The following is a 72089-nucleotide window of genomic DNA, read 5'->3' as shown; positions in this document are numbered from 1 at the left end:
CTATACTATATGAGTATTCATTTGATTAACCCATTGACCAGTTGGTGTTCATAGCTCCATTAGAGCTTAAATCAGTGGTGAAATTATCATCCACCCCACTCCTAGTGACTCTTATTTGACAACTGTGAACATTAAATCTCAGTGCAGACAATGTATGTCTGAAAAAACTCAACTTACAAATGAAGATTGTACTGTAAGTGGGAAGTACACACTGGATTTATGAAACTCAGGAAAAAAATGTAAACTCTCATTATTAAGTTTTGTATAGACTGCACCCACATTGATAATATCTTGGTTATAGTGGGTTAAAATATACTATTAAAATTAGTTTCACCTGTTTGTTTTCATGTTTTAAAATGTTACTATTAAAAAATATTTAAATTCCATAATATAGAGTGCTTAATGTTACTATTGGACAGTGCTGGTGAAGCCATCAGTGAAAAGAAAGTCCAGAGAAAGTGATTAGGGAAATTTTTTCCCTAGAAAAGGAGTCTACACTGGCCCACACTGCCAGATGCAGCAAAAAGTCTCATACACACACGCGCACACACACACTGACAGAATGAAACAAACCTTTTCCTAGAGTCCCACCAATTCTCACATGGTATGAGGTTGTACTCTTACTTACTCCTAAGTAGACTAATCTCAAGAAAGAAGGCAGAAGTCTAGGTAAATTACCAGTTAGGAAGATCTAAAACCAGAGACTAAAGCTCAAGATAAGTGGTGAATTTCCTGTCGTGGCTTCTGTTATTAATTCAATATGTTAGGGAGACTTTTCCAGGGAGGGTTGTTTTAAAACTCACTTTTTCTTTACTATGTAAAAATAGACAGGCTATGTAAAGAATAATTACTCTAGCCAATCAATGAAAAAGAGATGATAGATCACGAATACCCTTATTATAATTCACTACTGGATTAGAGAGTCAGGGAACAGCTGACATTGTGTTGATTTGGCCTTAATTATGCTGATTCTGATTTCATGACCGTCATATTGATTGTATTATGCTAGAAGCTATGAAACTTCCCAGCCCCTCTACTATTTAACCACCACGGCCCACCAACCAGACCAGTCCTTGCTGACACATCCCCTGCCTCCATCCCTTCTGACAACACCTGGAGGATTTTCCCCAAATCCCACTCTGTCCCTGAGCTCTTCTACCTGCCCCAGGGCCAAGGAATAATTTTCTCCAAGGATCAGGCTCTTCGTGTGCCCAGATCTGGGGATGGCACTTCTCCCTCTAGTGAAGACAAGGATCAGAGTGCAGACCCTGTGAGCTGCAGCACTTGGACAAAGACTGGGGTTTGCTGACAGAAAATAACCTTTAGTGGGCACGGTTACCAGAGTCCAAGAAACCCCAGTCATTCCTCCAGGGACTGAGATGCAGGAGAGAGCAGGAATGTCTGTGTGTGGTTCGGCTTGGGAATACCTGTAGGGTGACATAGGTGACATTGGTAATGCATTCGCCAATGTTGTTCACTCATTTATTCATCGTATGTCATGGAGTGCTTTCTACATACATCCAGGCAACAGTATCACCCTCTGGGGCTCACAGGCAGTGTCAGAAGAATTTCTAAATTTTATTTCTAATATATAGGTACAGCACTGGTAATACGCTAGGTGTTCCAAGCATTTTTCAAACATTAACTCCTTTAATACTCTCCAGAAACCTAGAAAATAGGTATGCTGATCATTATTGCCAACTGAGAGATGAAGAAACTGAGGCACCAATCAGGTAAATAACTCGGTCAACACTAATATCTAATAAGGGATTGAGCTGGAATTTGGACGTGAGGAGTTAGCTCCATAGTCTGTGCTCTTAACCATGACATTTACTCTCTAAAGACTTCACATCATGAAAAAATTTGATCAGTTATTCATTTTCTTGGTGCACTGAGTAGCCACACTATTTTATCTGTGTCTGAAAAATAGAATACGTGCATAGAAACTACTGCACATACACACTGATATTACATCTACCTATGTCCCCAGTCCCTGAAAATTAATAAAGAGAACATTTCAGAATGTTTCTTTCCCAGGTTGGGAGGACTTTGAGTAAATTTCAGTGTTACTGTAAGAAGCTGACGACAGGCTGGGAGTGGGTCTCAGGGGAAAGGTGTCCTCAGGAGTCCCGATTGAATGACAACATTGATGGGAGGATCTCAGCAGTGACTGAATTCAGGATCTGGTGGTGTTTTAACCTGGTGCTTATCTTCTGTCTCTGGGTTTATGGTGATGCAGCACAGGGAAAGGGGATGGTTCACTGTGTTCTTGGGGAAACCAGACCCATGAAAGAGAGGGAATGATGATTTCCTTAAACAATGGACTCATGGTGAGAAAAATTCGGCCTGGAAGAGACAGTCGTGTGCTTGCTATAACCAGAAGGAGTTGCCTCTGCTTCAGCCAAAACACACAGCCCTTCATCATGCACTCATTTTAACTCAATGGGAGGAAGGAGGAGGAAATCATGTAATGCTCTTCTGGATGTGAGATCTGTGATGGTAGAGACTGTGCTAGGAGGTTCTGAAAGGCCTCTCTGAGGCATTTCAGCCCTTTGCTGTGACCAGAATGACAAGTGTAAGCACCCCTGTGTATGTCTGGGAACAGTTAGTGTGTCAAGGAGAAGGCTCCCTGGTGCAGAGACTCACAGGAAGAAGCGAGTTTGACTAGGGAAGGTCAGAAATGTGGCCAGTGTGGCTGGAGGGAGCCTGAGAAGAGAGAGTGAGGGGAGAGAGGAGGGTGATCAGGCTGGATCCTGGGACACGGTAGACTGTTACTTTCTGTTCCTCTGTGACAACATTAATCCAAAACCTAGCACCTATACAGTACAAATATATACCATCTCATAATTTCTGTGAGCCAAGCATCTGGCATGGCTTAGCTGGGTGCCTCTGCCTCAAAGTCTCTGTGAAGCAGGGTTGTGGTCTCAACAGGGCTCAAATGGGGGAACATTCCCACACAAGATCACGCACATGGGTTTTGCGAGGATCCATTTGGACTGAGAGTCTGAGCTCATGTCTGTCTTTTGGCTGGACACTCCCTCAGTTCTCTCCTATGGAGCCTCTACATAGTGCAACTGAAAACATCAGCACTTGCTCTCTCAATTCTGGTGATTTGATAGAGAGAGAGAGAGAGAGAGAGAAACAGAAGGAGGGAGGTAAGTAGGGAACCCAAGTAAGCCAGTAAGCAGGAAGTGACAGACGTTTTGTAATTAAAACTTGGAAGTGACATCCCGTCACCTTGGCTGTGTTCTGTTGTTCAGAAGCCGGATACCTACCACTTAGTGGTGACACAATGATGTGCACTCTAGGAGGCAGGGAGCATTGGGAACATTGTGGAGGCTCCCATCACATAGGCCAACATGAGCCTCTTGGGACTGATTCTGAGTAAAACAGGGGACCCTGGAAGGGTTAATGCCAGTGGATCACAATGTCTGAATTTCCTCTAATTTCAACCCCTTCAGGATGCAGACCTGAAAATGAGGCTCAGAGTGGCAGTGACTTACCAAATTTCACACATCTGGGACTTAGAGAAGTTCTGACTGGTATTCTATGTGATGTCCTACTCCTTGTACTTCCTCCATCTCTAAGTGTGTGCATTAGACACATGTGACACCAGCCCACAGATGTTGTACGTATTATTACATATACACCTGATGAGGTCCCTAGGAAGCTGTTTTTAGCCCAATCCTCATTGTGCAGCTTGGGAGAGTGGGGAGATCTTGAGAGGCACAGCAGCTTTTCCAGGACACATAACTGGTAGGAAAAAAGAGGTCTGACCTCAGCTCTGTCTCCTCAAAGCTGGGGCCTGGATCCACTCCCAAGGAGCTGTGGGGAGGGTGGTGATGGGCATTTGTGTACAGTGATGGAGATGACATGGGCAAAGAGGGAGAGCAGCCAACAGCCTAGCGGCGGCTTTGAGTGGGTCTGATTGAAGGATGGGGCAAAGTAATAGAACCTTGAAGAAGTGACCTCACTTCCTTGGTGACAGCACCCAACAGAACTTAGAACTCTGGTTACCAGGCACCAACATTGTAAACACAGCCTCCTGTCCAGTTCATTTGAGTGGAGACACTCGACACAGCAGGATGTTCTCGTGTTGTCCCGTGACTTTCCCAGGCTCTGGCCCCCAGAAAGCCAAGGAAGAGAGCGTGTTAAGTCGCTTTAGACATTGGCTCAGCCCTCACTGCAAATGTTTGTGGCCTTCTGGCAGGAGGAACCATGAGGTAACAGTGTAGGCAAGGGCAGACCACTCTAGGTCAGGCCAGAACTGTGATCCCAAAAGGACAGCCCCACACCCCTTAACCCTCATTGTGTGTGTGTGAGGGGGAGGTGGAGTTAGGGAAGCTGGAGATGAGGAGGACCCAGCCTGGGCAGGAGCAGGAAGCTAGATGGTGGGAGTCGGGCAGTGTGTCATGTTCATACTCAAGATCTTGGCTGCAGGAGAGGAAGGTGAGCGCTGGGGACCAAGCTCCTCTATCCACATGTGAATGTTGGGCCCTCAAGGTGTCCTCACATTCCTTCCTTGGTGGAATCTATGCAGATTCTCCTCTGTGCCTGATCTGTGGTGTAGTTTCTCACTGTGGCAAAGTCTAGGCAGGCCCCTGATCCCTCCTGGCCTGACTGCCGGGCACTGTCACTGCAGATCTGCACCCAGGAGATGGTCGAGGAGCTGGTGCATGCTTTCCAGTTTGCCATCTCCCTGGAGTGGACACAGGTGCACCAGTCCATCAATGACCAGGGCTGCTCTGAGGTGAGTGTGGTTGCAGAGGTGTCTTCACACCCAGGACCCTGAGATGATCAAGGCAGTAGTAGAATCCTGACTCAAATATGAGATTCCCCTGGGAACGGCTGCCCCAGAATTTTCTCGCTACAGTGTCCGACAGTCCCTCTCCCAAAGGAATCTGGACCTCCACTCCTCCCCAGAAGCTACACAGGAGGGTAGAGAGACACGTCATTCCTCCTGGTGGTTCACTATGATGTCACTGACTGTATGTTCCTCCTCCTCTCCCCTAGTGTGAGGATGAGTCCACTGTGAATTTAAATGAGGCCTGCAGGATGCGTGGCCTCCAGGTAGGCATGATGGAGAAGCTGACAGTGTCCATTGCACCAGCTTTCCTGATTAAGAACATCTCCAGCTTCACCACCTTCATGGTGAACTACTTGGCCTCAAACTCATGCCACCGGGTCCTGGACCAGCTGTTTACTAGGTGAGTAGCCACTCAGCCCTCAGCACAGTGGTGACTCTGCCCACTGCCAGCTGTGTACCTTGGGCAAATGCCCACATCTCTCTGAGACTCAGTTTGCTCTTCTTAAAAGTTGGTGTGGAGAGGATAAATTTCATGGTGATCTTGTAGGGACTAATGGGATCAGCCATGGCAGGTGCTTGCCTGGTGCTTGGATCTGCAGAGAGGGCTGTGGACATGCTGTGGTTCACCCCCGGCTGCCCCAAGCTGGATCGGTCCCTCAGACCTGGCCAGGGGCAGTCCATCCCTCGATGCCTCTCTCAGAGCATCCAAGGGCTGCCTCAGCTCCCGCCCCAGCGCTCTCGCCACTGCCAAGACCATCATCCTCCCTTGGGATTCCTGGGGAAGACAGGGACCTGGGTGTGGGAGGCTGCCTGATCTCTGGTCTCTCACACCACTTGCCGGACTGCTTCCTCCTCTGACGAGGCCCAGCACACGCCCCAGGAGACTTGGCAGACGTCCCCAGGGCTATGTCCTCTGTAACTTGTCCCCTCAGAAGGGGCCTGGCCCAGGTGCCAGGTTTGGATATTTGTCCAGACTTCTTTTGATAAAGCTGGCAAGCAGAGCCAGGCTTGCAGTTGCCCTGGGCGTGACACCTGCGACCTCAGGCAGAGGGCCTCACGAGTGCCCTCCATCGCGGATTTCTCCCCAGAACCATGGCCTGGGCCCTAGGAAGGCCAAGCTTTCCCGACGCCAGAGAGGAGACTGGGAACTGACCCTGGAAGGGCTTGCCCAGTTTGGCATAGTCTCCCAAATGCCTATGGGCTGCTGGTGCTGCACTTCCTGCTTTGCCATATGCCTGTCTCGGCCCTTTTTCTCCACAGAGCCTTTCCTCCACCTGGCTGCAGTCGCCAAGTCTAGGCATGGGGTGAGGCCATGGCTTTGTCTTTCTGGAAAGAAATGAGCCCCAGGACAAAGCAACTGGCCTAGGAAGAACCTTGAGCTCGAACCCCAGTCTGACTGTGGCCACCCTGGACAGACCCACCCTTCCAAGGAATTGATGAGGCCTGCGATCTGTGAGGTATTGTGGGAGGTGAGGGAGACAGCACCTGAAGCCAAGTCAAGAAGGGTGGGGTTCCTTCACCTGCAGCTGGTAGTCACCGAGGGATGCCCCAGCTGGCCAGATCATGGTGGGAGGATGGGGCCTTCACTGAGGACCCCCGAGGCCAGCCCTAGTCCCGGGTGGCTGAGCATGCACCCTTGGCCTGAGGGGGTTGAACCCAAGCACACATGGTTCCGAGAGCTGCCAGAGAAAGAAGGGACCATGGAATAGGTAGGCGAGGTGGGTAGGGTGCCCCACCTTTCTCTCCTCAGGTCTCAGAGGGAGAGTAGTGAGAGAGAGACACAGAGAGAGTGAGAGAGAGAGAAAGAGAGATCCCTGACCTCTGAATCGCTGCCTCCACCGCTGGTACCAACTCACACGCCATCCCGCTTCCACCTACCACCCCCACGCCCGCCCCGGGGCCAGCGCCACCACAGAGAGGAGGGTTGCTTGTCACCATCGTGCTGTCCCTTCTGGACCTGACCCCGGTGCAGGGGAAATGGTTCCGACAAGACATTACATGTCCCTCTGCATGACAATTGTCTTCTTCCAGTCTTGACTTCCACATGCCCTCCCCCAACATCCTCCTTTCTCATAAGATCAGGAGAGGATGCAAGATGAAAATCTCTGCCTTTGTGTGGAGAGACTCATTTTCCCGGGTTTCTGCCATGTACTCATATTTCTCAGTTGGGTATGATTTTCTCTTGCGAACCTGTCTTGTTAACGATTTGACAAGCCATAAGAGACTTAAGGGAAAGGGCGGAGTGGGATTCTCTCTCTGCCCCCGACTGCCTCGAGCTGGGTCGGTCCCTCAGACCTCTCCAGTGGCAGCCCATCCCCAGGCGCCCTCTCCCAGGACATCCCAGGGCAGGCTAGCCGGCAGCCCCACCCCACTCGCTACTGCCACGACCATCGCCCTCCCTCGTGAGGCCTGGGCAGGACAGGGACCCGGGTGTGGGAGGCCTCCTGATCTCACGTCTGGCACACCCGTTGCCAGGTTGCTTCCTTCTCTGACGGGGCCCAGCACACGCCACAGGAGACTTGGCAGCCATCCGCAGGGCTATGTCCTCTTGACCTTGTCCCCACTGGAAGTGGCCTGGCCCAGGTAGGATGTTTGGCTGGTTGTCCAGCCTCATTTGGAGAAAGCAGGTGAGCCGATCCAGCCATCCTGTCGCCCTCTGCCTGGCACCTCTGCACTCAAACAGAAGGCGTCACACGTGCCCTTCGTCATGCTTTTCTCCCCAGAGCCATTTCCTGGGGTACTCTTAGTGTTACGTTAGTGTTAAGTTTGGTTTCCGGTTACTGTCAGTTTTAGGGTTTGGTTTACTTTTCGGGTTCGTGTTAGGTTTATATTTAGGTATATGTTTCTGGTTAGGGTTAAGTTTATGGTTCTAGTTAGGGATAGGGTTATGATTCGCGTTAATGGTATGTTTGAGTTTAGGTTAGTGTTAGGGTTAGGGTTGACGTTAGTGTTATGGTTGATTGCCAGGTTAGGGTTAGGGTTCAGTTAGCATAGGGTTATCATCTAGTTAGTGTAAGTGTTAGGGTTTCTGTTACTATTGGGGTTAGGGTTATGGTTAACATTAAGGTTATGGTTCTGGTTAGTGTTAGGGTTTGGGTTTGGTACAGATTTGTTTTACGTGTAGGGTTAGTTTTAGAGTTTAGGGTTAGGGTTAGGGTCAGTGGTCAGGTTCAGTTTAGCGTTGGGGTTAGTGTTAGGGTTTGAGTTAGATTTAGGGTTATGGTTAGGTGTAGTGTTAGTGTTAGTATTTGGGTTAATGTCAGGGTCAGGGCTTGGTTTTGATATCAGTTTAGGCTTAGGGTTCTGGTTGGGTTAGGCTTCGGGTTAGTGTTAGGGTTCGGGTTCGGGTTCGGGTTCTTGCTAGGGTTAGGATTCAGGTTAGCATTCGGGTTAGTGTTAGGATTTGGGTTAGGCTGAAGTTAGGGTTAGTATTCGGATTAGGGTTATTATTAGGTTTCGGGTTCGAAAAATGCTCAGCTTTAGCTTTAGGTTTCTTGTTAGGGTTAGGGTTAGGGTTGGGTTTGGTTTATGGTTAGGGTTAGGTTTACGTTTTGGTTTCCGATTAGGGTTAGGGTTCGATTTAGGTCTAGGGTTAGGGTTAGGGTTAGGGTTAGTGTTGGGTTTGGATTAGGGTTAGGGTTAGCATTAGGGTTAGAATTATGTTTAGAGTTCAGATTATGGTTAGGCTTAGCAATAGGGTTCAAGTTAGGGTAATGTTTAGTTTTAGTGTTAGGGCTAGTGTTTGAGTCAGGGTTAGGCTTAGGGTTCAGGTTCGTGTTCTGGTTAGGGTTAGGGTTAGAGTCGGGCTAAGATTAGGTTTAGGGTTAGGGTTACATTTCAGGCTAGGATTACCTATATGGTTACGGTTAATTTTCATGTTAAGTTTAGGGTTATTTTTAAGGTCAGGGTTGTTTTTGGGTTAGGGTATGGTTAGGGTTCGAGTTCATTTTCTGGTTAGAGTTAGGGTTATGTTTTGCTTTGTTGGGACGGTTAGAATTAGGGTTACTGTTAAGGTTATGTTAAGGTTTAGGGTGAGGTTAGTGTTTGGATTAGGATTAGAGTTAAGGTTTGGGTTCTCTATGGTGTTAGTGTTAGAGTCAGATTAGGCTTTGTGTTTGTGATAATTTTAGAGTTAGGGTTAAGGTTCGGGTTAGAGTCTGCGTTAAGTTTGGGGTTCAGGTTATTGTTAGAGTTCTGGTTAGCTTTAGGCTTAGGGTTAGGGCTGGGGTTGGGGTTAGTTTTGGATAAGGGATAGGACTGGGTTCAGGTTGGGTTTGGGTTCGAGTTAGGGTTAGGTTTAGGATTCAGACTTGGGTTATGGTTAGGGTTATTTTTCGTGTTAGACTTAACATTATGGTTAGGGTTAGGATTTCGGTTAGGGTTATTGTTAGGGTTAGGATTAGGTTTTGGCTTAGAGTTCAAGTTAGGGTTATGTTTTGGTTCAGGTTAGGGTTGGGGTTAGCGTTAGTTTTTGTGTTAGGGTTAGTGTTTGGTTTAGGGTTATGGTTGGTGTTTGGTGTCGGTATCAGGTTAGGGTTCGTGTTAGCGTTTGAGTTAGGTTTAGGGTTTGGATTCGGGTTCGGGTTAGGGTTAGTGTTCACCTTAGTGTTAGTTTTAGGGGTAGGGTTGGGTTCTGGTTCTGTTTAGGTCTAGGTTTCTGTTTAGGGTTAGGGTTCCGATTCGTGTTCATGTTAGGATTAGGATTAGGGTTATTGTGAGGTTTAGGCTTAGCTTTATTTTGAGGTTTGCCTTCGGATTAGAGTAAGGTTTAGGTTTCGGGTCAGGATAAGATTAGGTTTATGTTTAGTGTCGGATTAGGTTTCGGGTTAGGGTTAAATTTGGGGCCCGCTTTAGGCTTCTGCTTATGCTTAGGGCTAGCTTTAAGGTTAGGGTTGGGTTGGGTTAGGTTTACTGTTAGTGTTCATGTTAGGGTTAGGTTTACGTTTAGTCTTAGAGTTAGTGTTCATATTAGGGTTAGGGTTAGGGTTAGGGTTGGGGTAGGGTTAGTGTTAGGCTTAGGGCTAGGCCTGGATTATGTTTAGGGCTAGGGCTAGGTGAGGTGGTTTGTGTTTCAGTTAAGGTTAGGTTTAGCAATAGAGATATGATTAGGAATAGGGCTAGTGTTTGTGTTAGGACTGGTTTAAGGCTACAGCAAGGGCTAGGGATAGGGTTAGGGTTGGATTACATGTAGGGTTATGGTGAGAGTTAGGAGTAGGTGTAGTGATAGTGTTAGTGTTATGGCAAGAGTTATCGTTAGGGCTGGGCTTAGGGCTAAGATTAGTTATTACATTTAGGGTTAAGATTCTCTTTAGGTTTATAACTAGATTCATTTTTATGGTTTGGGACGGGGCAGGTTTTGAGGTTATGGTTAGGGGTATGATTAGGGTTAGATCTCACGTTTGTGTCGTGTGTGCCTTAGGGTGGGGACAATGGAAAGTGTTGGAACAGGTGTAGGGTTTGTGTTTGGGTTAAGACTAGGGTTAGAGTTAGGGTTATGCTAGGGTTAGAGTTACTGTTAGGGCTAGGGCTAAGACTAGGTTTTAAGTTATGGTTAGAGTTGGCTTGGGGTTACAGTTACAGTGAGTTTGCATATGATTAGGTTTAAGGCTAGGGAGAGTTTTAGGGCTTGGGGTAGGTTTAGGCTTAGAGCTAAAGTTGGGTTAGGATTCATGATACAAACCCCAACCCTAGCCCTAAAACTAATGTTAACATTAATCCGAACGTGAAGCCTAATTCTCACCATAGCCCTAACCCTAACCCTAACCATAGCCCTAGACATAACCTTATCCTTAATCTTAACCCTAAATCTAAACCTACAATTACATTTACACTAAACCTACAGTTATCACTAACCCTATACCTGACACTTACCGCAACACAACTCCAACCCCAACACTAATATTAACAATAACAATAATTCAAGAATTAGCACTAAGCTTAAGCCTAGCCCTATCCCTAACACTAAGCCTAGTCCTAGACTTAACCCTAACCCTGGCACTAGCCCTAGCCCTAACCCTAACCCTAACTGTAACCCTAACCCTAACACTTGCCCTAGATCTAGCCCTAACACAACCTACAGCTGAAACTAATCCTAACCCTAGCCCTGGCCCTAAGACCCAGACCTTACACTAGCCATAACCCTAACTTTATGTCTAAACCTAGCACTTGCCCAAACCTTAACCATAACCCTAACACTATGGTAACTTTAGTACACTAACTCTAAACTCTAAGGCTAACACTAAACTTAAATTTAATCCTAACAGTAACCCTAACACTAATACAACCCTAGCCCTAACCCTAACCCTAACTCTCACCGTAACTCTAACCCAAACCTTATCCTTATCCCTAATCTTAAATCCAAGCCTAACGCAACCCTAACCCCAACCCTACCCCTCCTTCTCTCTATAAAACTAACTCTAACCGTAACCAAAACCTAACCCTATCCCTATCCTTAAACCTGGGAACAGGTTTGTATAGGACAGGGAATCCAGAGTAGAGCTAAGCCAAATCATGTCTAGCACCCATTCCTGGAAATAAATCCATACCCCATCTCCCTTCCTTCCAGCTAGTAAGGATCACATAATACCTAAAAAACATTTGGCACAGATTGCTGTTTGGAATCCTAAACCAAACCAGTACACAAACTCTAATCCGAACCCTAAGCCTAACCTTAACCATTACCCTAACTGGAACCCGAACCCTAATCCTAACCCTAAACCAAATGCAACCTTAACCCCAACCCTACCCCTCCTTCTCTCCATAAACTAAATGTAACCCTACCCAAACCCTAACCCTAACCCTAATCCAATCTGAAGCCTAAGCCTAACCTTACCCCTAACAGTAATCATATGCAGAACCCTAATGTTAGCACAAACACTAATATTAACCATAACACTAAGACTAGACATCACCCAACCCTAACATTACACCAACTTTAACCCTAAACCTAACCCTAACTGTGACCATATCCTTACCCCTACTCTTAACCCAAACACTTAGCCTACCCCTACCCATAACCCTAATTCTAATCCTACTCTAATGTTACCCATAGCCTTAAAATAACACTTAACCTAGACCTAATGCTAGCCCTAACCCTAAACCTGGCTCTAGCCCAAGCCCTATCCCTAACCTTAACTCTAAACCTAACACAAACCCTAGCCTTACCCTAGCCCAAACCCTAACCCTAGCCCTAAGCCAACACTTACCACTACCCCAGATACTAGTCATAGCCCTAATCCTAATCCTAACACTAACACTTAGTCTAACCCAACCATAACTCTAACCCTAATCCTGTACAGACTCCTAACACAAACACTTGCTCTAACCCTAAGCCTATTCCTAACTCTAAGCCAAACCTAAACACTAAACATAATGGTAACCTGAACACTAAACCTACTCTTAAACCTAACCCTAACCCTAATATCAGCCCTAAGCCTAACCCAATTGCTAAGTCTAACACTAGGCTTAAACAAAACGCTAGCACTACACATGACACTAACCCTAAAGCTAGGACTAACCATAACCCTAACCCTAGCACTAGACTTAACCCTACACCTAACCATAGCACTGCACACAAGCCCTAACCCTAACACAAATCCAAGCCCCAGACCTGACCCTAAACTTAGCCCCAGAAATGACCATATCCCTAACCCTAACCCTAGCTCTAGGCCAAATTCTAAACCTAACCATAACTATAGACCTAGGTTTAGCCCTAATGATAACCCTAGCCCTTTCCATATCCCTGGCCCTAACGCTAACTCTAACATTAGCACTATCCCTAAACTTAGTACTAACATTAAGGCTAACCTTAACCATAGCCCTAAACCCAACACTAGCCCTAGTCCTAACCATAACACTAAGCCTAGACATAAGACTAGCCTTAACCCTAACCCTAACCCTAAACCAAACACTAAGCTTAACTATAACTCTAACGCAGCACTAACCTTAACCGTAGATCTAAAACTACCTTAACACAAACCCTTATACTAACCCACCCTAACCCTAGTCCTAAACCTATCCATAAATCTAGGCCTATTATCAGCCCTAACCCTAACCTGAACTCTAACCCTAACCTGAACTCTAGCCCTAATGCTAACTCTAACACTAAACCTAGCCCTAACTCTCACCATAACCCTAACCATAACCCTGACCCTAACACTAACCCAACACCTACCCCTACTACTACCCCACCCCAAAACTTAACCCAATACTAACCATAACCCTACCCCTAACCTTAACCAAACCTAACTCTAACTTTAACCCTAACCCTAACCTGAACCGTAATTCTCACACTAACTCTAGGCTTAACTTTATCTTTAACCTTAACCCTAATGCAACACTAACCCTAACACTACCCCTACACCAACCCCTCCCCTAAACTTAAACCTAACCAAACACCTACCCCTACCCCTAACAATATCCGTAACACCAAGCATAACCCAACCCTAATGCTAACTCTAACACTAATCTTAGCCCAAGTTCTAATCCTAACCCTAGCTTTAGTTCTAACACTAACCATAACACTAGTCATAACTCTAAATCTAGCCCTGTCCCTAGCCCTAACCTTAACCATTACACGAACAATAACCTTAACAAAAACCAAACCATAACCATAACCCTAATCCAACCCCACCCCTATCCTTACGCCTACCTCTAATCTTAAAACTTATGCTAACTGTAACTGTAACTTTTACGTAACACTAAACCTAACGGTACCGCTGTGACTAACCCTAAAGAAATGCCTAGCTCTAAACCTAACCATAGCCATAAACCTAAAACTAACACTAAACCTAGCCCTAACCCTCGCCATAGCCGTAAAACTAACCCTAACCCTAACCATAACCCTTACCCTAAACCTAAATCTACTTCTAACCATAACGCTAACTCTAACATTGACCCAAGTCTTGAACTAACCCTAGCCCTAAAACCAGCCCCAACCCTAATACTAATCCTTGTCCTCACCTGACCCCTGACACTATCCCTTGCCTTAACACTAACCCTAATGTTATCCATAATCCTAAAACGAGCCCCAGCCCTAGACCTAACATTAACTGTAACCCTAACCCTAAGACTGCGCCTAAAACTTAGCCCAACCCCGATCACTAACACTAATGCAGCCCTATGACTAGTCCTAAATCTGACACTAAACCTAACAGTAAAACTGAACCTAACCCTAGTCTAAGCCCTAGACCAAGCCCTAGCCATAAACTTAAACCTAGACTTAGCTCTAGCCCTGGCCCTAATGTTAATCTTAATGCAATTCCCACAGCTAACCGTATCACTACCCCTAACCTTAACTGTAACCCTACCCCTATCCCTAAAACACTCTTTACCCAGACCCTAAGACTTAAGGTAACACGAACCCTAACACTAACCCAACCCTAAACCCAAACCTAACCATAACCCTAACCCTAACATTAAGCTTAACAATAACCCAATCCCTAGTGATAACACTAACACTAATCTTAAGCATAATCATAACCCTAAACTTAGCCCTACACCTAACCCTAACCCTATGCCTAACTGTAACCATAACCCTAAATCTTAGATAACTCCTACCCCTAAGTCTAACCCTAACCCTAACTCTAACACTAACCCTAACACTAACCCTACGCCTACCCCTAATACTATCCTGAAGTTTAACATTAACTCTTTAACCCAACCACAAAAGTAACCCCAACACTAATCCTAGCATTAACCCTAACCCAAACCCTTGCCCTAAACCTAGCACTAACCCTAACCCTAACCCTAGCCCTAACTCTAAAACCAGCCCTAGACCCAGCCTTAACCCTAACCCTAAACCTAAGACAAAACCAAACCCTAACCCTAATTGTATCCCAGACCTACCCCTAACCATAAACCTACCCTTAACCCTAACCATGGCTCTAGACCCTAATGCCAACTTTAACACTAGCCATAAACCTAAATCTAACCCTAACCTTATAACTAACCCTAACCCAATCCCTACAACTACCACTGACCTTAACCCGAACACTAACCCTAAACCTATGCCTACACCTACTCCTCCCCTCACCAATAACCCTAATCGAAACCCTAGCCCCTCCACAACCATAGGCCAAACTCGAATGCAACCCTAACCACAACCCTACCAATAACCATAAAACTAACCCTAGCCCTAACCCAAACTTAACCCCAACTCCATCCCTAATAATAACAGTATTCCTAACAATAGCCATAATCCTAACCTTCGCCCCAGCCCTAAGCCTAAACCTAGCCCTAGCCCTAAACTTACCCCTAACCCTAACGCTAACATTAACCCTAACACTATCCCTACACGTACTGCTCTGCTAAACCTAACCTTAAGCCAAGCCTAACACTAACCTTAACCCCAGTCCTAGCACTAACACAAACCCTAACCCTAAGCCTAACTCTATCCCTACACCTACACCTCCCCAAATCCTAATCCAAACCCTACCCCAACCCTAAGCTTAAACCTAACCCTAACGCAAGCTTAACCCCAAACATAACCCTAACGTTAACCATAAAACTAATATTAACTCTGTACCAAACCTAACCTTAACCATAAACCTTACCCTAACACTAATCCAAGTCCTGCACATACACCTACTGTTAACTCTAAAGCTAACCATAACACAAACCGACCCCTAACTCCACCCCTACCCCTACCCCTACCCCTAAAGCTAACGTGAACTCTAACCAAGCTCTACCCCTAACGCTACCCCTAACGTTAACCCTAACCCATTCATACCCCAACCTTAATCCTAGCCATAGCCCTAAACATAAAAACAACAACAGCCCTAGCCCTAAACCTGACCTAGCACTAACCCTAGCCCTAAACCTAACACTAAAACTAGCACTAACCATAGTCCTACCCTAACCATTGCACTAACACTCCATCGCCACCCTGACTCCTAACTCTCACCCTAACCCAACCCCAATCCAACCTCTACCCTAAACCTAACACTAACCCTAGCACTATCGCTCACAGTAACCCTAATCCTAGCCGTAACCCTAAACCTAGCATTAACCCCATCTGTAAGGTTAATGTTAACCATTGACCTAGACCTAACACTAACCCAGCCCTACACAGGAAATTAACCATAGTCCTAGTCCTAACCATAAACCCAGGTCTAGCCCTAGCCCTAAATCTAGACCTGTCCTTAACACTAGCCATGGCCCTGACCTTAACCCTAACATTAACACTATCCATAACCCTAGCACAAACACTAATACTAACCCTGAACCTAAACAAACAGTAAAAAGCCATCCCCATTCCCCACTATAAACACATCCCCATACCCCTAACACTAACCCTACCCTTAACCCTAAACCTAGCCCTAACCGTGACCCTGCATTACACCTAACCCTAAACCAAATCCTTAGCCTACTATAACTCCTAATCTTACCTTAATTCTAGCCCTAGCCCTATCCTCACGCTAGCGCTAGACCTAACCCTAACCCTAACATTAACCCTAACTCTAGCCCTAGCCCTAGACCTACCTTTAAGCCTAACACTAGTCCTAACCCTAACACAAACCCTGATACTACCTTATGCCAAACTCTACCCTTACACCTGACTCTAACCCTAACCATATCCCTAACCCTAACCCTCGATGCTAGCCTTAACCCAACACAAATCCTAGCCCTAGATGTGACCTTAAACTTAGCCCTAGCCCTAGCCATAACTCGAACCCTAACACTAACCCTTCCTCTAACCCTAACCCTAATCAGAAATCTAGACCTAGTCCTAGCACTAACGCTAACCCTAACCCTGTCCATAGCCCTGACTCTAACTGTAACCCTAACACTAGCCCTATCACTAACCCTAACCCTAAAACTACCCCTAAACCTAATCCTAAACCATCTCTAACCCCAACCTTATCCATTCCCGTAAACCTAATATTAACCTTAACTCTAACTCAGCCCTAGGCTAACCTTGACCCTAACACTTACTCTAGTCTAAGCGACAGCCCTAACCTTAGTTTGATCGCTAACACTACCCGTAACTCTGTCCCTAACAAAAACCGAGCCGCAGCAATTGCCCTAGCCCTGCCCCTAAACTAAACTTACCTCTAACAATAACTCTACCACTGAAAGTAAACCTAACCCTAGCTCTAGGACTAACCCTAAACATAAACTTATCCTATTCTAAATCTAACTCTAGGCTTAACACCAACATTAGCCTAGTGGTGACCCTAATGCTAACACTAACCATCACTCAACACTAATCATAACCCAACACTAACCCTAACCCTAATGTTAACTCTGTCCTAATCCTAGCCCTAACCCTAATGCCAACACTAGCCCAAGTCCAAACCCTAACCCTAACTCTAATCCTGATCCTACTCCTAAAGATGATACTAGCCCTAAACCTGACACTAACCCTAAGTCTATACATAACCCAAACCCTAAGTCTAAATATAACCCTAACCTACCACTAACCCTAGCTGTAGCCCTAAAATTTCCCCTACCCATAATGCTAACCATAACCCTAATCCTAGCCCTACTCTTAACCCTACTCCTAATGCTAGGCCCAACCCTAGCCCTCACCATAATTCTAGCCCTAACCCTAACTCTAGCCCTAGCGCTAACTCTCATGCTACCACCAGCCCTAACACTCATCGTAACGTTAACCCGAACCTAACCCTCACCCTACCCCTAAACCTATCACTCCTCTAACTCTAACCCTAACCCAACTCCTACCAGTAGACTATCCCTAATCCTAATCTAACCCTTACGCTACACCTACCCCTACCTCTACCCTTAACTGAAAACCGAAACAATCCCTAACCATAACCATAACATTAATCCTAACCCTAGCCTTTATCCTAAGCATAACCCTAGCCCTAACACTATCCCTAACTTAGTCGTAACCCCAATTACAGCCCTAGCTCTAGCTCTAGTCCTAACCTTAACCCAAAACTAATCCTAACCCTAAACCGAAGACCAGCCCTAGCCCTAATCCTAACTGTAGCACTAAATCTAGACCTAACACTAACTGTAGCTATAAACTTAACCATATGATAGTAACTCCTTACTTGAACAAGTCTTCTATGTTTAATTGTTTAAGGAGTTTGGGGGAGGTCAAATGTCCTGTAAGCAAAAATAATCAAGGTAAAGAGATATATTTCATGGTGGCCAATTTTGGTCTCCCACGCCAGATATGAAGGTGTTCAGATATTGAGGTCAATCAGATACAAAGGTGATCAGATATGAGGGTTAGCACATATGAGGGTGAAAAGATATGAGAGTGATCAGATATGAGGGTGAACAGAATGACTGTGATAACCTACGAGGATGATCAGATATGAGTATTGTCAGCAAGACATAAGTGTGATGAGATATTGTTGTCAGATAACAGGGTGATCAGATTTGAGCATGGCCAGATATGAGGGTACTCAGATATGATATTGTTCAGATATGAGTGCGATCATATATGAGGGTGTTCAGATTTGAGGGCGGTCAGATATGAGGGTGATCCAATATGTGGGTGAGCAAATATAAAGGTGACTATATATGATGGTGGTGTGGTATGAGGGAGATCAGATTTGAGTTTGATCAGATATCAAGGAGGGATCAGATATGAGGGTGTTCTGACTTGAGGGTGGTCAGATATGAGAGTTGTCACATATGAGGTTGATCAGACACTGACGGCAATCAGATTGAGTGTGATCAGATAGGAGTGTGGTCATTTATGAAGCACGATCAATTATGAGTGTGATGTATATGAGGGTGGCCAGATCTGAGGTTTTTCAGTTATGAGGTTGATCATATATTGATGGCGATCAGATATGTGGGTGATCAGATATGTGTGTGGCCAGATAAGAGGGTGATCAGATAAAGGTTGCCTAGATATGAGGGTGGAGAAGTATTATAGTAATGAGACATGAGGATGATCAGATATGAGGGATGTCAGTTATAAGGGTGACAGATATGATTGTGGCCCGATATAAAGGTGATAGGATATGATGATGTGCAGATAGAAGGGTCATCAGCTATGGGGGTGATCATATAAGAGTGTAGTTCATGAAAGAGTCATTCAGAAATGAGGAATGTCAGACATAATGGTGATCAGATATGAGGCTGGTATTATACGTATGGTAGATATGATGGTAGTCAGATATGAGGCTGATCATATATGAGGGTAATCAGTTATAAGGGTGGTCAGATATGAGCATGATCAGACATTAGGGTGATCAGATATGAAGCTGATCAATATGAGGGTGATGAGATATGAGATTGATCAGATAAAGGTGATCACATTGGAGAGATATGAGGGCAGTCAGATATGAGGGCAGCCAGATATTTGGGTGATCATATGTGAGGGTGATCAGATGTGAGTGTGAAGTGATATTAGGGTGTTTGGGTATGAGGGTGGTCTGATATGAGGGTGTTCACATATGAGGGTGACCATATATGAGGTTTGTCAAATAAAAGTGTGGTCAGATATGAGGGTCATCTGATATGAATGAGGCCAGATTTGAACGTGATCAGATATAGAGGGTGAGTTGATATTATGGTGAACAGATATGATGGTGTTCAGATATGAGGGTGGTCAGATATGAGTGTGGTAAGATACAATGGTGATCATATAAAATGGTGTTCAGTTATGAAGGTTGCCTGATAAGAGTGTAGTCATATATGACAGTGATCAGATATGATTGTTTCAGATATCAGAATGATCAGATATCTGGTCGGCCAGATATGAGGGGGGTCAAATATTGGTCTGGCCAGATATGAGGATGATCAGATATGAGGGTGATTACATATAAGCGATGTCAGATATCAGGGTAACCAGATATGAGTGTTGCCAGATATGAGGCTGGTGGGTTATGAGTCTGATCAGATATGAGGCTGACCAGATAGGAGTGTGATCACATATGAATGTGATCAGATATGAAAGTTGTCAGATATCAGGGTGATCATATCAGAGCATGGCCAGATTTGAGGGTCGTCAGATAAAAGGTTGATCAGATATGTGTGTTATCTGATTTGAGGTTGGTCAGATATGAGGATTGTAAGATATCAGAGTGATCAGATCTGAGGGTGGCCAGATATGAGGGTTGTCAGAAATGAGGGTGATCAGATATTGAGGGTATTCAGATACGATGGTGATCAGATATGGGTGTGGTCATAAATAATGTTGACAAGATACGAGAGTGGCAAAATTTAATTTTGCTCATATATGAGTATGTTCACATATGAGGGTAGTTGGATAGGAAGGTGATCAGCTATGAGGTTGGCCAGATATGAGGGTAGTCAGATTTGATGGCTGTCAAATAGGAATGGGGAGCATTACGATGGTGATCAGATATGATTGTGATCAGATCTGGATGGTGATCAGATAGACTGATCAGATAGGAATGTGGTCAGTTATAATGGTGATAAGTTATGAGGGTGGTCAGATAAGAAGGTGGTCAGATATGAGGGTGATCTGATATCAGAGTGATCAGATATTGAGTACAATCATATATTAGGCTGGTAGGAATTGAGAGTGATTATATACAAGGGTGATCAGATAGGACAGTTGCGAGGTATAATGGTAATCATGTATGTGAGTGGACAGATATGAGGGGCATCTGGTATGAGGGTGATCAGTTATAAGCTGATCATTTATGAAGGTGGGCAGGCACAAGGGTGGCCTGATATGAAAGTGGTCAGCTTTGAAGGTGGTCAGATATAAGGGTGATGACATATGAGGATGGTCAGATATAAAGGTGATGACATATGAACTTGACAATATAGATGGAGGTCACATATGAGAGTGGTCATATATGAGAGAGGTTAGATATGAGGATAGAAATGTGGGTTATCAGATATGAGGGTCGTCAGCTATGAGGGTGATCAGATATGAGGGTGTTCAGATACAATGGAGGTAACTTATGAGGGTGATCGGATATGAGGGTGATCATATAATCATGATTAGATATTAGGGTTGCCATATATGAGAGTGGTCAGGTGTGAGGGTGAATAGATATTGAGGGTGAACATATATGAGGGTGGTCAGACATGAGGGTGACCACATATGGAGGATGATCACATAAGAGGCTGAACAGATATGTGGGTTGTCAGATATGAGGGTCCTCGGATAGGATTGTTGTAGCAAAAGTGGGTGAGTAGATATGAGTGTGGTCAGAAATGAGGGTGATCAGATTGGAGATTCATCACATACTGAGGGCTATCTGATATGATAGGGATCAGATATGATGGTGGTCAAATATGAGGGTGATCAGAAATGAGGATGACCACATATTGAGGGCTATTTGATATTGAAGGTGATCTTAACCGGGGGTGATCGGGTATGAGGGTGGTAAGATATGACGCTGATCAGATATGAGAGTGGCCAGATACGATGGTGTCCAGATATGAGGTTGACCGCCTATGAGTGTCGTCAGATATGAGGGTGATTAGAAATGAGTGTTGTTCAGATAGAAGGGTAATCAGATATGAAGGTGGCCAGATATGAGGATGATCATATGAAGGTGATCAGTTATGAATGTGTGAAGATATAAGGCTGGGCAAATATGAGGGTGATCACATATGGAGAGCAATAAGATCTAAGGGTGATCAGATATGAGAGTGGTCATATAAGATGGTGATCAGTTATGAGGGTGGTCAAATATGAGGAGAATCTGATATGAGGGTCATCTCATACTAATGGCGATCAGACATGAGAGTGATCACATATGAGGGTGGACAGATATGAGAGTGGCAAGAATTTATGTTCATCATATATGAGTGTGATCATAAATGAGGGTTATCAGATATGACTAAGGTCATATATGATTGATGATTTATGATGGCTATCCGTTATAGGGGTCATGAGATATGAGGGTGGTCAGAAATGAGGGTGATCACTTACAATGATGACCAGATACGACTGTGGCCTGATATGATGTTGATCATGTATGAGGATGGTCTGATATAAGGGTGATCAGCTATGAGGGTGGTTAGATTCGAGATTTATCAGATATCAGGGCGATCAGGTATGAGGGGGGACAGGTATGGGACTGATATTATTTTAGAGTGATCATATAAGACGAGGATGAGATATGAGTGTTATCAGATATGATGTGGTCATATATTAGGGTGATGAGATATGAGGGTTGTCAGTTATAGGTTGTCAGCCTCAGAAATAAGGCTGATCACTTAAAAGGGTGATAAGATATGAGTTTGGTCTGATATGATGTTAGACACATATGAGGACGGTCTAATATAATGGTGATCAGATATGAGGTGGTCCAACATGTGAGTAATCAGATATGAGGGCGATCAGACATGAGGATAGTCAGATATAAGGATCATCAGACAGGAGGGTGGTTAGACCTGATGCTGGTAATATATGAGGGTGGTCTGGTATTTTGGTGATCAGATATCAGGGTGTTATTTATGAAAGGGGGCCAGATATGAGGGCTGGGCAGATATGAGTGTGATCAGAAATGTGGGTGGTCAGAAAGGACGATGATCAGATATGATGGTTGTCAGATATAAGGGTGATCAGATATGAATGGGGCAAGATATGTGGGTGATCATACATGAGGGTGATGAGTTGTGAAGGTTGTCGGTTATAAGGGTCATAAGATGTGTGGGTGGCCAGATATGAGGATGGTCGGATATTAGGGTGATGAAATAATTGTGATACAGCTAAGAGAGCAGACAGACATGAGGGTGGTCGGATATGAGGTTGGCCAGATATAAGAATGGCCAGATATGAGGGTGGTCAGCTATTAAGGTGAACATAAATGAGTGTGATAAAATATTAGGGTGATCAGATTGAAGTCAATCAGATGAAGGTTGATCAGATATGGGGGAGACAAAATATGAGGGTGTTCATATATGTGGATGATCAGATAAGGGTGATCAGATATTAGGGTAGCCAGATATGAGTGTGGTCAGATATGAGGGTCATCACATAAAATGGTGATCAGATATGTGGGTGATCAGATATTTATTGATAACTTATATGTGGGTGATTAGAAATGAGAGTGGTCAGATATAACACTAATCAGGATGGTGATCAGATATGACTGTGGTCAGATATGAGGGTGATCAGATATAAGGGATGCCAGATAAAATTGTGATCAGATATGAAGTTGGAAAAATATGAGGGTGGACAGACAAGTGTGAGTTCAGATAGGAGGGTTTTCCAATAAGAGTTTGAGACTATATGAGGGTGGTCATATATGACGGTGGTCTGATATGTGGGTGATCAGTCATTGAGGGAGAACAGATATGTGGATGATCAGATATGAGGAGGTCAGATAAAGTCGTGATCAGATATGAGAGTGGTCAGATATGAGGGATTTCACATATGAGGGTGATCTTATATGAGGGTGGTGATATATGAATGTGATCAGATATGAGGATGATCAAATATGAGGGTGGTCAGTCATGAAGGTGGTCCGATATGAGGTGGTCAATTCAGATGGCGATTAGATATTAGGGAGGTCAGACAGGAGGGAGATCAGCTATGACAGTCGTCTGATATTCAGGATGATAGGATATGAGCCTGATCACCTATACGGGTGATCAAACATGAGGCTGGCCAGACATGAGGTTGTCAGATACGAAGGTTGTCAGATATGAGGGGGGTGGTCAGATATATGGGTGGTCAGATATGAAGGTGGTAAGAAATGAGAGTGGCCATATATGAAGTGGTCATTTATGAGGGTGGTCATATATGAAGGTGATTCAGATATGAGGAAGATCCAATATGAGGGTCCTCAGATATTAGGGTGATGAGATATGAAGTTGATAGCAAATTGAGGGTGGACATATATGACAGTGACCAGATATGAGTGTGGTCAGATAAGAGTGTTGTCAGATATTGAGAGCAAACAGATATGAAGGAGATCAGATATGAGTGTGGTTAGATAAGATGGTGAACAGATATGAGGGTGGTCACATAAGAGAGTTATCAGATATTGGGGTGGTGAGATATGAGTGTGATTAGACATGAGGGTGATCACATATCGAATAGTATCAGATATGTTGGTGACCAGATATGAGTGTGGAGAGACATGAGAGTGATCAAATAGGAGGGTGATCACATATGAGTGTGATCAAATATGAGGGTTAACAGATAGGAGAGTGGTCAGATATGAGTGTGAGGAGATATGAGGTTTCTCAGTGACAAGGGTGACCAGATATGAGGGTAATCAGATTATACGGAGATCAGATATGATGTTGGTCAGATATGAGGATGGTCAGACATGAGGATGATCTGATATCATGGTTGTCAAAAATAATCGTGATTAGATATAAAAGTGGCGAGGTATGAGAGTGGTCAGAGAAGAATGTTATCAGGTGTGAAGTTGATCAGATATGAGTCTGATAGGACAAGAGAGAGGTTAGATATGAGGGATGTCTGAAAGGACTGTGATCAGACATGAGGTTGGTCAGATATGAGGCTAGTCACATGTGAGGGAGATCAGAAAAGATGGTGATCAGATATGAATGTGGTAAAATATAAGGCTGGTCAGATTGGAGGGTGGTCAGAACTGATGGTGGTCAAATATGAGCAGGCTCACATATGTGGGTGGTCAGATATGAGTGTGATCAGATATGAGGTTGGTCAGACATGAGGGTAATCAGATATGAAGGTTGTCAGATATGAGGGGGGCCACATATAAGGTTGGCCATATCAGAGGTAGGGCAAATATGAGGATGATCAGATATGAGGGTGTCCAAACATGAAGGGGGTCAGATGTGAGGATGATCAGATATTGGGCGATCAGATATGAGAGCAAAGAGATTTGAGGATGGTCAGATATCAGGGTTTTCAGATATGAGGGTGATCACATTTGAGGGTGGTCAGATATGAGGGGGATCAGATGTGAGGTATATCAGATATCTTACTGTCCAGATATGAGGACGGCCAGATATGAGGGTGAACAGATATGAGGGCGACCAGACAAGATGTTGATCATATATGAATTTAATCAGATAAGAGGGTGATCAGATGGGTGTAATCAGATATCAGGGTGATAAGATATGAGTGTTGTCAGAAAAGGGGTCATCAGCAATGAGGGTGGCCAGATATGAGGGTGGTGAGGTAAGATGATCACATAAAGGCGATCAGATATGATGGTGGCCATATACGAGGATAGTCAGATATCAGGGCGGCCAGATATGAGTGTGGGCAGATATGAGAGTGGTCCCACACAAGGGTGGTCACATGTGAGCATGATCAGATATGAGGGTGATTAAATATGATTGTGATCTGATTTGAGGGTTGTCAGATAAGAGTGTTGACTCATATGAGGGTGGTCAGATATGAGGGTGATCAGATATGAGAGGGATTGTATATTAGGGTGGTCAGGTATGAGGGTGGCCAGATATGAGTGTGATCATATATGTGGGTGGTCATATATGAGGGTGGTCCTATAGGAAGGTGCTCAAATATGATGGTCATCAGATAAGATGGTGGTCAGAAGTGATGTTGGTCTGATACGATGGTGACCCGATAACTGGGTAGTCAGATATGAGGGCTGTCAGATATAATGGTGATCAGAGACAAAGGTGGCCAGATATGACGGTTGCCAGATATGAGGGTGATCAGATATACGAGTGATCTGATATGATTGTGAGAAGATATGAGGTTGGTCAGATAGGAGGTTGGTCATATGTATGTGTGAACAGATATTAGTGTTTCCACATATGAGGGAGATTACATATAAGGGTGCATAAATATTGATGTTTAGCTATGAGGGCAATCAGATAAGACGGTATTCAGGAATCAGTGTTTCCTGATATGAGGTTAGAAGGATATCAGAGTGGACAGATATGAGTGTGATGAGATATGACTGTAATAAGATATGACCTATCAGAAATCAGGGTGATCAGGTAAGTGAGTTGCCAGATATAAGTGTGGTCATATATGAGGGTGATCAGAAGTGATTGTGTTCTGATTTGAAGGTGATCATATGTGAGGGTGATCAGTTATGATGGTGGTCAGATGTGAATGTGGTCAGATATAAATTTGTTCAGAGAAAAGCGTTATGAAATATGAGGTTGGCAAAGTATGTGGGTGGTTTGATAGGAGAGTGGTCAGTAATAGTGATCAGATAGGAGGGTGGCCATATCTGACTGGGATTAGACATGAGGGTGATCAGATATTCAGGACAATTGTATACGATGTGATCTGCTTTGATGGAGGACTGATATGGGTGTGGTCAGATATGAGGGTTTTCAGATATATAGGTGATCAGATCTGAAGATGGCCAGATATGAGCATCATGAGATATTAGTGAGAACAGATATGAGGGTGGTCAGATATTACCATGGGAAGATATGAGGGTGGTCTGATATGAGTAGGGTCAGATATAAGAGTGAACAGATATGAGAGTGGTCCAAGAGGAGTGTGATCAGATATTGAGGGACATCATATATGAGAGTGATCTTATATGAGGGTGGTCATCTACAAGAGTGATCAGATAAGAGGGTGGTCAGAGAAGAGGGTGATCAGATATGAGGGTGGTCAGATATGTTGGAGAGGATGTAGAGAGAAGGGAACTCTCATACATTGCTGGTGGGAGTGAAAACTGATGCAGCCACTATGGAAAACAGTATGGAGAGTCCTCAAAAAATTAAGGATAGAACTACCATATGATCCAGCTATTCCACCGCTGGGTATTTATCCAAAGAACTTGAAAACAACAACGTGTAAAGATACATGCAACCCTGTGTTCATTGCAGCTTTATTCGCAATAACCAAGACTTGAAAGCAACCTAAGTGCCCATCAAGAGACGAATGGATAAAGAAGATGTGGTATATACACACGACGGACTACTACTCAGCCATAACAAACGATGAAATCCAGCATTTGTGACAACATGGATGGACATTGAGGGTATTAAGCAAAGTGAAATAAGTCAGAGGGAGAAGGTCAAATATCATATGATCTCACTCATGAAGTAGTAGATAATAACAGCAACAAACACATAGTGATAGAGATTGGATTGTTGTTTAACAGAGGTTAACGGGGGAGCGAGGAGGGCGAAAGGGATAATTAGACACATGTGTGTGGTGATGGGTTGTAATTAGTACTTGGGTGGTGAACATTATGTAATCTACTCAGAAATAGAAGTATAATGATGCACACATGAAATTTATACAATGTTATAAACCAATGCTGCTACAATAAACCAAAAATTAAAAAAAAAAAAAGAAAAGAATTGAGGGTGATGAGATATGAGGGTTGTCAAATGTGAGGTTGGTCAGATATAAGGGTGATAAGATATGAAGTTTGTCACATATGAATGGGACCAGATATGAGGGTTGTCCAATATTGAGGACGATCTTATATGAGAGCAAACAGATATGCAGGTGTTCATATATCAGCGTTTTCAGATATGAGGGTGATCACATTTAAGAGTGGTCAGATATCAGGTTGATCAGATGCGAGGCTTGTCAGATATCTGACTTTCCAAATATGAGGTTGGCCAGACATGAGGGTGGACAGATACGAGGTTGATCAGAAATGAGGATGATATGATATGAGTGTAGTCAGATAAGAGGGTGATCAGATGAGTGTGATCAGACATGAGAGTGGTAAAATATGAGGGTTGGCAGATAAAGGGATTGTCAGAATTGAGAGTGGCCAGATCCGAGGATGGTCAGATATGTTGTTGGTCAGATAAAGGTGATCAGATATGATGATGGCCATATATGAGGATGGTCAGATATCAGGGTGGCCAGATATGTGGGTGGGCAGATATGAAGGTGGTCAGATACGAGAGTCGTTGTATATTAAGGATGCCAGGTATGAGGGTGGTTATATATGAGAGTAGTCATATATGTGGGTGGTCATATGTGAGAGTGATAATTTAGGAGTGTGGTCGAATAGGAGGATGATCAGTTTTGACAGTAGACAGACATGATGGCGGACAGATATGAGGGTGATCTAATATCTGGGTGGTCAGATGTGAGGTTTGTCACAAATATTGTTGGTCAGCAATCGAGGTGGCCAGATATGAGGTAATCAGATATGATGGTAATCAGATACAAGGCTGATCAGATATTAAGGACTATCGTATATGAGGGTGATCTGATAGGATGTTGGGTACATATGGGGGTGATGAAATATGAGGGGATTCAGATATATGGGTGATCAGGTCTGAAGATGGTCAGATATTAGCATCGTCATGTGTTAGAAGGAACAGTTATGAGGGCAATCAGATATTAATGTGAGAAGATATGAGGGTAGTCTGATACAAGAGTTGTCAGATATAAGGGTGAACATATATGAGGGGGTCCACTTATGAGGTTGGTCTTATATAAGGGGGATCATATACTGAGGGTGATCAGATATGAGGGTGACCTGATGTGATAGTGGCCAGATATAATGGAGACCAGATATGAGGGTGGTAAGACATGAGGGTGCTCTGATATGAGTGTGAACAGATATGAAGTTGGTGAGATATGAGGGTGATCAGTTACGAGGGTTGTCAGACATGAGGCTGGTCTGATAAAGGGGTGATCAGTTATGAAGGTGTTCAGAAATAATGGTGGTCAAGTATGAGGGTTGCCATATAATATTCTCAAAGAATGATATGACAAAAAAGCTAACAGCCCAATTAAAAAATGGACAAAAGATCTGTACAGACATTTATCCAAAGAAGAGATACACATGGCTAACAGGCACATGAAAAGATGTTTAACATTATTACCTATCAGGGAAATGCAAATCAACACTACAATGAGCTATCACCTTACTCCCACCAGAATGGCTGTAATTAACAAAAGAGGAAACACCAAGCGTCAGACAGGATGTGGAGAGAAGGAAAGTGTCAAACACTCTGGTGGGAATGCAAACCGACGTAGCCACTACGGAAAACAGTATAGAGATTCCTCAAAAAACTGAGAATAGAACAACAATATCATCCAGCTATCCCACTGTTGGGTATTTATCCAAGGATCATGAAAACACGAATAGGTACAGATATATACACACCTATGTTCATTGTGGTATTATTCACAATAGCCAAGACCTGGAAATAACCCTAGTGCCCATCAAGGGACAAATGGATAAAGAGGATGTGGTATATGTACACAATGGAATACTACTCAGCCATAAAAAAGATGAAATCTTGCCCTTTGCAACATGGATAAAGCTTGAGGGTATTGTGCTAATGGAGTTGGATATTTCTCACAGAATTTGTTAATTTTTCATTTTTATTTAAATCTTATTTCTCTCTTGTCTTCTACCTCTATCATTTCTAAGTTTCTATCTTTGAGTTCGCTAATTTTCACTTCCATATGGTGTGCTTTATTTCCAATGTTTTCTACTGTCTTGTTCATCTCATTTTTTGAGTTCTGCTACAGAATTTCTGTTTGGTTCTTTTTTTGGAATTTCAATCTCTTTGATAAAGTACTCCTTCTGTTTATTGATTTTATTCGTGAGCTCAAGGAGCTGTCTTGCTGAGTTTTCTTGTAGCTCATTGAGTTTCTTGATGACAGCTATTTAGAATTCTGTATTGGCTAGACTGCAATCTTCCATAACTTCAAGTTTGGTTTCTGGAGAATTGTTGTTTTCTTTTTGTGATAACGTGTTACCATATTTTTCCATGGTGCTTGATGAGTTGTTCTTCTGCTGGTGCATTTCTAGTAGTGAGTACCGTTCTTATTTAGGTAGGGCTTTGTGTACTTTGATTCTGAGATGCTTCTGGTTGTATTTGAATGGCTGTGCTTTCCACCCTCCACTGCCTCTTTCAGTGGTGTTCCTGGTGCCCTTGTTGTGCCGCTTGTGCCTCCAAGGTTGCTGGTGCTTTGCTGCTGCTGGTGTCACTGCAATCTCAGGCATCACCACTGAGCTCCCCAGGCTGTCTAGTCCCTCCGCTGATTCCAGGGTCACCTGGGTCATGGGTTCCCCCACTACAGTGGGAGGAGGGAGAGGGTGGGGCAGGATCCAAGGACATGGGCACCCTGCCACATGCGAGGATGTTTGGTCCAGAGGTGCTACTGCCACAGGTGGTGGGCCAGGGTTGCAGGCACTGTTCTAGCTGGGGGGACTGGGGTCACAGGCTCTACTGCCCTTGCTAACTCGCTCTTTGCAGCCTCAGGTGCTGCTGTGACTAGGGGGACTGGAGTCGCTCATACTGCCTCTGCTGCTGTTCCTGGCTTTTCTGGGGTTGCTGTCACCAACACTGCTGGTGGTACCATGTTTGTGGGCATCATCACCACTTCTGAGTGGGCTGGGGTCACAGGTGCCACCACCATGGTTAGGTCTATCTTGTAGCTTAGTCCTCCCCTCCAAAGGAGACTAAGGATATTCCATGTATCTTTCCAGATATTACACCAATATGTATATATTGAGTGATTGAATAAGAAATTTTTTTAACTGAATGTTTACCATACTCCAAGAATCTTTCTAGGTGCAAGGAATAATGAGTAAATAAAAACTAGGCCTCTAGCCTCATAGAGATGACACTTTAGTGAGAGAAGACAAATAATATATACACAAATTAACACACAGATATTATATCTGAAATTTATAATATTTTAAAAGAAGAAGAGGAGTAAAGAAACAGAGGGAGCAGACAAGAAAGTTGCTGTTTTATACAGACAGAGTTCTGAGAAGGTGACATCTGAGTAGATCGCAGAATTAAATGGAAGAAGAAAAACTTAGATAGCTTGGGTAAGGGCCTAACAGGCAAAGAACAGCCAGTGCAAAGGCTTTAATCAAGAGGGAGCCTGTCGAGCCAGCCCCGATGGCCTAGTGGTTAAAGCTCAGCGTGCTCCACTTCAGCAGTCTGGGTTCAGTTCCCAGGCATGGAACCACACCACTCATCTGTCAGTGGCCATGCTGCGGTGGCAGCTCACATAAAAAAAAGAGGAAGATTAACAACAGATTTTAGTTCATGGTGAGTCTTCCTTAGCAAAAAAATAGAAAAGAGAGAGAGAGAGAGACAGAGCCTGTCTAGTATTCAAGAAACTGTGAAGAGACCAGTGTGGCTTGAATGGAGAGGGAAAAAGGGAGTGCAGGGGGTAAGGCCAGAGGGTAAGAAGGGGCAGAGTCGTGTACGGCTCGGGAGACAGTTAGACTGTAGGTTTATCCTGAGAAAAATCAGGATCAGTGGCCCTGGGGGTCTTCAGAAAGGATTAACATGACCTGACTTACATTGTAAAAGGATCACTGAAATTGCTGTGTTGAGAATAGACTGGCAGTGGGGGTGGGCAAAGGTAGAAACATGGAGATGAGTTCCGTGAGAGATGATGCTGTTTTGGATCTGATGGATAGCAGAAGTTGTGATAACTGATCATATTCTGGAATATTCTCAAGGTAGCCCCAACATAGTTCTCAGGCACATTGAATGTCAACTTTGGGAGAAAGAAGTCAAGCATCAGGACTCCACCGTTTGTGGCCTGGGTAACTGGAAGGGTGGATTTGCCATCAACTGAGATGTGGAAAACTGGTTTGAGCAGATTTTGAGGGAAGATCATGAATTTGGTATCAGTATTTTAAGTTTGCAGTATCTATCAGATGTCCAAGATGGGAGAAACTAAGGCATGTGTTTGCTGAGGAGATTGGTTTAAATGAGCAGGGGAAATGACGATGCAAGAGAGAGAAGAGTAGGCAGGAAGGGGTAGGATCCAGTGCACAGGTGGGGAGATTGTCAGAGTGGAAGACAGTTGTTCATCTTATTACAATCTGGAAGACTGTGGAAATGGGCACAGACAAGTGGGTGGGTAGACAGGCTGACAGGAGTCATTGCAAAGTTTATTCTGCCTGCTCCTACTTTCATAGTGAAATAGAAACGAAAATCTTCTTTGGAGGAATTAGTGAATCCCCTTTCACTCTCTTGCTTAAAGTCTCCCATAGGCTTCTCCTCACTATTAAATAACATCCAAACTTTTCATGATGGTCCACAAAGCCCCACAGGACCTGGCCCCACCTACCTCTCTCCATTGCCCCAAATGCTCTAACTACAGTGGCCTTCCTTCTGTGCCTCAGACACGTGGCTAACATACGAGCCTTTGATTCTTTGACTTACTTGTCCCTCTGTCTGGTAAGCCCTCTCTCCTACCTCCCAAGTCTGGCTAATTATTATCATGTAGGTCTCACCTCAAAGGTCCCCTCCTTTGGCCTTCATTGAACACCCCATCTAAAGTGGCCCCTCCTCTCATCATCTTATTTTACTTACATGTTTATTCTGTATTTTCTGCTTCTACCCACAAGAATGTGTTTCATAAGAAACTAGCACCCCCACCCCCCACCTTATCAATCTCTCCCTTGATCTGGCTGTACTCCTCTTCTCACAACCACCCAATAGCAGTAGAGAGAGAGACAGAGATAGGAATAGAGAGGGAAGTTTGTGCACTATCCATCAGCCCTCAGAGAATCGTAGCTCTATGAGAGCAGCTGCTCTGTGGCTTCTCTTTGGCATATCCAAATGGCCAGCATCACTCCTCCTGTGCTTTTCTGCTAGTATTAAGTAAAATAAGGGTGACTTGAGCACGAGCACTGCAATACCGATGGTCGATCTGATAACCAATATTGCTACTGTGACTGATGGGTGGGTAGTGGACACAAGGTGGATCTCCTGCACAAAGGAATGAGTCACGTCCAGGGCAGGACAGAGTAGAATGGCTCGAGATTTCAACATGACACTCAGAGTGGCATACAATTTAAAACTCAGGAACTATTTATTTCTGGAATTTTCCATTTAATATTTTCAGTTTGCAGGTGACTTCAGGTAACTGAAATCACAGAAAGCAAAACCACAGATAAGGGGGAACTACTGGACAATGAAAGGCTGATCCATTATCTAACTGAGTCCTCCCTCTCCAAAGAAACTAGGCATATTCTGTGTACCATTCTAGAAATCATGTATGCATATCGAGACATACAAATATCCTTTGAAAATATCAAATAGGACCACACTGTGCATACAGTCCTTCACTTTAGATTTCTTTCAGCTAATGAAACATCTGGGATGGCTTTCTAAAGTACACATAAAGAGCAATATCATTCTTTTTACTGGCTACATAGTGTTTCATTGTATTGATAAAATGCCATCCACTTAATTAGTGCCATGTTTATTGGAATTTAATGTGTTTTCGGCCATTTGCTACTGTAAACAACGCTGCAAGTAATAGCCTCATATATATGTCCTTGCACAGTCATTCAAATATATCTATCTATCTATATATTTATTTATTTGCTTTTCATTTTTTTTTAATTTTTTGTTTATTGCAGTAACATTCGTTTATAACATTGTATAAATTTCAGGTATACATCATTATACTTCTATTTCTGCATAGATTACATCATGTTCACCACCCAAATACTAATTACAACCCATCACCACACACATGTGCCAAATTATCCATTTCCCCCTCCTCCCTCCCCCCTTCCCCTCTGGCAACCCCCAATCCAAACTCTGTCACTATGTGTTTGTTTGTTGTTGTTATTATCTACTACTTAATGAGTGAGATCATATGGTATTTGACTTTTTCCCTCGGACTTATTTCACTTTGCATAATACCCTCAATGCCCATCCATGTTGTCACAAATGGCGGGATTTCATCACTTCAAATAGATCTATAAATAAAGTCTTAGAATTGCTGGCATACACGTGCCTTTCATATTTTATTGATATTGCAAAATTACCCTCCAAAATAGTTTTATTGAATCAATAGACTTTTCTACTCCTCTAAATAATGAACCGTTATTAGTAACTGCAGGTCATGTTTTTGGTGAGGGAAAGGAGAGAATTCTTTTTTAAAACGTTTGTCTGTGAGGAAGACTGGCCCTGAGCAAACATCCGATGCCAGTCTACCTCTTTCTGCTGAGGAATACTGGCCCCGAGCTAACATCTGTGCCCATCTTCTCTACTTTATAAGGGACACTGACACAGCATGGCTTGACAAGCGGTGCATTGGTGCCTGCCCGGGGTTCCAAGCATGCGAACGCTGGGCCACCGAAGTGAAGCACGCACACTTAACTGCTGCACCACCGGGCGGACCCTGAAAGGAGTTAATTCTTGATGCATCTTAAATCAACTAAGAAAAGGACTGAAAGAAAATGAAATCTCCTACAGAATATGTAATACTTTACTGTGATGCATATTTAAAGCAAAGGAAGGGCCAGCCCCGTGGCTTAGCCGTTAAGTGCACGCGCTCCGATGTTGGCGGCCCAGGTTCGGATCCCGGGCGTGCACCGAGGCACCACTTCTCCGTCCATCCTGAGGCCGAGTCCCACATAAAGCAACTAGAAGGATGTGTAACTATGACATACAACTATCTACTGGGGCTTTGGGGGACAAAATAAATAAATAAATAAATCTTTAAAACAAAGGAGAATCAAGCACTGTTTCTGGGAAAGAATTTAGAATCACTTTCCCACTTCCGCTAATAAAAGTTTCAGCTCATTACTAAGTGAGTTTTTCCACTCTTCGGTAATTCTTTTCCTAAGTCAACCTTTCAGGAACTGACAGCCAATGGAAACAGGAGTTTCAAGAAAAAGAAAGCAAGAGGAGAAACCTAAATCTCAGAGTTTCTAAACAGCACAAGTTTCTTATGTTTCTGGGCTGGGTAGTGACTTGCAACTCGTCGTTTGACTCATTTTAATTAGAAAATAAAGTGTGATTGTTTAAATGTCATAATTCTCTTTTGTTAGTGAAAAAGTTTTTCTGCGTTGTTTTTTCTACAGATTGCAAACTCTTGAAGGGTGCGGTGGAGGATGTGTTTGTAAATGGCTGCCTGCCCCTCAGTGGCTTTCAGCAGGTGACAGCAATTTCTGCTATTACTGGGATAGCGGCTCTCTGCATTCCCCTAGAGCGCTATCTCCAGACCCTTTAACCCCCCTGCCCCCTTTAGCTGAGCATGCGCTGCAGGTGAGAAGCATCAGGAGGCGGCAGCCCATTCAAACGCGGCATTGGGGAAATTGAAAGCTTTAAGCGGGGAGGCCTGGCGCTCCGCAGCTGCAGCGCGGCATCTGGACCAGTTCCCGTTCAAGGCAGGATGGCCAGCAGGATGGCCAGCAGGATGGCGGAGGAGAAGGCCATCACCGTCTGCGTGCGCCTGCGGCCCCTCAGCAGGTAGGCGGCACGACCCGGCCAGGTCCCCGAGGCAGCCCGGAGCTGAGGAGTTGCTCCTCGCCACCCGTTCCCGCACAGCCTTGCACGGTTTCCTTCTTGGTACAGTGACAAGGAGGGGTTGGAGGGTCCCGCTGTGGGATTCGCTTGACTCCGCTGTAACTCAGGCCCCCACCCCCTTGACCCTGCCCCCGCTTGCCCACCCCCCCCAGTCAGGGACGCCTGTGGGAAAGAGCTTCTGCCGCTCCTCACAGGTGGTCCTGGTGCACTAGGCTGTCTCCCCCTCTACTGTGTCCTTGACAGCAAGGCCGAGTCTCTCTTGTTGCACTGGGTTCAGACGGCGCTCAAGACTTCACAGTCAATGGCTGAATTCAGCAAGCAGAATGTTGAATGACTGAGATTTATCAGTATTGAAGTCCATTTTTTTTTTTTGGGGGTACAGTGTAGGTACTACCGTTGTTGCCCTGGGGAACGGGAAGAAATGAAGGCTTTTTGCTTCTCTAATCTCTGCCCCTCCCCAAGAATACAAACACATTTTTCTGTTTGAGAATTATGTGGTAAATATTAGAGTGTTTAATAAATGAGCATATCCAGATGAGGAATTTCCTATTTTTTAGGAGCTCATTATCTAATGCATTAGAAGACAGCTACATAAAGAAACCATTACAATACATTGTGACAAGTGCTATGACAGGCAGGTGGAGAGTGTTTGCTGAGGGCTCATTAGTGCTTCCCTTAGATAACAATGTGGGGAAAGGGGCAGGGCTGGTGTCAGGAAACTCCTGAAAGAATAGTTAAGTTATTTGTTGGAAAGGTAAGCCAGGGTATTCCAGGCACAGAGGGATTGAATCTGTTATCTTGGGGGAACCTTCAGATAGTTGATTTGTATGGAGTTAGGGGGTATATAGGAAGTTAGAGGAAGATAAGGTTGAAGAGAGAAATAAACATGATCCCAGTCTCATGTGCCATATTAAGGATTTCAGATGGTTTTCAAAGATGTTAAGCAGGAAGGACATAATTGGAGTTGGATTTGAATGTCTCTCTTCAGTGGCCAGTACTGGGTAGGGGGAGGGGAGTGGAGAGCTTCCCAAGGAAAGGCCCATGACAGGGCAGGAGGTCGCTGAAACCCCACTTAAAAGTGCTGACCCCTCAACGGGGGACTTTCCACATGGCTCTTGTATATAGTATAGGTCATTAAGATCTTTTGAAATATTCTTCAGAATATGAAATCTTTTAAATTCTCTTTCATGTAACATGACTTCAAAACCAGTTGTATTAAAATGCACTGTTTTTATTCTTTTAGGAAAGAAGCTCTTGGAGGGGCTATGCAAGATCACTGGAAAACTGACAATAATACTATTTATCAAGTTGATGGAAGTATATCCTTCAATTTTGGTAAGCTTATAATAGCATCAAACGGTAACGTATTATTCTTTTCTATTGAGTACAAAAGGCTTTTCAATAATACTGCATTTGTCATTAAAGATCAGACTAAGCCTTCCGTAAACTCCTTCAGTGGAAATTTTAAAAAATTGTTTATCACATATGATAAGTAAGGTAATAAATTGATATTTAAAACACGATTATAGTCATAGTGCCTTATGACTGAAACTAACACTGTTCCTCTTATTTGTTAGTGTATTTGTGGCCTAAGACTCTGTAAGCCCAAAATTTGTTGCTTAATGTCGAGTCATCTTTAAGATGTTTCAGTTTAGTATATTCTTTCCACAATTATTTTCAGGAAAACTCTTGACAGAATAAATAGTGAAGATATTCCTTCTTTGCTAGAATACAGCAGGGACCTACCACCACTTTTGTGGAGCTTATCATATGGTGGGAAGAAAGGCTTTCAACAACTAATTACACTCGTGATGACATAGCTTTGTGGGAGTTTGTAGCAGGGGGTCTAACTAGTCTAGGTGTCTGAAATGGTACCACTTACCCTGGAGCCTGCAGGATGAGTGAGAACCAGCTGGGAGAAAGGGACTTGGAGGCCCTCAACATTGGCTAGGCTGATTTGTGTATTGATTTCCCACACATATATGTGCTGACAATGTGCCAGACACCATTCTAAGCACTTCATGTATATTAACTCATTTATTTCTCCTAACCAGCCTGTGCAGTATGTACCTTCCCATTTTAATGAGGAACTGATACGCAAGTCACACAGCCAGCAGATGGGGGAGTCAGATCTATGTTCCAGCCACACTACCATGTTTCCACTTAGGCACCGTAGAGGACAGTGAGGTCCTCTCAACAACCTTAGGAGTACGAGTGCTTAGGTTGTCGAGTTAGTGTTACACTAGAAACCCAGCATATAAGGCTTTGGAGCAAAGATGTATAGGTTAAAAAATGATTCCTGCTAAAAGACTATTTGATAGTATCAACATAATTTTTAAAAAGGTAAAACAGTGTGTGCTAGAGATTAGAAAAACAAGAACAAGGGATACACAGGCATTCAGACTCAAGTACTATAGGTTGTCAGTGGCCGTGCATGCTCACAAAGGATTTGGACTCACCCACCTGTCTGAAGCTGTTGGCGTTGAGATCTGAATAATCCTGCCATCTGTCCTTGCTCTGAAATCAGGACCCCAACAGCTTTCCAATGGCACTTTGGCTCTCCATATGGTTCCACCTACAAGGGCAGATATGTGGTCATGGTGCGAGCAGTGTCATCACTGAGTTTCTCAAGATGGTCTGTACATTTCCCTCCTGATTTACAAATCCATTCTTGTAAGCTTTCTAATGTGAGGCCACCACTGAAAGAGTGGTCCATTCCTGATGCACTTACAAAAACAGAAACTGCATCCTGGACTAGTGGATTCATCAGTGCAAATGCTGCCCTAAACCCAGCCTTCAGCAGCCAGCCAACCGGCCATTCTCTGTAACCCCTCAGCTTCGTTCAGTACTTTTCTTCCAAATGTCTGCATTTCCTGGTTTAGTTTGAGCCAGGCCTTCTTGCTAGACATGGTATAAACACTAAAATTTCTCAAAGACTAGTAATAGTTCACATTTCCCGAGTATTAACCCTAGGCTCACAGTAATTCTATAAGGAAGATAATATGTATTCATTTTACAGGTTAGGGAATTTAGGCACTAAGACATCAACCACCTTGCCCAAATTCACACAGCTTGTACTTACTTGCAGAACCAAGATTCGCAGACAGTCAGATTCCAGACCCCCACATTCAGCCACTGTGCCTTACTCCCTCTTGAAAGCACATAGGATAACTGACTTGTGTTTTTTTGTGTGTGAGAACCAACACATTTTACCTTATAGAGAAGTGTCTTTTCAGAGGACTACTAAGTTGAAGAAAATATTGCGACAAATATTTTATCATACCATATTCTGACAATTTTATTTCTTTGGGCAACTACTAATTCAGAATGAATGCATAGTTGATTTGTTTGCTTTAACTTCTGTGTTTTTGTTTTTTTTAGATCGTGTCTTTCTCAATAATGAATCGACTGAAAATGTGTATGAAGAAATAGCAGTACCAATCATAGACTCTGCCATGCAAGGCTACAATGGTTTGTATTCACTGCAGAAATGCTTTATTTAGTCTTCGGTGTCTGTTCAACAGTATTGATAGTTTTACACACTCTAGATTCATTTTTATTCTTGCGTGTGTCTGTTTTGTTTCTGCAGGTACTATATTTGCCTATGGGCAGACTGCTTCAGGCAAAACATATACCATGATCGGTTCCAAAGATGATTTAGGAATAATCCCCAGGGCAATTCATGACATTTTCAACAAAGTTAAGAAGGTAAGTAGCTAAATTTCTAGTACATACAGGTAAAAGTAGTAATGTCTTCTCATGGTGAAAGGAAGTATGCTTACAGTTCTCTCTTGGTTATCCACAGGGAAAGAAGAAAGGCAGAGCATAGATTCACTTTTCCCCACAAACTGACTTTATAGAGCTTAAACTTCTTTCATTCTTTCCCTTGCATCCTGAAGCAGTAATACGCCTGCTAAAAAGTGGGCATTGAGAAACAAGAAGTCTTATCACTGCCTTTGAATAGCTGCCAGTGATCATTAAGGAGCAGGAGAGGGTCGATATGGTTAGGAGACCAGGATAGGCAACCTGATGATTTTTAAGGTTCTTATTTGAACATCTATTGGTAGGGTTTTATTTTAAGCTTAAAGAGTTGGGCTAGGCACTCTCCTCTTCTAATGCTATAATACTATATTTTCATTATTTCCAAAACAATGCATTTATATTTGTGTTTATTTTTCTCGATGTAGAACCATAGGGGCTTTTTTTGTTTTGTTTTTTGTTTATTTTACAAAGATAACTTCTCAAAGAATATTTTAATGTTTAATAAGAGCACATAAGCATTCAGTAATAGGTTTTCGTAATTGGATGATCTCTGACGTTTTTACATATTTTTTATTCTAGTTTCCTGATAGGGAATTTCTCTTACGTGTGTCTTACATGGAGATATACAATGAAACCATTACAGACTTACTCTGTGACACTCAAAAAATGAAACCTTTAATAATTCGAGAAGACTTCAGTGTGAGTAACAGAGTTAAGAGAGTGGCTCAACAAATAGACTGACTTAATGAGATTATTGTTCATGAACGTTTACCTTTAATTTCCATATTTTTTAAAGTGTCTCCTGTTTCTGTGATTTGTTTTTTGTCTTCTTACTTGTGTTCATAGAGCTCATCTTTTAAGGGATATGTATCGTTTTTAAATATTGACAGCTGTAATACCTTTGTGTAAGTGTCTAAAAAGAATAAGATGAAGTTAGAATTTGGTGTGCTTTGGTATAGGAAATAAATTGTAAATATCATAGGCTTACTTGTTATTTTTTTTACAGAGTAATGGTCCCCATTGCCCACTTTTACCTTCCACAAATGAATGCTGTAATAGTTTGCACCTTCTTTTTGAGATGCAAACTTTTAAGTGACTTCTATTTCTCTACTCTTCCAATCATTAACCTTGTTTCAGAGGAATCCGTATGTGGGTGATCTCACAGAGGAAGTTGTTTATACACCAGAAATGGCTTTGAAGTGGATCACAAAGGGAGAAAGTAAGACTTTATGCTGTGTTTCTTCAAAACATTTGTAAAAACTATTCAGTTGAATGTATTTAGGCTTCAAACCACACTTTTCTTTCTTAAGTTAAAATAAAAGTTAATGTTTTTCTTTGCATTTTAATGTATGCAGCTGAAATGTGACTCATTTTTACAGAGAACAGACATTATAGAGTTACGAAAACGAATCAGAGAAGCAGTCGTTCTCATGCTATTTTTAGGATGGTAGGTAATTTTCTCTCTACTTGGTCTTTCCAATTAAGAATACACTAATTTTTCTACAAGTTGCCATTTCTGTCTAGATTTTGGAAAGTAGAGAGAAAGATGAACCCTCTAATTGTGAAGGATCTGTCAAGGTGTCCCATTTGGTGAGTGTTGATGAACCATGATGATGTACTCTACAGACCAAAGCAAAGTTTAATTCAGCTGCTGGATCTTTGGTTTCATAAGAACTGTTAACTGAACTAAATAGGCAAAAACATCTATGAATTGGTAGTTTATTCTCATCTGTAGCACGAGATGACTAGTTAACATGTAGGAAGAATTCAAGAGATCTTTCTTCCTGTTCTTTTATGGCTGCCTTCTCCTACAATTTAGATGTAAGGACTGTAGGAGTTGAGGCCTTTCCTAACCAGTAAGCAAATGGGTTTGGGTTTTTTTTTTTTTTTATTCACATTTGAAAGTTAAAGTGGTGATGGAATATGGGGGTACTTTTGTTTATTTCAGTAACACTGGTTTATAACATTGTGTAAATTTCAGGTGTACATCATTATACTTCTATTTCTGCATAGATTACATCACATTCACCACCCAAATACTAATTACAACCCATCACCTCGCACATGTGCCTAATTATCCCTTTTGCCCTCCTCCCTCCCCCCTTCCCCTAGGGTAACCACCAATCCAATCTCTGTCTCTGTGTGTTTGTTTGTCGTCGTTATTATCTACTACATAATGAGTGAGATCATATGCTATTTGACCTTCTGCCTCTGACTTATTTCACTTTGCATAGTACCCTCCATGCCAATCCATGTTGTCACACATGGCTGGATTTCATCGTTTCTTATGGCTGAGTAGTATTCCATTGTGTATTTATACCACATCTTCCTATCCATTCGTCCCTTGATGGGCACTTAGGTTGCTTCCAGGTCTTTCCTATTGTGAATAACGTTGCAATGAACACAGGGGTGCATGTATCTTTATGCATTGGAGTTTCCAAGTCCTTTGGATAAATACCCAGCAGTGGAATAGCTGGATCGTATGGTAGTTCTAGCCTTAATTTTTTGAGGACTCTCCATACTGTTTTCCATAGTGGCTGCACCAGTTTTCACTCCCACCAGCAGTGTATGAGAGTTCCCTTCTCTCCACATCCTCTCCAACACTTGTTGTTTCCTGTCTTGTTAATTATAGCCATTCTGACGGGCATGAGGTGAAATCTCATTGTTGTTTTGATTTGCATTTCCCTGATAGTTAATGATGGTGAACATCTTTTCATGTGCCTGTTGGCCATCTGTATATCTTCTTTGGAGAGATGTCTGTTCAGGTCTTTTGCCCATTTTTTTAAATTTATTTTTATGTTTTTAAATTTTTTGTTTATTGCAGTTACATGGGTTTATAACATTGTATAAATTTGAGGTGTACATCATTCTACTTTTATTTCTGCATAGATTACATCATGTTCACCACCCAAATACCAACTGCCACCCATCACCACACACTTGTGCCGAATTATCCATTTCACCCTCTTCCCTCCCCCCTTCCCCTCTGGTAACCACCAATCCAAACTCTGTTTCTATGTGTTTGTTTGTTGTTGTTATTATCTACTACTTAATGAGGGAAATCATACGGTATTTGACCTTCTCCCTCTGACTTATTTCACTTTCCATAATACCCGCAATGTCCAATAAGTCAGAGGGAGAAGGTCAAATATCATATGAGTGCCCATTTTTTAAATAGGTTGTTCATTTTTTTTTGTTGTTGAGATGCATGAGTTCTTTATATATTTTGGAGATTAACCCCTTATCAGATGTATAGTTTGCAAATATTTTCTCCCAATTTTTAGGGTGTCTTTTCGTTTTGCTGATGGTTTCCTTTGCTGTGCAGAAGCTTTTTAGTCTGATGTAGTCCCATTTGTTTATTTTTTCTATTTTTTCTCTTGCCCGGTTAGACATGGTGCTTGACAATATGTTGCAAAGACTGATATTGAAGAGCGTACTGCCTATGTTTTCTTCTAGAAGTTTCACAGTTTCAGGTCTTACATTCAAGTCTTTAATCCATTTTGAGTTAATTTTTGTGTATGGTGTAGGGTAAGGGTCTACTTTCATTTTGTTGCATGTGGCTGTCCAGTTTTCTCAACACCATTTGTTGAAGAAGCTTTCTTTTCTCCATTGTATGTTCTTGGCTCCTTTGTTGAAGTTTAGCTATCCATAGATGTGTGGTTTTATTTCTGGGCTTTTGAGTCTATTCTGTTTATCTGTGTGTCTGTTTTTGTGCCAGTACCATGCTCTTTTGGTTACTATAGCTTTGTAGTATATTTTGAAATCAGGGAGTGTGATACCTCCAGCTTTGTTCTTTTCTTTCAGGATTCCTTTGGCTATTCAGGGTCTCTTGTCGTTCCGTATAAATTTTAGGATTCTTTGTTCTATTTCTGTGAAAAATGTTGTCCCTGTCTTTGACAGGGATTGCATTGAATCTATAGATTGCTTTAGGAAGTATGGACATCTTAACTATGTTAATTCTTCCAATCCAAGAGCAGGGAATATCTTTCCCTTTTTTTGTGTCTTCTTCAACTTCTTTCAGCAATGTTTTATAGTTTTCGGTGTACTAGATCTTTCACCTCTTTGATTAAGTTTATTCCTAGGTATTTTATTCTTTTTGCTGCAAATGGGATTGACTTCTTCATTTCTCTTTCTGCTACTTTGTTGTCGGTGTATAGAAATGCAACTGATTTTTTATGATGATTTTGTATCTTGCAAGTTTACCATATTCGTTTATTACTTCTAAAAGTTTTTTGGTGGATTATTTAGTGTTTTCTATATATAAAATCATGTCATCTGCAAATAGTGAGAGTGTCACTTCTTCCTTTCAGTTTGGATCCCTGTTATTTCTTTATATTGCCTGATTGCTCTGGCTAGGACTTCCAGTACTATGTTAAATTGGAGTGGTGAGAGTGGGCATCCTTGTCTGGTTCCTGTTCTTAGAGGGATAGCTTTCAGTTTTTCACCATTCAGGATGATATTAGCTATGGGTTTGTCGTGTATGGCCTTTATTATGTTGAGGTACTTTCCTTCTGTACCCATGTTATTCAGAGATTTTATCATATGTGGGTGCTGTATCTTGTCAAATGCTTTTTCCGCATCTATTGAGATGATCATGTGATTTTTATTCTTCATTTTATTAATGTGGTATATTACATAGATTGATTTGGAAATGTTGAACCATCCCTGCATCCCTGGAATATATCCAACTTGATCATGGTGTATAATCTTTTTAAAGTATTGTTGTATGCGATTTGCTCCTTTGTTGAGGATTTTTGTGTCGATGTTCCTCACTGATATTGGCCTGTAATTTTCATTTTTTGTGTTTTCCTTGTCTCGTTTTGGTATCAGGGTAATGTCAACTTCGTAGAAGGAGTTAGGGAGCTTCCCCCTCTCCTCAAATTTTTGGAAGAGTTTGAGAAGGATAGGTATTAAGTCTTCTTTGAATGTTTGGTAGAATTCACCACGGAAGCCGTCTGGTCCTGGACTTTTATTTTGGGGGAGATTTTTTGATTACTGTTTCGATCTCTTTACTGGTGATTGATCTATTCAAATTCTCTATTTCTTCTTGATCCAGTTTTGGAAGGTTGTATGATTGTAAGAATTTATCCATTTCTTCCAGATTGTTGAATCTGTTGGCATATAGCTTTGCATATTGTCCTCTTATTCTTTTGTATTTCTGAGGTGTCTGTTGTAATTTCTCCTCTTTCATTTCTGATTTTACTTATTTGAACCTTCTCTCTTTTTTCTTGGTGAGTCTAGCTAAAGTTTTGTCAATTTTGTTTATCTTTTCAAAGAACCAGCTCTCGGTTTTATTATTTTTTTCTACTGTTTTAGTAGTTACTATTTCATTTATTTCTGCAATGATTATTATTTTTTCCCTTCTTCTACTGATTTGGGGCTTTGTTTGTTCTTCTTTTTCCAGTTCCTTTAGGTGCATTTTTAGATTGTTTATTTGAGATTTTCCTTGCTTGTTGAGCTAGGCCTGTATTGCTATAAACTTCCCTCTTAGTACTGCTTTTGCTGTATCCCATAAATTCTGGCATGTCTTATTTTCATTTTCATTCGTCCCCAGGTATTTTTTGATTTCTTCTTTGATTTCTTCGTTGACCCAATCGTTGTTCAGTAGCATTTTGTTTCATCTTCACCTATTTGTGGCTTTTCTGATTTTCTTCCTATAGTTGATTTCTAGTTTCATACCATTGTGGTCGGAAAAGATGCTTGGTATTATTTCAATCTTCTTAAATTTATGTAGACTTGTATTGTGACATAATATGTGATCAACCCTGGAGGATGTTCCATGTGCATTTCAAAAGAACGTGTATTCTTCGGTTTTTGGATGGAATGCTCTGTGTATATCTACTAGGTCCATCTGTTCTAGTGTGTCATTAAAGGCCAGTGTGTCCTTATTGGTCTTCTGTTTGGATGATCTATCCGTTTGTGTAAGTGGAGTGGTAAAGTCCCCTACTATTATTGTGTTACTGTCTATTTTTCCTCTTATGTCTGTTAATAATTGCTTTATATATTTAGCTTTTCCTATGTTGTGTGCGTCAATATTTACAAGTGTTATATCCTCTTGTTGGATCATTCCCTTGATCATTATGTATTGACCGTCTTTGTCTCTTTTTACAGTTTTTGTTTTCAAGTCTATTTTGTCTGATATGAGTATTGCAACCCCAGCGCTCTTTTCATTGCCATTTGCGTGGAGTATCATTTTCCATCCTTTCACTTTCAGTTTGTGAGTGTCTTTAAGTCTGAAGTGTGTCTCTTGTATGCAGCATGTATATGGGTCTTGTTTTATTATCCAAACAGCCACCCTACGCCTTTTAATTGGAGTATTTAGTCCATTGACGTTTAAAGTAGCTATTGATAAGTATGTACTTACTGCCATTTTTTAACTTTTTTTCTCAGTGTTTTAGTAGACCTCTATACAGAATTGATGGTCTCTTTAGTTTGACCTCTGTCTGAAAGCTCTACTCTTTAACACCGTTCCTCCCTCATTTTATGTTTTTGGTATCATATCTAACCTCTTTTTTGTGCATTTGTATCCATTACTCTCTTATCATGGAAATAGATAATTTTTCCTATTTGTGGTCTTCTCTTTTCCCCTCAAATCAGCCCCTTTAACATTTCTTCTAGCACTGGCTTTTAGGTGACAAACTCCTTTAATTTTTTTGTCTGGAAACTTTTTATCTCTCCTTCCATTTTGAATGATAACCTTGCTGGCTAGAGTATTCTTGGCTGTAAGTTTTTCCCTTTTAGCACTTTAAATATGTGGTGCCACTCTCTTCTAGCCTGTAAGGTTTCTGCTGAGAAGTCAGCTGATAGACTTATGGGGTTGCCTTTGTACGTAACTTGTCTTTCTCTTGGGGCTTTTAGGATTCTCTCTCTATCTTTAATTCTGGACATTTTAATTATGACGTGTCTTTGTGTGGACCTCTTTGGATTTATTTTCTTTGGTGCTCTCTGTGCTTCCTGTACCTGGATGTCTGTTTCCTTCCTTAGGTTAGGGAAGTTTTCATCTATTATTTCATCAAATAGATCCTCTGCCACTTTGTCTCGCTCTTCTCCTTCTGGGACACCTATAACTCGGATGCTAGTGCACTTGACGTTGTCCTAGAGGTCCCTTAGACTGTCCTCACTCTTGTTAATTCTGTTTTTTTTTTTTTAACTGTTCAGCTTGGGTAATTTCTTCTAGCCTTTCGTCCAGCTCGCAGATCCGTTCATCTGTTTCCTCAACTCTGCTTTTGAGTCCCTCTAGTGAATTTTTCATTTCTAGTATTGTATTTTTCATTTCTGATTGGTTCATTTTTATATCTTCCATTTCTTTCTTGACATTCTCACTGAGTTCATCCATTCTTCTCCCCAGATCAGTGAGCATCCTTAACACTCTTTGTTTGAACTCTCTGTCGTGTAGCTTGCTCATTTCTGTTTCACTTAGTTCCTTTTCTGCGGTTTTGTCCTGTTCCCTTACTTGGAAGGTATTCCTTTGCCTTCTCATTTTTCCACTTTTCCTGTGCTCGTGTCTGTGTATTAGCTAGGTCAGCTACATGCCCTGCACTTGGATAGGTGACCTTATATAAGTGATGCCTTAGCAGGCCTGCAGTGTGCTTCCCTCAGTTCTCAATGTTCCAGGAGTGACCGCTATGTGGGCTACGTGTGTCCTTCTGTTGTGGTATGTTTGTTCTCCCTGTAGGCGCCCAGAGAGGCTGAGTTATGTAGTTGTTGTGGGCACTTCAGTCTCTTTATCAGGTGTGGGAAGCCCCAGCACAGTTGGCTGCAAGTTCTAACACCACATTTAGTTTGCAGTATTTCTTTTAAGTGAGTAGGCCCCCAGCATGGCAGTTTGTTAGGCTCAGGGGCTCACAATTGCTACAAGCCTCCAGCTTTTAAGTCTCTTGTCAGCTCTCTGAGGATTGCAGCTGGGTGGGGTTGGCCTCAGGCATGGGAGCACCCAATTGTTTCAGGCTTCGGAAAGTGGGGCAAAACCCCTATATGGGTCTTTGGGAAGCACAAGTCTTCTGCAGCTGACAAGCCCCACCGCCCACAGGTCCACACACACAGTCAACACAGTCCTGGCCCATGTGCGCAACCTCCTGAAGTGGACCCAGTCTCTCCATGGTGGGCGCACCACACACTCCACCACTGCCCCACACTCTCCACCTACTCCTTGTGAACGCCCTGCCCCATAGAAGTGGGCTCGGTCACCAGGCTGCAGAGAATCCAGTCACCAATGTATGCAGGCCCACAAGTTGCCTGAGGGCTTGTTGCTGGGTGGGGCCAACAACAGGGTGGGCTGCCTGCCCTGGCTGAGCTGGATTAAACTGGTGCTCTAGTAGGGGGACAGACCCTGGGCTAGCAGGCCCCAGGGAGAACTCCAATGGTGTCTGTGTCAGCACGCCCACACCAGGCCACAACAATGGCCGCCGGCAATGTCCCAGTTCCTGGAGAGGTCTCACCTCTCACTAAGATGCACTCAGAGCCTATCAGGTGAGTCTGTTTTCACCAAAGCACTGTGCACCTTTCTTTCTGGTGATTTTATGTTGATTTCTGAAACGGGTGTGTTTGCACGTGGGCCCTCTAAACGTCGGTTTTAATTTCTTCGTGAACCAGCTTTTATGGGGGTACTCCCCAATGTTTTAGTAGGAGGCAAAGTCAGATATTATGCCACTCACCTCGATTGTGCTGGGTCCACGAAGTGCCTAGAGCAGGGGCGCTCCCCGGCTCAGGGCCACGCTCCTCCAGGGAGAGCTGTGTACCTTTGGGCTGCTCCCGGGTGGCTGTGAAGCATTGCAGCTCGTGAAGGTGGCATTTTTTTCTCTCCAGAAGGGAGTTTCTGCCTCTTCCACCTCAATTACGATTGTCCTTTGTTGCAGGAGTTCCTCTTATCTAGTTTTCAGTTCTCTCTCAGGGGTAATTTTTCCATGAGTAGTTGTAAATTGTCTGTGTCCCCAGGAGGAGTTGAGTTCAGAGTCTGCTTATGCCACCATCTTGACTTCTCTCCGGATATTTTTTATTATTTATTTAGTTTCAGCCAATAGAATTGAGACTTGGGAAATCAACAAATACCTACGTGGATGGTTATAAATAAATCACATGTTCAAGTTCATTTTTAGGTACAATAAGAAAATAAATTTTAGATTATAAACACAATGTTTATGCTGTAAATCCGTCAGAGAAGGGTGATATCTCATTCATCTTTGTAGCCTCAGCACATTGTACCTAGTTTATCTTCAATACTTGTTTGTTGAATAAGTGAATATAAGCATTATACAAATATTCCTTCTTTCCATATAAGTAAACCCCCATTTCCTTTTTGCTGCACTGTATAAATTATCTCTCATTTTTGTGTTTCCTTCCTATTCCTTACCATTATTGCTTTATTCTCTGTCTTCAGGGACTAAATTCTTTAGCTTGATGTGGGATATGATTTAAGATTATTCTGTTTGATTTGAAAACTTCAGGGAAAAAAGTAATAAATCTATAATATGTTTATTCACTTTTAGATTTTGAAAAGTCAGAGTCTTAATTAAATATCTAATTCTAGTTCACCTCAGTTATTTTATTACGCAGTATAATATTTATTTCAATAGTCTAGTCCTGCTTTAATTTAACAACAAAAAATGCTACAAAACCTAACTTCTGTTTTGTTTCCCAAACCTGGCCTGTGATATTTCAGTGAAATTTTAACTTTTAATAATTTAGCTTTAATACTCTTGACCTATTCAGTGATCCATTTTTGGACTTTTCTCATGTTCTTTGATGCTCTATTATCTAGGGACTTTAGATACCATCAAGTCCAACCCTCCAGACTCCCATTCACTCTAGGTATCTTCTTGGAATGCAGTCTTCCCAGAGAGTCGTTTTCTGGCTCTTTGGAGGGGGCCTTGGTTTGAATGTCTCCTGGCCTTTCTGGGAGAATAATATCCAGGTTCTCTTAGCTCTGATCCTTCCCTGTTCGCTTCTGTGGCTTCTTTTTCCTACCCTCCTAACAACAACACAGGAGTGTTCTGTGGCCTTTCTTACTTCCCATGCTTGCCCTCTGACTTTATGTTAGCATTTCTCTTTTGATGACAGCCGAGTTTTTATTGTATCTAGATCTCTGAGTTCTCATTCACATCTTCCTAAAGATTATAACTGTGTCCCACTGTTAGCTCAAACTTTAGTGTTACTAAAACCAAGTTATTTTTTGTTACCATGGTGAATATTCCTTTTTTCCAGTAGTTTCAGCATTATCCTGGTCATCTAGGCTGGAAACCCAAGTCAGCTTTGCCTCATCTTTTTCTGCCTTCCCTTTTTTCCCATCATCGCCATTTCTTATTGATTCCACCCTTTAGCTTTCCATGGGTGTCATACCCAAGTCCTCATCTCACTTGAATTACTGTATCATTCCACTGGACCTGGCCTCCACGACCTGGTTTTCCTTTTTCAGTCCAATATACAGAATTCTAATGTGGCTAAACTTCTGTTGCATCACTTCCTTAACAAGATCTGTCCAGTCTTAACCAGTCTAAGTTGACATCCTTCTGCTCCACCTGAGCTCCTCCCTTAAAGGTAGATTGGACCTCTTGGTATCTTTGAACACTAATGATTGTTCCCATCTTTATACCTTAGTTCATGCTGCCTTCACCACCACTTCACCCCTTTATTATGTATCTAGGTCATCTGTGGTAGATACTGTACAAGAAACATCAAATTTCTTTGAATATTTTGAGGAAAGAAGTATCTGAGATAGGACTATAAAGCAGAAGTGTATAATGACCTGCTTATCCCTGGAAGTCTCCACAGAGAGAAGTAATTTAAATCTCTGACTTCCTTTTAATGCAGTAAGAATATTTACTGAGCCTTTGCCCTGTTCTGAGCACAGTGCTGAGCTCTGAGATGAAAAGAATAGAGAAGATATCCCTCCATACTTACCGTCTCCACTGCACACTCCCCAGCACAAGCCACGGTCATCTCCACTCAGATTTCTGCACAAGCCGCCTGACTGGGCTCCTGCTGCCACTCTTGCCCCTCTGCAATCTGTTCTCCACCCAGGGCCCACAGGTGACCCTTCAGAAAGTTAAATCAAGATATGTCACTCTCTTGTTCAATCCCTCTAATGGCTTCCCATTGCATTTAGAAAATCCAGTTCTTACTCTTGCCTACAAAGCCCTACATAATCTGAGCCCTTCCTACTTCTCTTACCCTGTCTTGTCCCATCTCTGCTTCACCAACGCTGCCATGCTGCCCTTTCTCTTTCTTGAACACACAAAGCTCATTTCTGCTTTGTGACTGGGTGTGCTGGCTGTTCTTTATTTGGGAGTCTGGGTCCCTTGGTCTTTGCTTGGCTGGCTTCCTCTTCTCTGTCACTGCAGATTTTAGCTAAATAGGAAGCCTTCTCCTGCCACTCAATCCTAAGAACATACTCTGACCTCTCCTCTTCCCTCCTCTGGCACTCTGTTTAAATTGTCTGTATTACCCTCATGGTGATATGTTGCTTATTTGTCTTTTTCTCTCCTCTCACTGACTTTCTCCCCCATCCCACCCCATGCAGAATGTGAGCTCTCTGAGCGCAGGGTCCTTCTTTGTCTGGCTCACTGCCATGTCCCAGCACCTGACATGCTGCCTGGAACAGGACAGGAGGTCACTTGTTTCGGCAAAATTTGTGAAATTAAAGAGAGGCCCATGCTTTTAAAGATGCTACAGTGTAGTCAGAGACATAAATGACTAGCACAACACAGTAAGGGCTATAATAATAAGTCATATCTGTAAAGATCTCTGGGTACACAGTTGAAAGAGCAGTTCATTCAAGGTGTGGGGGAAAAAAGATAAAGTTGGCAAAGCTACACTGAGAAGGTAACATGTGCCTTTGGTGCTGAATAGAGAGTAGGGGTGGACTAGAAGGTCAGAACTAGCTAAACAAACGGAATGGCAAAGTGTAACAGTACATGAGTTGTGGAGCGCATAGTCAGGAGCTCATCCAGAGTTAAGAGTAAGAGATGGCCAGGAATAAGGCTAGAGCAACACAAGTACCAGATTGTGGAGAACTGTGTTCACCATGGTAAGATTTTGAACTTGGTGCAAGAAAGTGAAACTATTCTGGCAACATTATAGAGGATGCGTTATAAAGAAGGAACAAGGTGTAGAGGTCAGTTAGACTCAGACAAGGGAGGCCTAAAGAGTGGGGTGAGAGACTAGGAAACACGGGGTATTCAGATAAGCCATGGATTAAAAACGTTCTTTCGGTAGTTTGGATTTTATTATTTTCAAGTTACCCTTCCTAATGTTTTATTTTCCTCTCTTACAGAATTTGGTTGATCTTGCAGGCTGGGAAAGAGCTGAAAAAACAGGTGCTGAAGGTAATGAAAACTCATGAAATATGTTGGTCTGAATGTCCTGCTGTTCTTTTACAGAATACAAATGGCAGCAGGCATTTTAGAAACTAATAAGGTAATGGTGATAATTTTGTGATAAAAAGTCTTTAACATAAAGAGCAGCTTCCTTATCTGGTTAATTATATTCTTTGGGCTGCTATAGCATCAGTTAAAATGCTAAAACTCTGTATGAGATTTATAGCTGGAAAGCTCCTGAGAGTACCATGGACACCATTATCAGTAAGGAAATTCAGAAAGGTGACAGGGTACAAAATTAATGTACAGACATGAATAACTCATAATAGAACAACCTGTTGGAATATTTAATGTACAAAAAGATCCCATTTACAATAATGACTTAGAAGATGTAATACCTGAGAAGAAACTCAGCAAAAATTGCACAAGATCAAAATAAAGAAAACTTTAAACAGACCTGAAGGACATAACCGAACACTTAAACAAATGGAAAAGTATACTTGGATAGGAAGCTTCAGAACCGTAAAGGTGTCAAGCCTCTCTCTGTGTTAATTTTCTGCAGCCTGACATAGAGACACTCAGCTGAGCATGGCCTGTACTCACCAAAGCAGTGGCTCCTCAGACCTGTGAATGGGAAATGAATGCCTGTTGTTTTAAGCTGGCTTGGTAACAGCAATATTACAGCAATAGCTGACTAAGGCACCTGTGAGATAATCGCTATTCGGAATGATCTTGCAGTATTTTTTGTGTACAGGGTAGACTGAACACCTGCGTGTCCCTCAGCAGGCTGCTGGGTGAATACATTCTGGTAGACCCATACAATGATATTCCATTCTATAAAAAAGAATGAGAAAGACCAGTGTTTACCAATAAGATATATGGTATGTTGCCAAGTGAAAAAAGCAAAGTGCAAAGTAGTGTGTATGGTATGCTACTATTTGTTTAAAAAAGAAAGGGGAAAACTTAATATATATGAACTTGTATTTCTAAAAATCTCCAGAAGAATAAGCTAATAACAGTGGTTTCCCGGTAGAGGGACAGGAACTGAATGAAAGGAGCATAAAAGTGAGAGAGGGCTTTTTCCGTGTGTTTTTGTTTGAGCCATGTGGGCATATTAATAGTTTAAAAATAAGAATGTGTTTGGTTGTGAGCTGCTATGAACTAATTTGGTTGTAAGTCATTAGTTGCGTATATTTGGGGGTTTGGAAAAATAGATTTGAATTGAGGAGTTCGCAGGCCTCTTTTACGACATGGCTTTCTCTCCTTAATCTTTTCTTAGTCATCTTTTTCTTCTTGCTGTTTCTCTGGTGAGAGCCTTTCTGATTCACGTAACAGGTGGGAGAGAGAGAGAGAGAGCGCCTGCTACCTGTGGTAATAAAGGTGGACGCAGATCTAATCTGAAGCCCAGACTGTAGCATCTGACCCTGCAGTTTCTAATTTCTCTCATAACCTACTGATAAGTAAGTTCATAATCTAGTACAGGGGAAAATTTTAGTTTCATTTATTTATTTAATAAATGCAGGTGTGAAACTCAAGGAAGGCTGTAATATAAATCGTAGCTTATTTGTTTTGCGACAAGTGATCAAGAAACTTAGTGATGGACAAGATGGGTAAGTTTATCCCATTGTACATTTACCTATTAATATTAACGTTTTTCATTAGGTGGAAAATTATGATATTTCAGTGACACTCAAACAAATGTACTGATTTCTCCCATATATTCAAAAGCTGCTGTGATTCCATGAGCATGAATTGCTTCTTGTATGTATGACTGTGACCTACTAAGTTTACTTTCTAAATTAAATGGAATATTTTTAGTTAGTAGTTTTGCTTGGCCTCGTGTAACCTGTAAAGAATCAATTTTTTAACTGTAGTTAATTGAAGGTTCTGCATTAAAAACCAACCACGTTTGTTATATAAAAAGTTTTACTCTTTTTTCTTCCCAAACTCGTTCCTCACTCAGTGCTTTCATAAATTATCGAGACAGCAAATTAACACGAATTCTCCAGAATTCCTTGGGAGGAAATGCAAAAACGTGTATTATCTGCACAATTATTCCAGTGTCTTTGAATGAAACCCTGACTACTCTTCAAGTGAGTTTGATTTTTATCTCAACTTACTATGGGGGGAAATTATCTTTCAGAAGAAAAAATTACCTACTAAAATTAGGTACAGTTTTTTTAATTGATATAATATACCTGTTAAAATAAAGTTGATGTGTTGTCTACTAAAGAACATTCCTTAATTTTCCCAAACTTCAGTCATTCATATGCCACCTACACAATTTTGTTCTTCAGTATTTTACTGAAATTGACTTGATTTTTTCTTTAAATAACTCACTTTTTAAATTTAACTTATTATAAAAGGAAACTATATATCAATCCCATAAATGAAAAACTGGTTATCACTTGCAACAAACAGAAGGTGACCCAAAAAACTGGTGGGTGTGTATTTATAACAAAATAATTCTTAAATTCCTGTTAGTGAATTATTGTCTGAAATTTCTCTGAGCCTAAGGCCTGCATTTTCTGTTTTTTTAAAACAGGAAAAGTGAGGAATGTCAGTAGACTATCTATCTCAATGAAGGATTCAGTGTCATTTAATGGTCCCCCACACATATCCTCTTAAAGTTACTTCTGGGGACCAGCCCGGTGGCATAGTGGTTAAGTTTGCGTGATCCACTTCAGTGGCCCGGGGTTCACAGGTTCTAATCCTGGGCACAGATTGACATACCGCTCATCAAGACATGCTGTGGTGGAATCCAACATACAAAATAATAGAGGAAGATGGACACAGGTGTTAGCCCAGGGCCAATCTTCTTCAGCAAAACAAGGGTAGGATCGGTAATAAATGTTAGCTCAGGGCCAAGCTTCCTAACCAAAATAAAAGTTCCTTCTGACACTCATATGTGAAGAAACATTGCTTGAAATAGCTATTGAGCACTGGATCAAAATCCTGCCAGAGAAGCAGATAGAAGATAGAGTCCCTGGCTTCATAGAATTTATAGTCTTATAGGGAAGAAAAGACCTGTCTTCCAACATGCTTGCCATGGATTAAGAGTAAAGTGGCTAATAAGTAGGACAGAGATCAAAGGAAGGAGAGAGTCTTTTGACTGGAGGCAAATCTTTAGAGTAGAAGGAACCTTTGCACAGGATTTTGAGGTGTAGATGGGATTCCAGTGAGCCAGTGTTTGTAGTTTCTTTGTCAGCACCTGTCATCAAGATATTTCTTTGACTCTCCTGAAGACTAGCAGCTAGGATAAATTACGAGCATTGTCACAGGGACATAGAATGCTCTGTGTTCACAAGCATTAAGATACCTGGGAAGAGTATTGATTTTTCTTTACAAAACTTAGTTACGAGGAATCTAAATATTAAGTAAATTAACTTTTCAGTGTCAAACACTTAACTCTCTTGTATTTTTTCCCAGTTTGCCGGAACTGCTCAGTCTATGAAGAATATCCCTTAAGTTAATGAGGTATCAAGTGATGAAGCTCTCCTGGAAAGATATAGAAAAGAAATAATTGATCTTAAAAAACAGTTAGAGGAGGTATGTATGAGCCATGTATTTCAGTAAAGAATATAGAGAGATTTAGAATTGAGAACTGCCTAAATGCCCAGAGCCTCTTAAATCATCTATCTGAGTTCTACAACCTAAATTTAAAACAAATAGTTTTTAATAAGGAGAAATCAACTCATAAAAATTTTAGTTTACTATAAACTGAAAGGTATGGTCTCTTGAAATTATTTTAGATATTGTTTTTCATTTCCAAAGGGCAAAATTTGAGATTTTTCAAATGGGCCAAGTAGAGATGCTTTTTTTTTAGAGATAATTTTTAAAAATTGTCACAAATACATAGAGAGTTAGGTTAAAAAGAGTCTCTATCAATAGTTTTTAAAACTACTTTGTTTCATTTTAATTATCTTGAATTCCTCTTCTAGTCCTAAGATAGCAAGCTAATAAGATAGTGTAATTGCTTGTCATTGTTTGTTTTAACCGTCACGGTCCCCTATTCTGTAAAAATCTTACATTTTAGTCATCTTTTTAAAAATGAGCTAAAATATCAAATGGCGGTCTTATGATAGCACTTCTTTTGCTATAGTTATTCAAGTCTCTGCTTTAAGAATTCTCTGCCTATTATTTATATATTTTCAGTCAATTAATAAATTTGCTGTAACAGCATTGATATCTTATAGATGACATATAGAATAGTGATATGAGAAGAAATGTATATTTTACTTCAAGTTTGAGAAATTATTGATTATGGTAACTGCATGTAGGTGTTCTGTAGGTAGGGCATATTTTACCTCAATAAAATTAAACTTCTCATAGCTCACAAACAAATTTATATATATATATATATTTTTTAATTTTTTGTTTATTGCAGTAACATTGGTTTATAACATTGTATAAATTTCAGGTGTACATCATTATACTTCTATTTCTGCATAGATTACATCATGTTCACCACCCAAATACTAATTACAACCCATCACCACACACATGTGCCGAATTATCCCTTTCGCCCTCCTCCCTCCCCCTTTCCCCTCTGGTAACCACCAATCCAGTCTCTGTCTCTATGTGTTTGTTTGTTGTTGTTATTATCTACTACTTAATGAAGGAAATCATATGGTATTTGACCTTCTCCCTCTGACTTATTTCACTTTGCGTAATACCCTCAATGTCCATCCATGCTTTCACAATGGCTGGATTTCATCATTTCTTATGGCTGAGTAGTATTCCATTGTGTATATACCACATCCTCTTTATCCATTAATCCCTTTATGGGCACTTAGGTTGCTTGCAAGTCTTGGCTATTGTGAATATCGCTGCAATGATCACAGGGGTGCATGTATCTTTACGCATAAGTTTGTAGCAATACAGGCCTATTTCATCAAACAAGAAAAATCTCAAATAAACAATCTAACAATGCACCTAAAAGAACTGGAAAAAGAAGAACAAACAAAGCCAAAATTCAGTAGAAGAAGGGAAATAATAAAAATCAGAGCAGAAATAAATGAAATAGAGACTAAAAACCAATGGAAAAATTAATAAAACCAAGAGCTGGTTCTTTGAAAAAATAAACAAAATTGACAAACCTTTAGCTAGACTCGCCACGAAAAAAGGAGAGAAGGCACAAATAAGTAAAATCAGAAATGAAAGTGGAGAAATTACAACACATGTCTCAGAAATACAAAAGATTATCAAAGAATGTCTTTTACGAGTTTACCACTTCATTTCCTCCTAGTAGTGCATACTAACTTACTCTGTTTTTTGATGTCTTAATAGTTTATAGCATCGTGAAATTTCGGTTGTACATTATTGTTTGTCAATCACTATATACATGTCTCCCTTCACCCCTTGTGCCCACTCCCCCACCCCCCTGCCCCTGCTAACCACTATACAGTTTTCTCTGTTTGTGTGTTGGTTTATATTCCACATATGAGTGAGAGCATGTGGCATTTGTCTTTCTCTCTCTGGCTTATTTCACTTAACATAATACCCTCTAGGTCCAACCATGTTGTTTCAAATGGGACTATTTTGTCCTTTTTAGGGCTTACTAGTATTCTGTTGTGTATATATATATATATATACATCCTCTTGATCCAATCATCAGTCGATGGACAGTTGGGTTGCTTCCATGTCTTGGCTGTAGTGAATAATGCTGTGATGAACACAAAGGTGCATAAGCCTCTTTGGATAGTTGATTTCTGGTTCGTTGGATCGATTCTCAGTAGTGGGGTGGCTGGATCATAGGGTATTTCTATTTTTAATTTTTTGAGGAATCTCCATACTGTTTTTCATAGAGGCTGCACCAGTTTGCGTTCCCACCAGCTGTGTATAAGTGTTCCTGTTTCTCCACTACCTCTCCAACATTTGTTGTTTTCTTGTCTTGGTGATTATAGCCATTCTAATGGGTGTAAAGTGATATCTTAGTGTAGTTTTGATTTACATTTCCCTGATGATTAGTGATGTTGAACATTTTTTCATTTGCCTATTTGCCATCTGTATATCTTCTTTGGAGAAGTGTCTGTTCATTTCCTCTGCCCATTTTCTGATCGGGTTGTTTGTTTTTTGTTGTTCAATGGTGTGAGTTCCCCATATATTACGAAGATTAACCACTTGTCAGATATATGTTTTGCAAATATTTTCTCCCAGCTGGTGGGTTGTCTAATCATTTTGATCCTGGTTTCATTTGTCTTGTAGAAGCTTTTTAATCTGATGAAGTCTTCCTTGCCTAATTTTTCTTTAGTTTCCCTAGTCCGATTAGACATGGCATTCAAAATGATTCCTTTCTGACCAATGTCAAATAGTTTATTGCCTATATTTTCTTCTATGAGTTTTATAGTTTCAGGTCTCACCTTCAGGTCTTTGATCCATTTTGAGTTAATTTTTGTGAATGGTGATAGCAGATGGTCCACTTTCATTCTTTTCACGTGGCTGTCCACTTTTCCCAGCACCATTTATTGAAGAAATTTTCCTTTCTCTATTATATGTTCTTTGCTCCTTTGTTGAAGATTAGCTGTCCGTATATGTGTGGCTTTATTTCTGGGCTTTCAATTGTGTTCCATTGATCTATGTGTCTGTTTTTGCACCAGTACCATGCTGTTTTGATTACTATGGCTTTGTTGTATGTTTTGAAGTCAGAGATTGTGATGCCTCCAGCTTTGTTCTTTTTTCTTAGGATTGCTTTAGCTATTGGGGGTCTTTTGTTGCCTCATATGAATTTTAGTATTCTTTGTACTATTTCCGTGAAGAATGTCATTGGGATTCTGATTGGGATTCTGATGAATTTGTAGATTGCATTAGGTTATATAGACTTTTTAACCATGTTTATTCTTCGAATCCATGTGCATAGGGTCTCTTTCCATTTCCTTATGTCGTTATCGATTTCTTTCAGTAATGTCTTGTGGTTTTCATTGTATAGGTCTTTCACCGCATAGTAAGATTTATTCCTGGATATTTTATTCTTTTTGAATCAATTGTAAAATTGTATTATCTTTTTGAGCACTCTTTCTGTTAGTTTGTTATTAGCATACAGAACTGTAACTGATTTTTGCAGGTTGATTTTGTACCCTGCGACTTTGCTGTAGTTGATTATTTGTAATAGTTTTCCAATGGATTCTTCAGGGTTTTCTGTATATAAGATCATGTCATCTGCAAATAGTGAGAGTTTCACTTCTTCGTTGCTTATTTGGATTCCTTTTATCCCTTTGTCTTGTCTAATTGCTCTCGCCAAAACCTCCAGTACTATGTTGAATAAGAGTGGTGAGAGTGGGCAGCCTTGTCTTGTTTCTGTTCTCAGAGGAATGGCTTTCAGACATTCCCCATTGAGTATGATGCTGGCTGTGTGTTTGTCACAAATCGCCTTTATTATGTTGAGGCACTTTCCTTCTATACACATTTTGTGGAGAGTTTTTAGCATAAATGGATGTGGGATCTTGTCAAATGCCTTATCTGGGTCTATTGAGATGACCATGTGGTTTTTGTTCTTTGTTTCGTTGATGTGGTGTATTAAGTTGGTACCAACCCTGCATTCCTGGTATGAATCCCACTTGATCATGGTGTATAATCTTTTTAATGTATTGCTGTATTCAGTTTGCTGATATTTTATTGATGATTTTTGTACCTATGTTCATCAGTGATATTGGCCTATAATTTTCCTTCTTTGTATTGTCTTTGCCTCGCTTTGGTGTCAGGGTGATGGCTTCACAGAATGTGTTAAGAAGTGTTCCATCTTCCTCTATCTTTTGGAATAGTTTGAGAAAGATGGGTATTAAATCTTCTTTGAATGTTTGGAAAAATTCACTGGAGAAGCTATCTGGTCCTGGACTTTTATTTTTTGGGAGGTTTTCGATTACTATTTCAATCTCTTTACTTGCGATGCATCTATTCAGATTGTCTATTTCCTCATGGTTCAGTTGTGGGATGTTGTGTGAGTCTAAGAATTTATCCATTTCTTCTCAATTGTCCAATTTGTTGGCATATAGTTTTTCATAGTATTCTCTTATAATCCTTTGTATTTCCATGGTATCTGTTGTAATTTTGCCTCTTTCATTTCTAATTTTATTTATTTGAACCTTTTCTTTCTTTTTCTTAGTAAGTCTGGCTAAGGATTTGTCAATTTTATTGATCTTCTCAAAGAAGCAACTCTTTGTTTCATTAATCCTTTCTACTGTATTTTTAGTCTCAATGTCATTTGTTTCTGTTCTAATTTTTATTATTTCTCTCCTTCTGCTGACTTTGGGCTTTGCTTGTTTTACTTTTTCTAGTTCTGTTAGGAGTAATTCAAGGTTGCTGATTTAGGCTTTTTAGTGTTTGTTGAGGTGGGCTTGTAGTGCTATGAATTTCCCTCTCAGGAACGCTTTTGCTGCATCCCATGTGAGTTGGTATGGCATATTTTCATTTGTGTTTGTTTCTAGGTATTGTTTGATTTCTCTTGATTTCATCAATGATCCATTGGTTGTTCAGTAGCATGTTGTTTAATCTCTACATCTTTGTCACTTTCCTAGTTGTTTTCTTATAGTTTATTTCCAGTTTCATATCATTATGGTCTGAAAAGATACTTGTTATTATTTTAATTTTTCTTAAATTTATTGAGGCTTGCCTTGTTTCCCAGCATAAGGTCTATCCTTCAGAGTGTTCTGTGCACGCTTGAGAAGAATGTGTAGTCAGTTGTTTTTGGGTGAAGTGCTCTTTATATGTCTACTAAGTGCATTTCATCCAGTTTTTCATTTAAGTCAACTGTTTCCTTATTGACATTTTGTCTGGATGATCTATCCACTGATGTAAGTGGGTATTAAGATCCCCTACTATTATCGTGTTGTTGTTAATATCTCCTTTATGTTTGTTAATAGTTGCTTTATGTACTTTGGTGCTCCTATGTTGGGTGCATATATACTTATAATTGATATATCTTCCTGGCAGAGGGTCCCTTTTATCATTATATAGTGGCCCTCTTTGTCTCTCTGAACCTGTTTTATCTTGAAGTCTACTTTGTCTGATATGAGTATGGCAACACCTGCTTTTTTTTCTTTGCCATTAGCTTGGAGTATTGTCTTCCATCCTTTCCCTCTGGGCCTCTGTTTGTCTTTAGAGCTGAGATGTTTTCTGGAGGCAGAATATTGTTGGATCTTGCTTTTCAAACCATCCTGCCACTCTGTGTCTTTTGATTTGAGAGTTCAATCCATTTACATTTAGGGTAATTATTGAAATATGAGGGCTTAATGTTGCATTTTTATTGCTTATTTTCTGGTTCTTTTGAATTTCCTTTGTTTCTTGCCCCGTGTGTTTTGGACTGCCAATTCAGTTTGATAGTTCTGTCTTATGACATTTTTTGTTTTCTCTTTATTATCATATGTGATTTTGTTCTGATTATTTGTTTAGTGGTTACCTTGAGATTTGTATAAAAAAATCTTGTGAATGAGATAGTCCATTATCTGATGGCCTCTTATTTCCTTAGACTAAGTCCATTTGATCTGTTTCCTCTTCCCATTCTAAGTTATTCTTGTCACAACTTATTCCATCTTGTAGTGTGGATGTGTGTTTAAAGTGATGAGGTTACATTTCTTTGTGGTGTTATCCTTCCTTTGATCTTTCATTGTGGTATTTAAGTGGTTGCTAACCTATTCTGATAAAGATCTACTGTTTTTTCTGATTTTGTCTACCTATTTTTCTCCTTGCTCCAAGCTCTGTGTTCCCTTTTTCTTCTTTTATTCAGGCATGAGGGCCTTCTTGAGCATTTCTTGCAGTGGGTGTCTCATGGCCGTGAACTCCCTTAGTTTTTGTTTATCTGGGAAAATTATTATTTCTCCACCATCTTTGAAGGGTATTTTCACTGGATAGAGTATTCTTGGCTGAAAGATATTGTCTTTTAGGATTTTGAATATATCATTCCAGTCTCTCCTAGCCAGTAAAGCTTCTGTTTAGAAATCTGCTGAGAGCCTGATGGGAATTCCTCTGTACATTAATTTTTGTTTTGGTCTAGCTGCCCTTAATATTGTTTCTTTGTCATTAACTTTTGCCAGCTATACTACTATATGCCTTGGAGAGGGCATTTGCCTGTTGACATATTTAGGAGACATATTGGCTTCACTTACTGGTATTTCCTGCTCTTTCCCCAGATTTGGGAAGTTCTCAGCTATTATTTCCTTGAATAATCTCTCTGTTCCTTTTTCTGTCTCTTCTCCCTCAGGAATGCCTATAATTCTTATGTTACATTTTCTAATTGAGTAGGATATTTCTTGGAGACTTTCTTCATTTCTTATTAGTCTTAGTTCTCTCTCCTCCTCCATCTGGAGCATATCTGTATTCCTATCCTCGATAATGCTAATTCTTTCCTCCGTATTGTCAGCTCTGTTCTTTAAAGATCTCAGACTCTCCTTTATGTCCTCCGTTGTGTTCTTCATCTCTATCAATACAGATTGGTTTTTCTTTATGATTTCAATCTCTTTTGTGAAGAAACACCTTATCTTGTTGAATTGCTTTTCTGTGTTTTCATGTATTTCGTTGAGCTTTTTTATGATAGGTATTTTGAATTCTCTGTCATTTAGGTTATGAATTTCTGTGCCTTCAGGGTTGATTTCTGGGTGCTTGTCATTTTCCTTCTGGTATGGCGACTTAATGTACTTTTGCAACGTGGTTGCTGTATTCACCGTGTTTTTCCTCACCCTGGAAATATCTGGTTGCATTTTCCCCCTCCTGCCACTCGGTAAGGGTCAAGGGCTATGTAATCTGAGCGCCCTGTGCTCCGCGGCTGCTGGTGCTCCCTGGCTGCCTGCGCTGTGGCTGCTCTGACTGATCAGTGGAGCTGCAGCATCGGGCATGTGGTTGGGAGGGGTTCTCTCTTTTGTGCTCCCAGTCCCTGGGGGGGCTTCTCACTCGCCCCTCATTATCTTCTCTCTTGGGGTCCTCAAATGTTGATACACCCCTGCAGCAGTTCTGAGTCCTCTGTGTGGGAGTTTCCCACTGGCTGAGAGAGCTTGACGGGCTACAGTTTCCCTGCAGAAGGTAGCCACACCCCCCTTTGTGAGCCTCACAGACCAGAGTCACCGATCTGATGGGGGGAGATTTCTCCTTACCTCTCCCCACCTCCTTGGGGGGCCCCAGCATGTCCACTCTCAGATATGCAGCAGTGTGGGACTCTCCAATGTCCCTTTGTGCTGTGTGAGTGACCCTTCTTGGTCTGTGACTGTCTCTTTTATTGTATCCTATCGGAGAAAGAGTTCACTCTGCCATGATGCTGATGTCACTCCCCTTTTGCCCATTTTTAAATTGGTTTTTTTTTTTAGAGTTCTACATTTATCCCTAAGTGCTTTATTTATTTATTTTTTACAATTTTAAATGGGATTTTATTTTTTTTCCTGAGCAAGATTCTCCCTGAGCTGACATCTGTTGCCCATTCTACTTTTTATGCTTGAGGAAGATTAACCCTGAGATAACATCTACGCCAATCGTCCTTTATGTTTTTGGATGCGGGACACCCCCACAGCATAGTTGGTGAGCGGATTAGTTGTGCGCCTTGGATATGAGCCCATCAACCCGGGCCACAAAAGCAGAGCACACAGAACTTTAACCACTCAGCCATCGGGCCAGGCCCTAAATTTGGTTTTTTGTCTTTTGTTGTTGAGTTGTAGAATTTCTTTATACAGTCTGGATATTAACCCTTTATCAGTTGTATGACTTGCAAATCTTTCCACCCATTCCATAGCTTGCCTTTTTACTCTGTTGATTGTGTCCTTTGATGCACATAAGTTTTTAATTTTTATATAGTCCACTTATCTATTTTGGTTTTTGTTGCCTTGCTTTTGGTTTCATATCCAAGAAATCATTGACAAGACACGTGTGACGATGTTTTCCTCTCATGTTTTCTTCTAAGAGTCTTATAGTTTTAGTTCTTATGATTAGGCTTTTGATCCATTTTCAGTTAATTTTTTATATGATGTAAAGTAAGGGCCCAACTTCATTCTTCTGTGTGACATAGCCAGTTTGTCCAACACCATTTGTTGAAGAGACTGTCCTTTCCTATTGAGTGGGCTTGACATCCTTGTGAAAGATTATTTGACCATATATGCAAAAGTTTATTTCGGAGCTCTATATTCTATTTCATTGGCCTGTATGTCTGTCTTTATGCCAGTACTGCACTGTTTTGATTAATACAGCTTTGTCGTAAGTTTTTAAATCAAGAAGTTTTAGGCCTCAGCTCTGTTCTTTTTCAAGATTGTCTTGGCTGTTTGGAGCCCCTTGAGATTCCATGTGGATTTCAGGGTGGATTCTTCTATCTCTGCAAACACTGTTAGGATTTTATAAGAATTGCATTAAATTTGGAGATCACTTTGGGTGGTGTTGACATCTTTACAATACAAAGTCTTCCTATCCATGAACATAGATGTCTTTCTGTGTATTTGTTGCTGCTTTAATTTATTTCAGATACATTTTGTAGTTTTCATTGTACACGTCTTTGCCTTCTTGGATAATTTTATTCCTTTATATTTTATTATTTTTGGTGCTATTGTAAATGGATTGTTTTCTCAATTTCCTTTTTAATTGTTTATTGTTAATGTATAGAAATATAACTGAATTTTGTACAGTCATGTAAATTTTTAAAGTAGACATTATATACAGATGGAAACGTCTCCAGGACGCACTGTTAAATAAAAGCAAATGCATACTACAGAATAATTCAGTGAGATCCAACTTATGTAAATAAACTTATATATACATTTATATACTATTCCTGTATATAATGATCTTCTTTTTTTCCCCATTTACCCTGGGGTACATTATTCTTTCCTTGGAAAAGGAGCTTTCTCCTCCTCTATGCCTATGCTTCAGTCATTTTCTCCTAGGAAGCATTTTCACTTGCTTTGTATCTTGTGTTCTCAGCTTATCTATAATTTAGGTCAACCATGGGCCAAAGACACTTAACCTTGGTTTAAAATTTATAATTTCCACTTTTATGAGGGGAATGTTTCTTTAAATAGACTTTTGAAAATAAGATATAACAATCAGTAGCTGCTTTTAAACAAATGTAAAATGCAGGCACAGGGCCCCCTGAGAAAGGGCAGTAGAGGAGGAGTGAGGGGAAAGGAGAGTTACACTCACTGTGACGAGCCGATCTGTGGTATTATGTTCATGCTGGAATCATCTGTGTTGATAAAAGGGTCTGACTGGGCATTCTCTGGGGCCATTTTGTTCATCCAGGTTTCTGAAATCTGGGATGAGAGGCCGCGATCAGCTTGGTCTTGTGATATGTTCATGCTGGAATCACCCATGTGGATAAAGAAGTGGGTCTGGGCATTTCCGTCGTCCCTCTGTTTTTCATGGCACCAGAGGGCTGCACTAATAGGTCTATCATGAATCCACTTCGAGTGCCCGTTTTCAGTCCAGCTTGATGTGTCTCTCTCTGCAAGTGAGATTCTCTAGTGTATCTCAACAGAAATTTCAAACTTTGTGATTAGTTGTCTTATTCTCATATAAAGAACACAATTTTTTTTCTTTAATGATTAGAGCTATTAGATTTGCTCATAACCTTGGTAGCTGAAATACTTTCTAGGCTGAGTTCAGTTTTGAACTTTGTCTCACTCTGCTTTGTTTCTGTGTATATTCCGATGTATAGGAATAAAGATGCAAGATTCTGAATTATAGTATCTGACAGACTAGTCCCCAAGATTGTGTGTTACAAATGTTAATTTCTCATGTACTTAGTAGTTAGCTCTGTGCTCATCTTTGTCAGAAACTCGTGCCTATTGTCAACAGTAAGGGGGTAGGTAAGTAAAATATGTTTTGTCCATATCCAGTCTAGAGAATCGAGCAGCTACTAAAAATTATAATTTGAAGATGATGTAACAGCTTGGGAAAATGCATATCATCTAATCTAAGTGGAAAAGTGAACCTAAAAAAGGATGTTATGTATAAATAAATGAATCATAATTGCAATGTAAAAAAAAAATTTAATGGAAAAAAATCTGGAAGGAAGTATTCCAGAATTCTAATAGTGATTGTGTGAAGTTAGTGTCATTGGATTATTTTTCTTCTTTTTCTTTTTTTTTTCTAATGAAAATATAGATTATTATAACAACTTTTTCAAACATCTGTGGCCAACATGGAGCTGAGTATTTTTACTGGGGTAGTGTAGGATTATATGGTGATACCGTAATTTCATACCTATGCTTGTAATGTCAGTTTTGTCTCCTTTTACCAAGCAGTCCACGTATTCTGTTACCTCTGCTTCAGCCTTATTTATGGATAAATGAGTTGACATGAGGTGCTTTTCTTAAGCAGTGTGTGGAAAGTGCAAATTAAGAAAACATGTATTATGCTATGATATGAAATATGTTTCTAATAAAACTCTTTTGCCTTCTTATATAACATAAAACTCTGAAAATAAAGATTTGTTGGGAGTAGGGAAGAGGTTACAATTTCCAGCTTTTGAAGGAAAGAAAGAGGGGGAGAGTTTAAGGTGGCTCACTCCTTCACAAAGTCAGGTTAACCTGTCAGACGTGAAGGTGAGTGTGGGTCATCTGTAGCTGTCCAGGTAGCTCTTCTCAGTACACAGGCACAAGAGCACAAACTCTGGAGCCAGAGCACTGGGCTCACAGCATGACTCTACGTCTCTGAGTGACTGTGGGCAAATGACCTGTCCTCTCTCGGATTCAGTCTCCTCACCTGTCAAATGGAGATAATAATAGTACCTACCTCATAAGGTTATAGTGAAGATTAAATGTATCAATATATGAAAATAGTGCCTGGTACATAATAAGTAATATGTGTTGGCTATTTTGTTATTATTAAAACTAAGAAATTCTTCTCTATTGTATTTATATATGAGATGGTTGACATAGATAGAAAGCAGAATTTGGAAGCCAAAAAAACCCAAGTGTTGATTGCAGATGTTGATAATGAGCTGATTGAACAACAGAGAATGATATTTTCTTTGATACAGGAGAAAAAAAAGCTGCGACAAATGTTAGAGTGTGTTACCGCAGAAAAGGAGCAACTGAAGACTGACCTGAGGGAGAGTACTGACAGGGTGAGTTCAGCACCGGGTACTTGGTAGTGTGTTTTTATCTTTGTGTCTCCGGTTTTTACAACTTTATTGAGGTATCGTTTACACGCAATAAATGTATCTGCTGCAAGTGTCCAGTCTGATGACTTTTGACAAATGTGTCCCCTTGTGTACTGTCCACCCCAGTCAAGATACAGAACACTTCCACCCACAAGAAGTTCCCTCACACATCCACTTGTCAATCCTCACCTCACCCTCTGCCCCGTAGAGTCACTATCCTGATGTTTCTCCACCTCAGATCACCATGTCTCTTCTAGAACTTCACACAAATAGAACCACACAGCATGTGCTCTTCTGTGTCTCACTTCTTTCTACATGTCTTTTTATTGCTGGGTACTATTCCATGGTATGAATGGGCCACAGTTTGCTTAGTTTTTCTCCTATTGTTGGAAATTTGAGTCATTGACGCTATTTGACTCTTGAATAAAGCTGCTGTAAACATTCTTATACTAATCTTTTTATGAACGTATGTTTTTTATTTCTCTAGGGTAAGTATCTGAATGGAATAGCTGTGTCATAGGGACATGTATATTTAACTTGATGAGAGTTTACTAGACTCAATTCCAAAGTAGTTGCACCAGTTTAATTCTCATCAGCAAATTAAGAGAATTCTGATGGCTCCACATCCTCACTAAAGCTTCATATTATTGGTGTTTTTAATTCTAACCATTTCTATTGGGTGTAACCTCATTGTTTTAAATTGCCTTTCCCCAATGACTAAAGATATTGGGCATCATTCATGTGCTTATTGTGTATCTTTCTATAAACTCTCTGTTCTCTCAGTGATGTGTTGTGTAGATTTCAGTGTACGGATCTTGTACGTATTTTGTTAATTTGTTCCTAAATGTTTCTCTTGTATTTATGCTGTTGTAGTTTTCTCTAATTTCATGTTTGCTTGTTGTTAATATTTGCCAGTATCTTCAAACCTATTTTAGGCTTTATTTTTATATTTAGGGGCAATATAATGTGTAATAGATAGAAATTAATATTTTGAAAAGTTTGCTGTGGATCACGGTAGAACCTGACCTTTTGTGTAATTTTTCATGTTTCTTGGGATTGTCTGTTTGCTCAAAATATCTGAATGTAAATAAGAATACAGACAAAGGTCATATTCTCTTCTCAGTCTCTGGATTGTAATGTTTTTTGGTCTTGATACTGGAGAATGTCACTTTTTAAAGATAATAAGTAAGATTAGCCCAAGTCGTGCTAGCAAAGGACAGTTGCTATTTCGAGCTTGCTCAAAATCAATGCCCCAAAACAAGCCATCCCAGTGTATGAAAAGCCCATAATTAGAGTCTCATCATCAGTTGATGAAAGTGTAGAGATGGTCTCTTTTGGCTTAGGGGTAGAAAACAAGCAAACCTCTCATGATAGAATGTTAGATCCAGTTCTAATTCTCATGCTGCGAATGTACATTGAGCAATAAAGAAACAACATAAGAAAGCAGATTCTTGGCATTTACATGATTAAAATAAAGACTAATGTTCTTTTTCAATAGGTCTTTTCCAATATACTTTGCCATGATTCCTCCATTTTCAGGCTGAGGTAAATGCTGATTTTTATCTGATTTCTTAAATGTAACCTAGTATTTATTTTAATGTCAACTTTAAAAAAATTTAGGCCACTGAAAACCAGGAAGAATTAAGAATTCTTGGAGGTGAGCTTAAAAAACAACAAGAGATAGTTGTACAAGAAAAGAACCATACCATAAAGAAAGAGGAAGTGCTTTATAGGACCTGTGAGAAACTGGCAGAAGCTGAAGAAAAGCTAAAGGAAAAGGTGAATTTTTAAAGTTACCTTCCTGGCCATATTTCCTGACTAAACTTTTTTTGGTAATAATTTTTTATCCCAGTAGACCTAAATTTCAGAAATAGAATATGCCTCCCAGATGGTCAGATCTCACTGCTAATGTTTTGGACAGTTTCAGCTCACACGAAGATGTTGCTGTTGTCCTTTGTGAGGATTACATTATCCTGGAGTCTTGAGATGAGAGGGGGGCCTTGGTTCATCTAAACTACTCATGATATATTCACTCATCAGATATTTATTGAGCAATGCCATGGGCCAGGCTCTGCTCTGGGTCCTTGAGATACATTAGTCAATAAAACAAAGCCCCTGCCCTTATAGACCTGTATTAGGCATTCTCTAAAATGTAAGATTTGTCACTATTGCCATCCCTTAGATGTTTACAATTTCCTGAATCATTTCCTTAATGGAAGTAAGGTGCTGTCATAGTATATTTGCATAAGAGCTAAGACTCTTGTAACAATTGTACTGCTCCAGTAATTCTAAAAGGCACCCACTGAGAACTTTCTATTTCTTCTAAGAACAGTACCACTTGCATTATAAATAATACATTGCTGTTTCCATTGTGCTTCTGTTGAATGATGCTTTCTTAACATGTGTTCTCGTAATTCTCATCCCTTTGACTATAACCTAACTGAATTTACTGAAACCTCCTGTCTATTTCATTCTCCTCCTAAAGAAGTAAAATCAATAGCCTTATGTAAAAGTTAATGCTTCAATGTTTGTGTGGGCCACCCCCTAAAGACCTTGTTGGAAGTAAAAATAAATTATCCAAAAAGATTTTAAGAGATGAGGAATTACAGTTTGACAGCTACATCTGTATATTTAGTCAGTTTCTTTTTAAATTTTTCTCATATTCACTTTGCCTCCTTGATTTACCTAGTGACTCTATGCTAGTTTCTTAGGACTTCTGTGTAAATTACCATAAATTCGGTGGCTTAAAAACAGCAGAAATTTATTCTGCCACATTTCTGGATCCTGGAAGTCAAAAACCAAGATGTCGGAAGACCATGCTGCCTCCGAAGGCTCTAGAGAAGGGTCCTTCTTGGCCTCTTGTTATCCTTGGCTCCCAGCTATCCTCGGTATTCCTTGGCTTGTAGCTGCATCACTCCCATCTCTGTCTCCATCTTCACATGATCTTCTCTGTGTCTCTGCGTGTCCTTTCCTATCTCTTATAAGGACACTCTCATTGGATTTAGGGCCCACCCTAGTCCAGTTAGAAGAGCCTCTCATTCCTTAACTAATTACATCTGCAAAAACCCTATTTCCAAATAAGATCACATTCGGTTGTTATCTGAGTAACTGACAGTTTGAATCGGGTCGTTTGTGTAAAGAAACAGTATATGAATTAGCCTAAAATTGAAGACAAGCAAAGATTTGTCTTTACTTGCCTTAATTAATTTAGAAACTATTATTTAGCTTTCTATCAATATCTGTCTATATCATAATTTATTGTATGATTATCTCAAGATCCAAGAACTTCAGGAGAAAGAACATCAACTTCTTAAGGCAAAAAATGATCTCAGGGAAAATGCGCATCAAACAGAGCAATTTAGGAAGCAATTAGAGGTCCAGAATTCAACCCTGGAAAGTATAGAAGCAGAGAAGTTCAGGTTGACTCAGAAATATCTTGAAAACCTTGAAGAAATAAAACTTGTTACTAAGGAAAGAGATGGCCTCAGAAGAGTGGAGGAAACCCTCAAAATGGAGCGAGACCAGCTCAGTGAAAGCCTGAGAGAGCTGAAAGCTAAAGTAAGTTACACTCATTCCCCACCCTAGTGAGGAGACATGGGGTTTTCTGACAGTAGTGAGCCTTCTTTGAAATGAGGGGTACTATTAGTGTGCGTGAACTGATATAACTTTTAGGCACATAGTTTGGTATTCTTGAAAATTTTAAATTCTGCAACCATTATTTCCTTTATAGACTTTATCCTATATGTACACTTAATCAATTGTTAAGATAAATATATATTTATGTTTATACACACATACAGAAATACACACCACAAGGTTGTTCATTGTAGCAATTTGTACTAAAAAATGGGAAACAATCTAAATGTCCATCAGAAGGAAACTGGGTAAACACAAGCACTATGTCAGAATACTATGCAGCACATAATAAAACCATGGAATAGATTTGCACGTCCTAATATGGAAGCCCAAAATAACCCTTAGGGGGAAAAGCAAGCTATAGAATAGTACGTATGTAATATGTTTGCCTTTGGGAATTAGGAGTTGGTTGTGGGGAGGTAGGGACGGGGGGATAAGTTTGTAATTTTCTAACAACAAAGATGTAGATTAAGAAGTAATAGTTTTATTATTTATACTAAGAAAATATATCATTTTCATTAAGAAAATACTAGTTAAAATTAAGATATATCACTGTTTTTAAAATTCTCTAATGATTAAGAATCTGGAAAAACAAGAGGAACTAAGAATTGCTCACATGCATCTTAAAGAGCACCAGGAAATTATTGATCAACTCAGAGGGATTGTTTCTGAGAAGACAGATGAAATATCAAATATGCAGATGGATTTAGAAAATTCAAATGCTAAATTACAAGAAAAGGTATTGGGGGAAGGGAGGCTTATTTGATTGGATATCTGACTTATTTGTGCCTAAAATCCTTTGGGGATGTAAAACAGTTTAGCCACATTGGAAAACAGCTTGGCCGTGTTTACTCACACTGAACGTATACCAGCCTGTGGCCCAGCATATACGAGTATGTACCTAAGAGAAAAGAATGCATACTTCCACATAAAGATATGTACAAGAATGTTCATATCAGCTCTAATCATAATAGTGAAAAACTGAAAACAACTCAAATGCCTATCAACAGGAGAACGGATACATACATTGTGATTTGTAAGTTCAAAAACAGGCAAACTCATCTAGGATGATCAAGGTCAGAATAGTGGTTGGCTGGAGTAAGGGGGCACCCAGGAACCTCATGGGGTGCTAGAAATATTCTGTATTTTAATCTGGGCTGTAATTACATAGACGTATACGTATGTCAGGAATAATTGAGCTATACACTTGAGGTTAGTGTGCTTATGTATATTATACCTCAAAAGAAAGTAAATTCTGTTGGAATTATGCAGAATATTGAGTCACATGGAAGCCTATTGTTTTAATCAATTTAGAAACTATTCTTGATACTTCCCTTAAAAACCATCTGTATCCTAACATGTTATTTTATGATGATCTTAAGATCCAAGAACTTAAGACAAATGAACATCAACTTTTTAAGTTAAAAGAAGATGTCAGTGAGACACAGAAAAAAATGTCTGAAATAGAGAAATTGAAGAAACAATTCAAGACCCAAAGTTTAACTCTGGATAAAATGGAAATGGAGAACTCAGAGCTGGCTCAGAAACTTCATGAAAACCTTGAAGAAATGAAATCTGTAATGAAAGAAAGAGATAGTCTAAGAGTAGTAGAAGAGAATCTCAAACTGGAGAGAGACCAACTCAAGGCAAACCTACAAGAAACCATAGTTAGAGTGAGTTATGCTCTTTCTTCCTATCCAGTGAACATGTTTTAAATACAAGAAGCCTCCTTCTCTTTTAAATCAATGGTACTGTTGGTGAAAATGTAAGTTATAACCTTTTAGGGAGACAGTTTGACAATATCTTATTAAAAATGTTTCAGCATATACATTTGTTAAGGCACTTACACTTTAGCAACTTATCCTACCAATATATTCACACATTTGGGCAGAAATACAGCAGCATTCTCTGCAATACTGTTTATGGTGAACAGACTCTAGAAGCAATCCAAGTGTCTGCCATAAGGCACTGGCTAAGTGGGCCCACAAACATATATACTATCACTTATTTCATCCCATGGGGCTCTGCGTACCTATATTGCAGCCCTATGTCACCACCTTGAATTCTAATCACTGCCTGTTGTCTCCTCTACACACCTGTGAACTCTACGACATCAGAGAACAAGATGTATTTACTCATTGAAGGAAGCTGTACCGTAAGCACATTGCATACCACGAAAATGCTTACTTCTTAAATCAAACACAACCTTTCTGAGCTCCTGCTCTGTGCCAAGAACAGCACCAGACACTGCAAAAATAAGGATTTGTTCAATGTGATCTAAACGTAGCTTTAAAGAAGCTGAAAAGTAAGGACTTACAATACCATGTGTTAGAATCCATGCGAGAGATTTAAGTTAAGTTACTGTAGAGTGGTCAGAAAGGGTTTCCTTGAGATGATAATGCCTGCAATGATGCTAAAATGAGTC

At 40.9% G+C, this 72089-nt stretch overlaps 2 protein-coding genes across 2 annotated transcripts; both read left to right on the top strand.

The window, feature by feature from the left end:
* Nucleotides 1-34754: 34754 nt before the first annotated feature.
* LOC131402062 (centromere-associated protein E-like) lies at nucleotides 34755-54429 on the top strand. The gene is made up of 12 exons (XM_058537031.1): nucleotides 34755-34831; nucleotides 36132-36223; nucleotides 38270-38359; nucleotides 38478-38596; nucleotides 39230-39349; nucleotides 39788-39869; nucleotides 40030-40097; nucleotides 40175-40240; nucleotides 50919-50970; nucleotides 52484-52571; nucleotides 52925-53054; nucleotides 54391-54429. Exons 1-12 carry the CDS (start codon nucleotides 34755-34757, stop codon nucleotides 54427-54429), a joined length of 1023 nt encoding a protein of 340 aa, XP_058393014.1.
* Nucleotides 54430-70255: 15826 nt separating this feature from the next.
* LOC131402061 (centromere-associated protein E-like) lies at nucleotides 70256-71379 on the top strand. The gene is made up of 2 exons (XM_058537030.1): nucleotides 70256-70403; nucleotides 71047-71379. Exons 1-2 carry the CDS (start codon nucleotides 70281-70283, stop codon nucleotides 71377-71379), a joined length of 456 nt encoding a protein of 151 aa, XP_058393013.1. The 5' UTR covers nucleotides 70256-70280.
* The last annotated feature ends 710 nt before the right edge of the window (nucleotides 71380-72089 follow it).

The sequence above is a fragment of the Diceros bicornis genome (assembly GCF_020826845.1).
Source record: "Diceros bicornis minor isolate mBicDic1 chromosome 30 unlocalized genomic scaffold, mDicBic1.mat.cur SUPER_30_unloc_1, whole genome shotgun sequence".
Taxonomy (NCBI): domain Eukaryota; kingdom Metazoa; phylum Chordata; class Mammalia; order Perissodactyla; family Rhinocerotidae; genus Diceros; species Diceros bicornis.
Note: the sequence above shows the minus strand (reverse complement) of the source record. Positions and strands in the feature narration are given on the sequence as shown.

Bases quoted from the DNA above. Each gene is read 5' to 3' on its own strand.
- LOC131402062 (XM_058537031.1), top strand. From the start codon at position 34,755: ATGGCCAGCAGGATGGCCAGCAGGATGGCGGAGGAGAAGGCCATCACC. The intron at 34,832-36,131 runs GTAGGCGGCACG...TTATTCTTTTAG, and splicing joins CGCCTGCGGCCCCTCAGCAG to GAAAGAAGCTCTTGGAGGGG. The intron at 53,055-54,390 runs GTGAGTTTGATT...ATTTTTTCCCAG, and splicing joins AAACCCTGACTACTCTTCAA to TTTGCCGGAACTGCTCAGTC.
- LOC131402061 (XM_058537030.1), top strand. From the start codon at position 70,281: ATGCATCTTAAAGAGCACCAGGAAATTATTGATCAACTCAGAGGGATT. The intron at 70,404-71,046 runs GTATTGGGGGAA...GATGATCTTAAG, and splicing joins ATGCTAAATTACAAGAAAAG to ATCCAAGAACTTAAGACAAA.